Genomic DNA, 72,089 nt, shown 5'->3' on the forward strand with positions numbered 1-72,089 from the left:
TATCTTCGATAGTAAATGGGTCTCTCCACTTGTTGTGCTTCCAAAGAAGAATGGGAAGTGGAGGATTTGTGTAGATTATAGAGAGCTAAATAAAGCAACAAAAAAATACCACTTTCCCCTTCCATTCATTGACCAAGTATTAGACACTTTGGCAGGAAAGAAATTATTTTCTTTCTTAGACAGGTTCAGTGGATACAATCAGATTTAGATTGCCCCTGAAGACCAAGACAAAACTACTTTTACTTGTCCTTGGAGAACGTTTTCCTACAGAGTTATACCTTTTGGCCTATTCAATGCCCCTGCCACATTTCAAAGGGCTATCCTCAGCATCTTTTCAGATTTAATAAATGAAGGGCTTGAAGTATACATGGATGATTTTACACCATATGGAGATGATTTCAACTCAACATTGGACACACTAGAAAAAGTGTTGCAGTGGTGCATTGCCACCAAGCTCTGTTTGAGCCTTGAAAATGTTATATGATGGTGACTAAATGACTTATTCAAGGCCATTATATCTCAGCAGCTAGAATATAGGTAGACCCAACAAAAATCCAAATAATTTTGCTAATTCCCACTCCTACCACTCAGACATAGGTACAAGGTTTGCTTGGATTTTCTGGTTATTATAGAAGATTTATAGAACATTTTTCTCATATTACTACACCCCTATATGCACTGACAGGTAATGTTGACTTTCTTTGGACAGAAAAATGCGACCGTGCTTTTCAGGATCTGAAAAAGCTTGTGTCAACAACCCCAGTCCTTAGAGGTCCAAATTGGGACCTGCCATTTCAAATTTCATCAGATGCTTCAGATACAGCTATTGGAGCAGTCCTTGGGCAAGAAGAATATACAAAACCATATGCAATTTATTATATTAGCAAAAATTTATCTCCTGCTAAATTGAACTATACTGTTACTGAAAAGAAATTTTTAGCTATAATACATGCTGTCAATAAATTTAGGCATTATATTACTGGATATCCTGTTATCTTGTATACAGATCACTCTGCCATAAAATATTTAGAAAATAAACCAATCACAAATGGTAGAGTAACCAGATGGCTGATTTTATTGCAGGAATTTGATATCACAATAAAGGACCAACCTAGAAAAGAAAATCCTGTAGCTGAATTTCTCTCACAAACGCCAAAACCAGTGGATGTAGCAGTAGTTTAAGATCAATTTCCAGATGAGCATTTGTTTTCTGACACTGTTAAAACACCCTGGTATGATGATGTTGCAAATTATTTAGCAGTAGGAAAATTACTGAAACATATGACCCCCAATGAACGAAAACAGATTGTCCAGTGAAGTACTCGATTTTCTTGGATTAGGGGCTACCTGTTCCATACAAAGGCAGATATGCACATTAGGAGATGCATCCGTGAAGATGAAATTTTTGACATTTTGAAATCTTGTCACGACGGACCATGTGGCGGACATTTCGCCAATCAAAAAACTTGTCACAAGGTGCTACAAACAGGGTATTATTGGCCCACGATTTTCAAAGATGCAAATAAGTTCGTTCAAGCTTGTGACAGCTGCCAAAGAGCAGGACGCCCTCGATAGTCCGACGAAATGCCCCTGAACCCATACCTAGTTATTGTACCACTCAAGTGATGGGCCCTCAATTTTTTTGGACGAATTAACCCATCATCGAACCAGAAAACATATATTTTGGTAGCAACAGAATATGTCACCAAATGGGTTGAAGCAGAGGCATTGCCGAGAGCTATAGAGGATTCCATCATACAGTTCCTGTTCCATATATTTGTGTGATATGGGCTCCCAAGAGATATTATTATAGATGGTGGACCACAGTTTGTTGGTAACAATATTGCTGCAACACTAAAAAAATATCATATCTAGCATAAAATTACTACTCCATACCACCCACAGGCAAATGGTCAAGTAGAAAGCAGCAATAAAACAATAGAAGCGATCCTAACAAAAACTTTTGCATCACATATATGCGATTGGGCTGCAAGATTTCCAGAAGCCTTGTGGGCATACAGAACAACATAAAGAAGCACTACCAGCTATTCACCATACCAATTAGTATTTGGAAAGGAACCCGTCTTTCTTATAGAATTCGAGATACAAACATTGTGAACAACACAAGAAGTCGGTCTAGATCTAAATGAGGCACAAATTAATAGATTATAGCAGATCAATGAGCTAGATGAAATTAGGCTCTCTTCCCTTCAACACACTGCATTGATACAACAACAGCAAGCTAAATGGCATGACGCTCTCATTAAAAAGAAAGTCTTCCACGAAGGAGATTGGGCGCTTCTATACGATTCCAGGTTTCAAGATTTTCTCGAGAAGCTTCAAACTCGTTGGCTAGGGCCATATGAAATCCAGAAGGTACATGATAATGGCACCCTTACTCTAACCACCATTTATGGATCTGGACATACCTTCAAGGCAAACGACCACCGAGTTTGACTATACCGTAAACCACTTACTCGAGAATCCTTCTACCAACAATTCCGCGAAGACTTCGACATGCAGATTTTGGTGGAGGAAGAGGAATCTTCCTCACCTCTGGTTCATTAAGTGATTCAACTTTTCTTACATTCTGTACATAATTCCTTCATTTAGTTAGTGTAAATTATCTTCTGTACATATTCTTTTTTGTATTTGCATTTTGTTGTTCCTTTTTTTTCAAGGAACAACACTTCTACATTTTGTTGTTCCTTTTCGAAGGAACAACAGTTCCATTGTTTTTGCTATTCCTTTTCAAAGGAACAACACTTTTGCATTCTGTTGTTCCTTTCAGAAGGAACAACATTTTCACCATTCTCGTGTTCCTTTTTCCAAAGGAAGAACATTGTCGTTTTTGTTGTTCCTTTTCGAAAAGGAACAACACCTTTGTTTTTCTGCTGTTCCTTTTTTGAAGGAACAACACTTTCATTTTTCCTGTTCCTTTTCTGAAGGAACATCACTTTTTTTTCAGCGGTTTCTTTTCCAAAGGAACAACACTTTTGTTTCGCTATTCCTTTTCCGAAGGAATGACACTTTTTTTTTTTTGTTGTTCCTTTTCCGAAGGAACAACACTGTCGTTTTGCTATTCCTTTTTGGAAGGAACAACACTTTTGTTTTTCTACTGTTCCTTTTTCGAAGGAATAACACTTTCATTTTGTTGTTCCTTTTCCGAAGGAACAAAACTTTTGTTTCTTGCTGTTACTTTTTCCAAAGGAACAACACTTTCATTTTTGTTGTTCCTTTTTCGAAGGAACAACACCTTTGTTCTCTGTTGTTCCTTTTTTCAAAGGAACAACACTTTTGTTTTCTGATGTTCATTTTTCTGAAGGAACAACACTTGCATTTTCTCCTGTTCTTTTTTGAAAGGACAATATTTTTGTATTCCTTTCACTTATGCTTGTTCTCCTTGCTGTTCCAATTATAGGACAATTGTTGTTCCTTTCAATATACAACAATTTTGAGTCCTTTTTTGTGATTTGGAGCACAGCTATACACTTATGCAATGGATACAAAACTAGAGCATACTAAAATCAACAAATTACATAAAATCTCTATTTTTTTTAGAAAATTCTTTGAATTCATAGCAGAAAAGAGGAAATGACACAACTATTTATCACTTTGCTGTCATTATTTTACTAATACTGATATGATTGGTTATCTTTATCATGGTGGTTCTTTTTAAATTCCCATAATATTTTTTGATCATTATTAAGGAATAAGAACAAAGGGTATATTTTTCTATTGAGATGTTAAGACTTCTTCCACCATTCCTACTCTTAAGGAGTGTTGAACCACCCTTTGTGTATAAATAGGAAAGTACTTTATAAAAGAGAAAAAAAAGAGAAAAATGTTTATATGATTTGCTAATATGGGTTGTCAAATGAAGGATAGGGGGTCTCATCAAGATCCAGTGTACCATGTGGAATTCCCACTATGGCCATCACACCAAGGATATGATCCAAGAGACACATCAGAAAAAATAAAGAGTCCTTGGAATAGGAGGTCACATCACGAGCCAGCCTGCCCACCTTTCACTCCTTCTTGGTGAATGGCATTATGATTTATCTGGTTACCAAGCCATCATAATGACCTCCATTTTGACATTGCACAACACTTCCTAAGCATACACAAAGGATCATGGTTCCATGGGTGAAAGAAACAACTCTGTCAAGGTTATGGACACCTGTGGGCAACAAATCTCTGTTAATGGTATTGAAGTTACATTCCTTATACACCAATAGCAATTATCAAGACCCTTCTTTGTCTTATACCTTTGTAATAGGTAAAATTAGATTATGTATATAACTTCCCCGAACCTTTAAACACATGAAAATATATTACAACCAATCATGACAGAAAAAGTTGATAATGACCGCATCAGACTTTTTGTGCACGTCAACTGTCCTATCCTCCAAGCCTCGCATCATATCACGACATTCTCTTATTTATTAAGCGATTCTATTATACACCTCAATTTCAGGAACCTACTCCTTTTGTAAACATGGCATCTAGGTATCTGTTGTTCCTTTATGACTCTGTACCATGGTAGTTCGGCACGCCGCTCCCTCATTTGACGACTGAGAATGGCCTATCACATTGTAGGGGGGAAGCAGGTGACCTCATAATTTGTTGGTATACGTATCAGACTATTATTCAAAGAATTTTTACTTCGAAATAGCAAGGCTTAATAGTATATTCTTTTCCAATTTTCATGGCTTGTTGTTCCTAAGTTATTTCTGTATTATGCTTTGCAACAATTAGTAAGTGACTCGAGATTTGAACGAGCTTGTTGTTTCGTTATTTTCTCTATATTTTCTAACAGTTTGAACAACCTATTGTTCCATTGCCACCTCTGTGTTTTTATAGTGTGCTAAAGTATTGGAGGAAGATCAATTCGGAGAGAACCACAGGTATTGACATTTTCTGATGCTGCATGGGAAATCCTAACAAGGGCAGGATGGATAGTTTATCTCAATCGTTTACAAGAATCCAATGAGACCGTAGCAATAGAATTCTTGTGGAACTTGCAAGAATATCACTCCACGGTAAGAGGGAGACACATAGCAGTCACCGATGACATAATTGAAGAGGTCTTGGGACTGCAAGCCACTGGACCTGTGTCGACTCTAAAGAAGGAGAGACTGCAAAAAATCATAAAAATATTCCAAGATGAAGGCCATAACTTGACTGTAAGAGGAAAGGGAGTTCTACCAGTAGCATTAGAAGAGTCATGGGCAGAAGTGGCATGAATCATCCAGAGCTACATCACCTCTGAAGGTAAGAAAGACATGGTAAGACCACGCCACCTTAAACTTTTAGCCATATTAAAACAAAAATGCTCTGTGAATTTTCCTACATTTTTAAATTCTTTACAACATGATGTTGCCCGAAGCATGAAAAAATCACAACACGTAGAATCGGTAGTAAGTCACCATGGGTTGATACAACTGATAGTTAGCTACAGTCTTGCTCAGCAACAAAGCAGTTGGGAAGAACTAATCATTATGATAGACGGGGGACTGGCTCTGCCAGCCCCAAAACGAAAACATGCTACCAGTACACTAAATAGACCATTGAAATGGACGAAATCAGTTAGATTGGCATGGATTAGAGGGAGGCTAGAAAATTCCCAAGGGAATACGAGTCAACCGGTGGAGATAGATGATTCACGGGATGTGCAACTCCCGCAATTAGAAGGAGAGGAGAATGAGAAAGAGTTGGAGGAAAATGAAGAAGGAGAAACAGAGGAAGAGACCGAGTAGTTTGGGCAGGCGGAGGAAGAGATAGAGAAACGCGAAGAAAGCCCATTACAAAATCCATTGCCGGAGGATGAATTGGCCCAAATTCTAGCCAATATGGGTGAATATGATCAGCCTCTCAACCCACTAAACCTCCACATCAAAGAAGAACCGAAGGAGCATTCTTCTCATGACAAAAATCCATCTGAAGAATTTTGTGACGAGGAAGAAGAAGAAGAGAATCACTCCGTTCATGATGAAAGGATATCTCGAGAGAAAAGTGACGAAGATATAGAAGAAGAACAATTTGTTCCTAGCCAGACTACACTGGAATAATTTCATCGAGGAGAAGGGATGGAAGAAGAAGTCACCCAAGAAATAACAGAACAAGCTAGGGTTTTACTCCTGAACAACCCGATCAGAACAACGAAGAAGCACCCCAAGAAGAGAACCAGGAAATTGGCCAAGAAGACAGTCCAGGCCCGAGTAAACAGGCAGTTGTTCTTTCCAAGAAAACAGAAGAGATCAAAAGATTACAAAAAGAATAGCAAAGACTACTTAATGTGATAGCACAACTTTAACAACGAATTATGGTTTTGAAAATGGGAAAGAGAGAAAAAAGGACCTCGGGGGTAAGACATGCAACCACTCTGGTGAAACCCACCAAGAAAAAGATTAGGAGAACTCAAGTCTAGCCTGTCGTTCGAAACCAAAAGGAACAACATTCAACTGTCACCCATGTTGAAGTACAAACAAATGATATATCGGCCTATGACAAAGAAGTTCAGACAGAGGCAAAGTCCTCTAAAGCAGTGCGAACCATAAACACGAGACGATGCAATAAGAAGATCCAAGTAAACCTTCCACTTACAATTACCATGTGGGACAATGATCTGAGGAGAGTAACTCTGTGAAAGGACTTGATGCAAACCTAGCAAACAGTAGAGAAACTTATAGAACAGACTGTCTCTCGAGAAAAGTATGAAAAATTGCAACAACAGCTGAGGAATGTCAACTTATCCGAAATCCAAGCCTTTGAAGGATGGTGAAAGGAAGAAGAAAGGGTCAAAAAGGTAACTCATAGACTAGATGTAGTCATAAAACAAATGGATACCTTATGCTCTTTGTATACTGACATCCTAGCGTGTAGAGCACCTGCTAGGAATTATGCCTTGTTTTTAATGGAACTATATTTGCAATTGAAAATTAAAGCTGTCAAAGCAAGAGCCCCAATAGAAATAAATACTATTGATGATTTCATAAATTGATGTAAGCACTATGGGGTGAAGGTTCAAAGATTATTATGTGAATTGTATCTACAAACCTTGTGTTAGATCAAGAAACAGGGCAGAACCCTGACCTTTTCGTTGGGGATATCCAGCTGTAGGCATTCATTTCTTTTGGTGTTAATAAAATAAAATGGCTTAAAGCCTATAATGCCTTTCAAAGACAATAAAAGGGATTAGACTTATGGGTGCGAGCTGAGCCTAGAGACCCATTACAATTATGGAATCAACATAGGAACCTCATGAGGACTCCAGGCGTGATTGAGGCATTAGGACCTATCCATACAACAATTAATCTGCAAGGGATAGAATATTTCTTTACCATTAAGGACCTTGCCATTACAGCTGCCAAATTACGATATCAGACTTCTAATCCGAACATCCAAATCAGGGAACCATTTAACTATGACAACTTTAAGCTAGTTGTTGATCGCTTGGGTCTTTATGGTGACCTTATTTTGAGAGAAGGACCCTCCACCAGGATACCAAGCCTTGTATGAAATGCCTAAGGGTCAGACAGGACATCTTTTTGAACATCTAGCTAGGCATCATGGTTGTAGACCACCTCATGAGATCCCATCTCCAACCTACTCTCTCACTGATTTGCATGTCAACTACAATGTTTTTATGAGGGCGTGAAAAAGGGTAAGCAGGGGGGTGTGCTGAGTATTGAAGAAGTTATGTTATTATCATTTATTTTGTCATCTTTCCTTTAAAAATCATAACCTCTTTGCATCATGAACTAGGTAGATAATAATAAATTATGACAAAATCTATAGGATTTGTAGACAACACAAAATAACTAATAATTCCCTTTTCTTATGCAGAAAAAGGAGAAAATGGAATTGTCATCCCAAAGGAAAAGACAAGACAAAGTTAGTTGTTGTCCCTTTGGCAGGGAACCGCATGCAAACAAGGCGATCCAAATTGGAGTGTATCAGCCAGGAAAGGGAAAAAGGAGATATCAAATCGGCGCACGAGAACAAGAACATAGCTAAGAATTAACAGTTTGGTGAATCCCTTAGGATCCTTTGATCCCGAGGGATCGCTATCTTAACCATTTTGTATCATTGATATCTTCGCTTGACTATTATAAGAAGGGGGCAACAGTGCTAGCCCGGGGGACGAACTCTTGTTATTTTATGTAATTCTCCTTTGAATTTGAAATTTTGATCATCGACTCTCGTTGAGGAGAAATCCATTGTAACTCTATTTTGATGTTTTAATATAAATCTGGTTGTCGTTCCATCTTTGATTCTGGAGTAATCTCAAGTGGTGTGTCCCTGGAGGCTAAGGGCCCAGCCCTGGTGGAACACTTGCTCCTGTACTATTATTTCCAATTCGTGTGTGGTTTTAATTATTAGCTCTGTTCGGTAATCTGATGTGTTTTGCCATTTTACATCACTGTTCTCTTATATTTTGTTTATGCTCAGCTGAGTAATGTTGTTCTCTATAAAAAGAATGCTATGTTGTTCATTCTGACTTTGTATCGCATTGTTGTTCCTTTAACAATTGATATAACATTGTTGTTCCTTACAGAATGCTATTTCTATTCAATTACAAAGTAACTATGCTGTAACATTCATAAGTCAGTATCACTGTATTTATCTATGGTTTACACTTAATCGCGATTGTTTTTCAACTAGCATTGATGTTCCATTACGAATTACAACCGTTATTATTTATAACTGAGATTTATACTTGTTGTATCGAAGTCACATTACTGTTTCTTCTAATATCAAGTGTGCCGTGTGTGATATTTATTTTGGTTCATTGTACATTTATATTTGACTCTAGTTGTTGTTCCATATTTCATCTCTATTCGTTGTCGTTCCATTTCCGTTGTTGTCTGATTTATCTTTAGAGTAAAGATTGTTTTCTAATTCCTGTAGGATACAATTGCTGCATTTATTTCCGTAGACTAAGGATTTTCTGTTCAATCTTGTTGATAAGACTAGTTGTTGTTCCATTTCCTGTCATTTGTATTATCATTGCTTTGGTGTGCAAAATGATCTGAGACTGTAGTGAGCATTGGCATTTGTTGTCTAGTTCCCAGATTGATGATCTTTTCCTCGATTGTCTTTAATTACATCAATTTATAGAGGGATGAGTTACCATTACTGTACCCTTGACTGTTAAATTGCTATAGTTTTTTGAGTGCATGAATTGAGTTTTAAGGTTCTTTTCTGTAAGTAGATCTTATTTGAAGCATCTGTTTACTCTTGTATTTAGAGAACTATACTACTAGAATTACTCTAACAAATGACTGCCTCAAACTGAGTACACTCTTTGAGATAACAAATCATTCCCATATTGATAAGTTAATGTAGGGTAAATAGAGGTGAAAAAACCCTTTTTACTACTCGACAACTGGTTCTTGAAGATGGCCATTATGGTGGCATGCAAGAAGAATATCACAGAAGAAGCCACTGCTAAACTCTTCTTTGAAAAAGTGTGGGTACACTTTGGGATCCCACAGTCTAACATCTTAGATTCGTACAGTAGCTTCCTTAGTACATTTTGGTCCAGTCTCTGGTCGATGCTGGATACCAAACTCATTAAGTCCACAACCTTCCATCCTCAAATTGATGGCCAGACAAAGGTTGTCAACAAGATGATCGTACACATTTTGTGCATGTACAACTCAAAGAATCCACGCACATGGGATGAGAACCTCCCCTATGTTTAGCATAGCTACAACTGGGCTCTCCACAGCTCGATAGGCCACAACTCTTTTCAGGTGGGCTTGGGATTCCAGCCACTATGTCCCATTGATGTGACCATGCCACTTGTAGCTACTCATGCAGATTCGGATGATTTCCACTCCAAAATAGAAAAGGAAAACAACTTCATTGAGCACATCCAACGTATTCACCATTAGGTCCATGAAATTCTAGAGAAATCAAATGCTAATTACAAGCAGCGACATGATCAACATCGAGTGCCACACAAGTTTCAGGTGGGCAACAAAGTGTGGTTGCATTTGCGAAAGGAATGCCTTACTGAAGCCTATCGGAAACTCATACCACTCTGATATGGTCCTTACACCATTACCAAGGTTGTGGGAGACAACACATTTGAGCTCAGCATTCCCCCATTCCTTGGCCTGCACCCAGTGGTCAATGTGGACCGCCTTCAGCCATACTTTCCACCATTAATAGACACATATGACATTGTAGAACAGCTAACACCCACAGAGTTAAATCCAGATTGTATGGAATAAGCTAAAACTAATCAGATAATGGACACACAGATCAAGCACACTTTCCAACAGAATATCCAACTGTATCGAGTTGTCAAAGCATGCCAACTCCTTCACCAGGGCAAGTGGCTCACCGGGGACCAAGTTCAACAGAACTTTCTTCAGGGAAAATTTTAAGAACCCCCCCTAAATTTATAAATATAATAAATGGGCGAATCTCCATGGTATATAGGAAAAATGAAAGGCGATTTTATCAATAATATAATATGTATATATAATTTTTTGGCGAATCTCTCACCAGGCATGGCGAATATTTTACTCGATTATAAAATCTTGTAAGATCTTGGTGAGTCTTTCACTAAATAATAAAACTTTGTAAAGTCCTAGTGAATCTTAGCATAGGCTACATGCTGGTTTAATTCCCCCATTTAAATAGGCTACACTCCAGGTGAATACCATGGGTCAATACCATGTGCCATTTTTATTTTTATTAATTCTAATATTAGGGTTAATAATGGTTTTTTGCATGGTATTAATAACAATCTAGTCCATGGTATTTGTCCCATAGTATTTTGGCCATAGGTTTCACCTAAATATAACCCATTTTTTTAGTGTTCGTAAATATAAGGTGACTTATGGAGTAAATATAAAAAATGTTTTATTTGTTTACATTAAGAAATTTACTGCATAACATAAATAAATACTGAGAGGAATAAATATAAAATTAACCAGCAATAACCATAAACACATAATGTGCCATTTTGGTGAATACCATGGGTCAATACCATGTGCTATTTTTATTTTTATTAATTCTAATATTAGGGTTAATAATGGTTTTTTGCATGGTATTAATAACAATCTAGTCCATGGTATTTGTCCCATAGTATTTTGGCCATAGGTTTCACCTAAATATAACCCATTTTTTGAGTGTTCGTAAATATAAGGTGACTTATGGAGTAAATATAAAAAATGTTTTATTTGTTTACATTAAGAAATTTACTGCATAACATAAATAAATACTGAGAGGAATAAATATAAAATTAACCAACAATAACCATAAACACATAAATACACATGTTTATCCAGGAAAACCCCCCAAATCCGGGGTGAAACCCAACCTAATAAGATTTCATTAGCATTGGCCAAAACCCTGGCCAATCCGACCAAGTGAACCTACACCACACACCTCCAGGTCTTGCATTACAATGAAGTCCTTCCAGCCTTTTATAAGCTCCATTACATTTAATATCATGGGCAAAATACCATGGGTGCACAATACCATGTGCCCCAAAACCATCACTGTTTAACCTGGTCAACTTTGACTCTATCCTGAGTCAAGTTTACCTAACAATATTCCCCCCTTAAACTTGACTTGGGGTTCCTTGACTAACTCCATGGGTGCACAATACCATGTGCCCAAAAACCATCACTGTTTAACCTGATCAACTTTGACTCTATCCTGAGTCAAGTTTACCTAACAATATTCCCCTCTTAAACTTGACTTGTGGTTCCTTGACTAACTCCAGCCAAACCTGCTAAGTGAGACAATCCCGCTCACTCTAGCTCTTACCCCCCTCAGAGTTTTTACCTGGGGTATTGTTAACCCGACATCCCCTCTATCACCTATGTTTAACCCAGACTTTACCGGTGATCACCGAGGGGTACACATGCCTTATCAGGTCTTACAGTAGTATGCCCATTTACATGCAATAATTTTGACTTCATTAATTTTTTTTGTTTATTGATGCTGCGATCCATCCTCTTTCAATTTGATTTGCTCAAAAACTTCTATCAAATCACTCCAACTTGGAGAACCTCATAGATTCCACCACTGGTGGCGCCTCATGTAGCAAAAAAACCTAGAAGAAAACTAACAATTTTCGAAGTTGTCTGAACAATTTTCTTCTGATGACATGCATGCAGCCCACGCCTACTCCATCTTTCAACACGGCATAGAACACATAGGGAATATCCCTTATCGATTCTCTACGAAAAAGCTCCCAACAAAATCAACCTTGAATTTTAATATTACCAAAGGTATTTCTCAACCTTCTTTAAATAGCCGCATCAATCCCGAACAATTCATCAGCATGTTCCAAACTAGTAAATATCGCAAATTCTCCTCGAGGTTCTTCCGCGTACGATTGTTCCACCATTATTTTCTAGACCTAGATCTGTAAAATGGCTGCATTGATCTCATCAGCCACTATAAACCCCTGGCATCAAAGAATCCCTTTGAAGCCAATATCTGGGTCCGATACCAGTTGTTAAGAAATTTACTGCATGACATAAATAATTACTGAGAGGAATAAATATAAGAAAAAACCAACAACAACCATAAACACATAAACACGCATGTTTATTCGGGAAAACCCCAAATCGAGGGAAAAATCCAACCTAATAAGATCTCATTAGCAGTGGCCAAAACCCTGGCCAATCTGACCAAGTGAGCCTTCACCACTCACCTCCAGGCCTTTCCTTACAATGAAGTCCTTCCAGCTTTTTATAAGCTCCATTAGATATAATACCACGGGCAGAATACCATGGGTGCACAATACCATGTGCCCCAAAACCATCACTATTTAACCTCGTCAACTTTGACTCTATCTCAAGTCAAGTTTACCTAACAATTTATATTTTTATTAATTTACCATACCTCTTTTACAAATATGGTATTTGGCCCATAGGATTCACTTAAATAAAACCTCTTTCTTGAGCCTTCATAAATAGAACGAGGGTTATGGACTAAATATAAAAAGAGGTTTTATTTATTTACGATACGTCTAGTTTATTTATATTTTTATTTATTTACCATACCTTTTGAGTAAGTATAAAAAGATGTTTTATTTATTTACCATACCTCCACTTTACTTATATTTTTATTTGTTTACACCCTTACATATATATAACGTGACTTATGGAGTAAATATAAAAGATGTTTTATTTATTTACCATACCTCTCATTTATTTATATTTTTATTAATTTACCATACCTCTTTTATAAATATGGTATTTGGCCCATAGGATTCACTTAAATAAAACCTAATCTTGAAAATGGGCGAATGGATTCACTTAAATAAAACCTATTCTTGAAAATGGGCGAATGAAAAGTTGTAAGTCCTAATTTCAAGGGCTAAATTTACCTTTTTTACCGAATCCCTTAAAATAAGGTGGGCTATTTGAGGTGATTTGTAAAAATGTACTATGATACAAAATATTCGCCCACTAAAAATTTAAAACCCCTTAATTTCGCCAAAGGGCGAACATTCGCCCCTAAAATTATCCTTGACTTTCTTCATCTCATGGAGGAACTCAACGCAATGGTGACCATTTCTTCTTAAGGGGGGAGGAATGGTCTAGGTGGATATTGGTGGCCACCTGAAAAGTCCACTTGGACCCCCACCAATGTATCTTTCAGCTTTTCAGTTTCCTTAATTGTAGCACGGTTTACTATTTTTAGCAGTTTTTGGGTCCTGAACTTCCAGAGCCGTTTTGAGACCCTAAACGACGTTTTTTGGGAAAACTAGGAGCAACATGGGCCCATGGACCAATGTTTCTCTTCCACAAGTTGTAGTTCTCAAACAGATCTTTCTAACAAGATATTGTGCGTGTCAAACGGAGATCGTATGCCAAAGTTACGAGCCTGGGAAGTTGATGTACCAATTTACCCAAACGGGGCCTACAGTTTAGCATTTCATCTTCTAGGGTTAGGTTTTTGGATGTTTAGGGTTTTCCATTGTTTCTCAACAACAAAATAGGCCTTCGAGCCTCATTGTAACATAGTTCAGAGGCATGTAGCCGCCACATCTCTTCTCAAAGATAAGCTACCATCGCCCTAGCTAGTTTATTTCCATTTCTGTTTGTAAGAATCTTTTAATATTTTTACAATAATGAAATGAAGTATTATTTCTACTGCATCTCTATATGTATGGTTATATCTGTAATTTCTTGCGTTCTTGTTTAAATCAAGATCAATTCTTGGATGAAGTTGATCCTGATCTGCTTTCTGAAATCAAAGAGACACTTTCTAGCCACTATGATTTGATAGACAACAACCCTAATGCTTATGGAAATAAATATGGAAAGAAATAAGCATCGATGAACCTGGTCTTGAAGAAGGTGTCTCAATGTCTAATATGGATAGTATTTAAAATTTCTATAGCTAGCAGAGGGTTTTCCCAGTTGGGTTCCCTAGAAAATTTTGTTTTTTTTTTGCTATAGTGTGATTGTGTTTTATATATGTTCTATTCCACTACAAATTGGTAGAGATATTTTTTGTCTTGGTGCAACAATTAGTTTCAGATTTCTTCATTCAAGCAGTAGTAAAACTTCAAGGAAATTCTACACAAGGGACAATTAATATATATTTTCACTTATATCTTTTGCAAGTAAAATTCACAACTAAATTTTCATCCAAAGTGTTTCGGTTACTTGTAAGTGGTATCACAGCGTATCTCAACATTGCAAGGCATAAATGATACTATTCAATAAGGTTGAGACTTGAGATACAAAAATCTTCCCAAGTTATGCGAGCAAGAAAACTGCTGATTTTTATTTCTAAATCTATCCAACCAAAACAAAATTATGCCATTTCCAACACCCTCTAGTCAAAGTTATTCTTGGCCTCATTCAACTCAGTTAAGAATATGTCAATCATGTCGAGATTTCTTCTTTAGTTCATGCTTCTAAGTTATATATTTATGCAACCTAATATATCATTTATGTTAAGTGACTATTCATTCAATATTATTTAGTCCATTCAGTGCATCTACCTAATTTTTTGATCAGTTTCTAGGCAGACTCTATCAGACATTTGTAGCAGAAAATAGAGGACTATTTTAGTACCTAGTGTTATAAAACTATAATCTAGAAAAAGTATTTTGGGTTGTTTCCCTAAAAATATTCACAAAATTTTCAATCCCAAAGCCATTTCAAGGAGAATTTTAGGCAGGGATAAATTTAGTTTTTTTTTTGGAAAATTTGGATGCAACTAAAAGAAATTATTCCCATTTTTTCAAAATATTCCAGCACCAAATATGAGTGAATTCATAGAACTTGAGATTTGGAAATAATTAAATTTCACTTCACTTTTCTAGGACCATAAATGAGTGAATTCACAAAACCTAAGATTTGGATTCTGGAAACACTTAAATTTCACCTCATTTAGTAGGATTGGAAGTTCCCTGAGGTGCCAACATGTAGCATTAAGGATTACTTTGCTTGTTTAAGGACAATGTTCAGTTTATAATAGTGATACAAGAATCCTTGTATACATGCATGACATAGTTCTTTGGTCACAACTAATGAAACTGAACTCCATCAATACATAACAGACAAGGTAAAATGTAAATGAGCATCTACTTTTCAACATATACTCTGACAAAAATAAACATCTATATAGTCATATAAATTTGTCACCACACCAAAAGAGGAATTAAAAACCAAAATAAAAATAGGAATAGGCTTGGATTGTTATGGTTTCTCTAACAAAATTTTAAATAGGATCAATATGTTAATATGGAAAATAGTGTAGTTGATATGATTTATCAAGCCCAAGGGGTTAGCCCAAACGAATTTTATTAATGTTACTGGGTATCTGGCTAGTTCTGGGCTGGTAGGTGCCCTGTTCGAAATCCCTTGGGTGAGGTGAACTAGTCAATGCCAATGGGTTTAGCGGGCATTCCATCCATGAATGTGGGGAAACATCCATTGGGACTCCCAGAGAGTTTTTCTTGGAAAGAATAAAATGACGATTTCCTAAAGATAAATTTTGAGATCCATATAGTGTACACCTAGTAAAATCAACTCTATAGAGACAAACCATAAAAGAAGGAAAAATACAGATGCTTTTACCTATGTTCCCTTGTGAGTGTGCACTTCATGTGAGATTTTACCATGGATATCACCTTCTCCTTTGCACCTTCAACTTTGCGGACTCCATTTTCATGAGGTTTACTAAATGAAGTGCCATTGTTTAGTTGATGATGTAAACTATTACTTATTTCAGATAATTCTATACCCAATATCTCATTAGAAACACTAGATGCTGGCAGCCTATTATTTCCAACATCCCTACATGATATCTCCTCTGTTATCCTTTTTGGATTTTCAAAATAGTTAGTAGTTGCAGGAATGTGTCTATAGTGACTATAACTAGTTCTTGATTGTACATGAGTAGTTAAGATGCTTCCGCTCACAACACTTGACCTTGCATTGCCCATCAATTCTTATAAATCATTTTTTTATGACCAAAAGATGATCCCTACCAATGTCTTCCATCTTTATGAGAATTAGTTGGACCTATATTATCTTCTCTTGATGTTAGAGTACGTTCCATCATTGCCCATGCCTGATCAACATCAGATTTAACTGTATAATTTTCCATCTCTAAAACAAGGGCTAAATTACTTCTCTAAGTTGATTCACGAAAGCGAAGCAACCTGCTATTGGGTGTGGGTTGTACAATTGCATCAGTCCTGTCTCTGGCCTCAAATCCGTCAAGGGAAGAGCTAGGTGAAAATTGCTAAAAGCCTTTTCCTGGTACAAACCAATTGTCATGTGAAGCCTGTACATGCTCCTAAAGTATGTGCTAACCTGAGAGATTTTTTGTCTGTATGATGGACACTTGGGATGTAGTCCTAGATACTTCTGTTTGCCTAAGTGAAGCCCTTGCTGCATTTGGCAATCTAGGAGATGGATTTGGAGTGCTTCATCACAAAATCATTCTGTGAATTTTTCTTACATGAATTGACCTTGTCTCTACGAGAGGAGCAGAAGAAGAAGGTGGTGATAAATTGAGCTCTAATTTTATTCTTTCTACAACCATCCCAATTGGATCATCCTCCAAAAATCCTCCAATTCCAAAGCTTCATCCCCATTGTCAAAATCAAGCAAAAAATCCTCAACATATTCATCATGTGTGTTGGATTGTCCAGGTATAGATGTTTGATAACCTTGACAATACTAATCTCCTTTAGGGATAGCCCTTACAAGTCCAACACAATATGTATGATATGTTGAATCATAGTGATCACACAATAATAATAGATCACCATCACGAGCCCCATTACAATATAAGAAAACTATATTTACATAGGGATCAAGAAATCCCATTACTTCTTCTTTTGAAGGTTGATATACCTTCCAAATAGAACCAAATCATATAAACAAATTGTCCTTCAAATGAAAAACTAACTGCTTAAAATTCAACCCTACATATGCAAATAAATAATCATGCTTCGTAGGAAAGATAGTAAGATAAAGGCAAGGAAATATCTTTAAGAAATCCAACAAGGTGTTGCAGCTAGGAATTGATATCACCAAATTGTAAATCACCAACAAAAACAAGGATTGATGAAATAAAAGGATGAAATACAATGAAATAGACCCAAGGTAACGCAAATGTATGTCTTTAAACATGAACCTATAAATTCAAAAAACCCTGATAAATATAGATTATTGTTGCAAATAGAACATAAACTACTCCAAATAGTTATTGGAAAAATAACTAAATTCCAACATTCAAACAAGGGCATAAACATGTTGTCAAATGGAAAAGTTAAAAGAAGTTAAAAACATCAGGGGCATGTTGCAAATCCAATTTCTATCATTGAAACCAAGAAAAATACCATTGGAATCTCAGGCTTGGATCCACTTCTCTATTGAATCTATTCATCTACTTGTCTACTCAATATGTTATAATTGCACCAAATGGTGCCACATGATAAATAAATTGTAACTTCAACATATATTTTCAAACAAAGGCTATATGCTGGACATTGGAATGAGTGATGCAGGAGCATCGCTAGTCCATTAGTGTTCTTGCATCACTAAAAACATGTTTAAATTCCATCATCTCGTTCATGTTTAATCATCAATTTGTGCTTGCGAGACTAACATGAGCCCCCGGGAGATCACTCTTAGCTTCACCGACTCCCACTTTAAACATGACATTTCTAAAAATAGTTGGCCAGAAAGGCAAGATAAAATGTACTTAGCTTATTCACCGATTACACTAGAACCACAATAAAAATAAGAGGATTTGAGATGACGGATTTCTGCTACTGGAGAAATAAGACAAAAATAAAGAGATACCAAATTAATAGAAATACAACTTGGTGCGATGGCATGGCATCACGGATCTTGTTGTTTCCATAAACATCTTGTTGTATGATGAAATAGAAATCAACTCCAGCAATAATTAAGGCATTCATTGCAAAGGAGGAGAGCACTGAGAAATAAATTTTAACATAGACCATAAATCACTAGGCTAAAGTGGAAGAATTCGTTTAGGAAAACAAATTAAGAGAAGCAATAGACTCTCTCAAGAAGAAGGCAATGGCTTCCACAAATGCAATTGAGCACAATAATTGGTAAAGAATATCCTTGGAGCAGTTGAGGCATATCACTGGGCAATTGAAGAAGATCACTCCACTAAAAATGAAGGATAGTGTTAAGGAATAATCATTAAGCAGCAAGAAGGGTAAATTCTTGGAAAGAGAACTAGCATGGAATCTGTGCCTGAACAATAAACCGTGTAACACATTTTTGTGTGAGAAATAAAGTATTTCTTTTTATTCATCCTTAATCCCGTGAATGAGGATCAATTTCTGCTGCAAAGTGAATGTAATTGAGTAGCATCACTATTATTTCACCGATTTACTTAAATGTTATAATACAAGTTCAGTTATAAAATCCTCATGTGGAATTGTTTGGCTTTTTTTTAGTGATGTACATTGATTGTGATTGACACCATCCACTATGATGGGTAGAAAATTTTATTTATTATCTACCTACAGCAGATTAGTATGCATTTTTGCAGGTTTTGCATTTTCCAACACCCATAGATTAGTATTAAACTAGGAAGAACCTGCAGTGAGGCAAATCCAACAAAGGAGGGAGAAAACAATTTAGGTGTTTCTTGTCTGTCAGGCAAAACCCAGCAGCACTAGGGTTTGTGGGGTTTCTCTAATTTTGGGAATGGGAGGATTTAAATTTATTGTATGTTTGCTTCTTCTGATTGATCTGTGTTCCTCTATATTGGTTTATTGGTTGAATAGTAGCCCCTTGTTTTAACTTATCACAATGGTCCCATTCTCACCAATAGTCCTATTGTGGATGTTCATCTGATTTGGTATGGAATATTTAGCCCTGCTCAGCATTCCATTGTGGCAGATTTTGTTTAGTCCTTGGAAGCCAACAAGAGCCTAGAGCCCTCTTTATACAGCTGGTGGAAAACCACTCAGATATACCATGGTCAGTCCAACAAGGCCATCGCCATGGAAAACAAAAGTTTAGGAAAGCAGAAGTTGGATGTTGGTTATTCCCTCGGCATATCTCTGAAGCGGAGCTAAATTATAGCTTTACTGGAAGGGGAAATTGCTTTCAAAGCTCTGCTAGAGAATGGAAATGCCGTGTATTGGGTACTCATGTCTGATGATGTTACTATAGAGGGCTTCTGTATTCTGGACAAATGAAATTGAGCACAATATTTGAACAAGAAGATCCTTGGATCAGTTGAGGCATATCACTGGGAAATTGAGGAAGATTACTCCACTGAAAATGAAGGAGATTGTTAAGGAATAATCACCGAGCAGCAAGAAGGGTAAACTCCTAGAAAGAGAACTAGCATTGAATCTCTACCTAAACAAGAAATGTGTAACCCATTGTTTTGTGAGAAACTGAGTATTTATTTGTATTTATCCTTTCTTAATCTCGTGCACGAGGATCAATTTTTGTTGTAGAGTGGATTTAATTGAGTAGAATCACTATTATTTCACTAATTTACTTAAATGTTATAATACAAGTTTAATGATAAAATCATCATGTGGAATTGTTTGACCTCTGTTTAGCGAAGTACATTGATTGTGATTAACACCATCCACTGAGATGGGTAGTAAATTTTATTTCTTATCTACCTACAGTATATTGGTGTGCATTTTTTCAAGTTTTTCATTTTCCAACACCTATCAATTGGTATTAAAGCAGGAAGAACCTGCAGTGAGGCAAATCCAACAAAGCAGATTTTTTCTCCCTCCTTTGTTGCAAATCCAACAAAGGAGATTCAAGGGAGAGAAGCAACTCTAGGATGAGAACTGGCAAGATGATGTCCAGAATCTAGTTGCGAAAAGAGAAAAAGCATTGTATGTGGAGGAGTGGATGTGAAATGGAGAAGCATATATCAAAGAAATGCACACATTACGGAGATGTTGAGAATAATTACTACAACACTGAAATCATAGAAATAACCCAACTGAGAAAAAGTATAGTCAAAGTAAATGATGGAAGTGAACATGGAGGGCAACAAGGAACCCTGAGAAAAGAAGTAGAGGACTCTCCTTTAAAATAAAAATGTGATAGAAAACTTCAGGCTTCTAACTCCATTGTCTATCTAGTCAAATATCAATTGTTTATATAGATAGTTCGGAAAGGCCCATCAATATATATATATATATATATATATATATATATATATATATATATATATATATATATAGATAGATATAGATATATGTATATATATGTATATATATATAGATATATCTATATATATATAGATATATATATATATATATATATATATCTATATATATATATAGATATATATATATATATATATATATATCTATATATCTATATATATATATATATAGATATATATATATATATATATCTATATATATATATATATATATATATATATATATATATATATATATATATATATATATATATATATATATATATATATATATATACCATTGCGAGAGAGCTTAAAGACTAGAAATTAGAATCTGGACATAAGAACGTCAATTGGAGCCCTTTGAAGTTGGTGGGTTAATTTAGCAGCCTTCATCAAAAGATTTCTTCCACATTACAAGTCAACACCATGGAAGGTGGAATAAAACAAAAATAACCCAAGACATATGAGGATCATTATTTGAAGGAGCGATTATCTACTAACACTATGGGATCATTCACCCGGATGCAAGCAGTTTTAATGCATATTAATGGTGGCATTAAAGAGTGATGGCGCTCGGCCATGCCACCTGCTGGCCAATGCTCCTCTCCAAGCCCATACCTAGCTCACGTTAGATCACACAAGGTGCGAGCAGGTCCGCCTGTAGACCGAATTTAATGTTCACATCGGCCGAGAAAAGGCGGCGTTTGGTTTATACATGGAGCAATCAACCTTCAAACTCATTGTTCGCTCCCTGTTCTCTATTCTCTGGATGTCAAATGCAGGAATCCTTTATAGCAGAATGACTTTAAGCAATCGCTGTGGGCTCTTGCTGACTTTTGATTCTGGAATTGGACTTTCATTCTCCCGTTGCCAGCCTTGCTCTCTGAGCCCTTCTCAGGATCTTTCTGTGCAGTCTCAGCTCCCCCCTATAGCTTCTAGTGTTCCCGAGATTTCCCCTCGCTGCTCTGCCATGGTGCGTCATCGAATGAGAAGCTGCCATGGATGATCCCGTGGTGGTCATGCACGGCCTCAGATGGCTCAATCAGTTGATAAGCCTCTGCCCCCTTGCGTCTCTACCTTCATCCCAAGAGAATTCTCCTCCTCCCAGCCCTTCAAGCATACCTTTTCTGCACAATGCCTTCCAAACTACTCGTCTCAACTTTCAGAGTAGCCTGAACAGGCCTATCATCACGGCGAATATCACGGTCATTTTTTCTGAGGAAGAAGCTCAGATTCAATCTCCTGCACGCTCTATGGTAGAGCATCCTCCGGGTGTTCATAGAACTGTGAGTGGCCTTGCCACTGTGCAGAATCCGGTTGAAGAAGGTATGGTGGAGAGGCGTTGCGATCAGCATGTTGAGGGTGACATTTCAGGAAAAGCTCGGCAACCAGTTGGTAGCTCGCATAAGGCCACAATATTGATGAACATTACAGGCAGCTCCAGTGGCACCCGTCCAGCGGAGGACCCTCCAGGCGGCAACGGGGTTGGTGTCGAGGTTCAGGATGGAGATATGTGGTATGGCAATGCTTGCCCCATTGTTGAGGAGCCTCTGGACCCCTTGTAAGGCCACCTGGTCTCCTTCAGGTCTTACCAGAAGCTTCGTTTCTGATCAATGGTCAGGTTTGGATGTTTATGGTTTTTCCATTCTGGTTTTGTTTTATTGGCTCAGTAGTCTGGCTCTCTGTCTATGTGGTCTGGAAGTGTGTGGTTTTATGGATGTCATGTATAGCATCTCGGTATTTAGGTGTATGTCTCCACTGTTTCAAAGAGGGCTATCCCAAGTCCCCATTTTGGCTTTCTTGCAGTACTCAAGCTCCTATGTATGGTTCTTATGCTCACTGCGACTGGTTTTACCAATTCTGGGATAGTTTTGTTGAATGGAAAGAAGTCAAATGCTCTTGGTTGAGGCTTCTGCCTCTTTGTAACTTTATTCTGTTTTCCTTATAATATAATTAGTCTTTACAGAGAAAAAAAAGCACTATGGGATCATTAGTTATGGATCTAGTGATCAGTAGAAAATCTATTTTCTAACCAATTTTACAGCTCCCTTTCACTTTCTTGTTCTTGTCCATAAGTTTTTGCACAACACCACCAAGGCACTTCTTCAGATTATTCACCAAGTATTAAGTGTTTGTTTTTGTATCGTCAAAAGAGCTATCATGTCTTGTTCGAAGCATAGACTTGACAAATAATAATGTGAAGACAAGAAGTGCATCATGTTGTTTTATCTGTACCTATCATCCAAGAACAACTACAGGTCTGGGAGGAATATTTATAAAAATAAAAAGGCAGTGAAATTACTCACTATCCTTTGCAAAATTTAATCTTCAATTTAGAAACTTATTAGCTCCAACATAATAAAGGCCATCAATTATACTCAGGAAGAGATTATGGTCTGGGAGGAAGACTTATAAAAAAAAAAACCAGTGAAATTACTCACTATCCTTTGCAAAAATTAATCTTCAATTTAGAAACTGCTTAGCTCCAATATAGTAAAGGCCATCAATTATACTCATGCAGAGATTATATTTCAGGTATGTTTATGGATAGTAAGACAATACACCTGCAAAACCTTATGTGTGGTCTATTGTCAAACAAAGATCTTACTAACAATGGATTCTGTGATCAAGTGAAATAGTGCTAATGTCAATGATGAAGCGAGTGATCGAGTAAAATATGAACTGTAATTGATCTTCGGTTATATGGTTGTGATATTACTTCCATGTTCTACAACTAATTGTTGAACAATTCTAGATAGATAAGTATTCCTAAATGTATATATGAATTTTATTGAATTATTACTAATTTTTTATGGTTTATTTTATTATTGAATTAATTTTTAGGTTGCCTCTCTAACTGCTTGTGTTAGCCGCATTTGTGATTTATGGATTCATGATTCATGATTAATGGAATGGTTGTGTGTTTTTAGGTTGCATAAATCTATAGTTTCATGCCTATCAATAGTAAATAGTTTATAACAAAAACAATTCAGTTCAGTTACTTCATAAATTTGTGTGAATTTGGGTTCACATTTTGTGTGAATTATTCAGTTCAGTTACTTAGTAAATTTGTGTGAATTTGGGTTCAGTTTTTGTATAAATTTGGGTGGTAAACTGAAGTACCACATCCTCAAAGTGCACAGAAGTTATTGGGTATATTACATGCATGGACCAATATAGCTATGTTTAACATGCAGGCCCTAAAAATCTAGCTCCTATAAAATAGGAGAACTACCCACAATGAAAATTAACATGCGCCTATAAATGGAACCAACATGATGGAATATGGCACATACAAATATAGGGCTGAAATTCCCTTAATGCAAATTAGACGTCCAATGATCCAAATGACATATTAACGCATTCACCAATTTTAATAGCTTTCGTAGTAAGGCATCGACATATGTAGAGCATCTAGCTCTATAGACCTCAGAGTTTGTGAGAAGAGTGAGTAGATCGCAAATAGTATTGGTTTATTTTAGTCTTTACAGAAAATTTAAGTGATTTTTAGTTATGAGTCATATAATTTTTAAATTAAATTCTACTAATTTTCATAATTTAATGGTTTATTTCAGTCTTTACAGAAAATTTAAGTAATTTTTAGTTATGAATCATACAAGTTTTAAAATAAATTCTACTAATTTTCATACTTTAAGGGTGATTTCACTAATCCAAAAATAGAGAATGAATAAAAAGAATAGGAGCTTACTGATTATGACATCACCATGGGGGTTCTAGAGCGTCATTTTTATTCCATTGGAGTCCAGTGAGGTGCACAGTATTCTCATAACAGCCCTGGTGACCAAAATGTTAGAAATTTTGAAAATTTAAGCCTCTCATTTGGGTCTTCTGCCTTTGCTTCTATATTATAATAAATGGATTCCCAAAGTCATCAAATTCTAATTCCATCCCTGCAAACAGTAACAAAGTGTAGCACAAAAATTAAAGCATATACGTACAAGCAAGGATGAAAAAAATAGTGAATTTTGAACCAGAAATCTAAGGTGTGTGTACTCCTCCCTGTGTGGAAGAAGACTAAAAGTGGGGTGGTGTTGTGGCCAGCAACAACTCCCCCCCTTTTTCATTTAAGTGTTGTCCAAAATACTAAATGAATGGGGACCCTTAGTTAAAATTTAGGAAAAGCAAGAGTTTCCTTTCTTCAAAATAAGGTTACCATCGTAAGCTTAGGAAGATCTTTTGAATACTTTAAAACCTAAGTTTATGATAAGAAAGATCTTTAAAAAGTCGCATCATAAAATGATATAAAAACACCTCCATTTGGGTATAATCTGGGTATGTGCAAGAATTCTCGTACTAAGAAATATATCGCATCGCAATAAAGTAACGCCAATGAGAAAGACTTCAAGATTTTCTGATTTGCGATAACCCCGATCGCAAGATCGCATATTGCAAGGAATGGGCTAACAAAATATGGCAAGCATAAAACTTCTACGATCTGCGATGTTGCGATATCGCGATAAAGCAATGGTTGCGATATTAAGCCAAATCAACATTGCGATGTTATATTTGTGAGTCGGTGCGAGAGTGCGATAGTGCAATAATGCGATGTTGCGATCTGCGATGATTGTGAACCAAATCGCAAAATCAATCCATCATGAATCTTTTGGGCATGCTATTCAAGAAAAGCCACTTACCATAATCTGACTCAACATCATGTGCTTTTAATGATAATAAAAGAATTAGTTGTCATCTATTAAATGTAGACGTGTGCTTTTGCAAATAATTACTTCACGTAAGGTGGCGTATTTGATATATCTGCTGCATTTAAGACTCTCCCATCACCTTTCTTGATCAGTCATTTCCATTTGTGAGCTGTAGGAATGAAGAACAAAGGGCGATACCAAGCCATACGCAGGAAGAAATGGGAAAGAAAAATAAGGCTTAGGGCTCTGACGTGAAGGAAATGGCACCTTTATATACAGACATAGCTTGTAGCAGAGACGCAGGAATATCGACGTGGGAAAGCATGCACAGACTGCTTGAAGAAGAAAACCCCAGAATAATGAAGGTTACCGCTGTCGCAGACTCACAGGGCTCTTTCGAAGCATCCTTAGAAGAACTAGCATGCTCATTCCTTCATCGGATAGCAGCAAGGCCTAAAATTCTCCCATATACGGATATGATCAAGTGGATACTTGACAATGCAGAAATGAACGACAGCAAGTTCAAGATTCAAGGAAATGGGCTCATCGGGTCATTCGCTGCACAAGACTTAAAGCTCATGTATCATCTTCCTGAACCACAGGTGACTTACAATGGACATTTCATCAAAAAATTTGTGGCAAAGAACCCAAACCTCTCAAAGACCACCAAAGATCGGTCCAGAAAAGATGAACCGCTCAAGAAAGATAAAAACGGTATGTACAACACTGGTTCCCTCACCTCTCCGTATTGTTTTGCTGTGGCCATGCTTTGTAGATTATTTGGGATGCCAGATATCAATAAGTTTTCGTCTGAATGGTTACCATTTATCGATGCTGCCACAAATGTCGTTATTATAGATTGGGCCAAGATCTTTTCTGATAACATATTCACGGCTATTATCAATTACCGGTCTAAAAGATCCATGTCTCAAACGATCTATCCTCCTTTTTACCTATCCGCATATGTTATGGATTCTATTTGTTATGTGTCTAAATTTCCCGCTATGGGTTGGAAATGGACAACTCAGGACCCATTACCCATTCATGTTTATCATAAGATATTATGGGATTCTCAGTTCATTCCACATTTCTACCAAATTTGTCACGGGCTTATCTTACCCATGTATAGAATGATGTATGATAAAGAACCCCCAAGTGTTGGCATTATGGCATTATGAACATATGTTGAACTTGATGGCAACCCTCTCTTAGATGGTCATTTCTATTATATACACCATGATGGGGACAAGAAGAGCCAAGAGGAGAGAAGAAAGGCCATATACTCATGTACTAGAGAAGAAAGGCCATATACGCATGTATTAATGTTATCGGAGGCGTTTGGGTGCTTAAAACCCATATATGTATTCATTATCACTATCAGGAGCTATCGGGCTTACTAAAACCCATATATGCATGCATTTATATTATCGGGAGTTGGTTGGGTGCGTAAAACCCATATATATGCATTATATCCTCTTTTGGCGGTTACATGAATAATATAATTGCGGCATCGAAGTTTCGGCATATCGCATATCAATTATATATATATATATATATATATATATATATATATATATATATATATGTTTCGGTCTATCGGCGCAATGGTGTTTCAGCTGTGTGACCCGGAAGCATATCGCAATGGACCCGATGGTGGCATTAACTTTGGTTTATATTAATATCGTATCCATGCGCGTTGGGGGTCCAGCTAAGTGACTTCGTTGAAACCTCCGATTGGTAACGGACCCGATGAAGGCATTAATCATGGTTTATAAAAATATCACGTCTGCAGTATATCGAAATACATAAAAGGTCACCCACCCCAATCCTCCGATTGCGAGAAGACCCGATGGTGGCATCAAACATGGCTTATAATAATATCGCATCCGGCTATGTGACTTTGGTGAAATCCTCCGATTGCGATAAGAGGGGTTGGACCCGATGAAGGAATTAAAAGCACTTCATATTAAATCGCATCCGCGGTGTTCGCCCATAAGCCTCCCACTTCAAATCGCCGATAGCGATGAAAGGAGCGGACCCAATATATTAATAAAGGCTGGTTAATGGGGCATATCACATCTGATCCATTGGATCAGACGTCGGGCATGTATTGTTAGCAATGAGAGCGGACCCAATATATTAATAAAGGCTAGTTAATGGGGCATATCGCATCCGATCCATCGGATCAGACGTCGGGCATGTATTGTTAGCGATGAGGAGCGGACCCGATATATAAATAAAGGCTGGTTGATGGGGCATGTCGCATCTGATCCATCGGATCGGACATGAGATGGGCAGGCGCCGATAGCAATAAGGATTAGACCCAATATATTATTAGTTTGGATGCATTAAGTTAAAAGCCTGCCTTTTGTGGTTTTGGACTGCTATCATAGTTTTCTCGCTTAAGCCTTCTCTTAAGAGAATTGGTCAAAACAGTTGCGCCTCAGGTTTCGGGTCCTCTGGTTTCGATTCATGGTATTATCAAAAGCATGGCTATATAAAGAAAAAGGGGATCTGGTGGCAAGTAGGGAGAATGAATTGAAGATCTTAAGGGAGAATAGATCGGCATTCTTATGATCTGTCAAGGAGCAATCTACTGAACCGAATTCAAGAAGAATGCACGCAGGATGGCAGATCCGCATCGCTTCGGGGGTATTGCAGTTCATTTGAGAGCAACCAACCGCAGGGAAGTAGCAGTCATTCCTTAACTCTAATATAGCATCTTATGTTGATTTGCTAAAGGTCTCTGGGTCCAGATATTGGGTTTGTCTTGTGTCTAGCCTCTGGGTGCTTTATAACATGTATGACCTCTGCATTATGGTATGATTCAGGCATATACAACCTCTGATTAAAAGGTGACCAGATCAGATATTTATTTATAGCTAGTGCATGGGTTGGCGCATGGGTGATCTGCTGTATAAATAAAACATGTATTGATCTGAGGTTTGGGTATTTCTGAAGAATCATTTATACTTTATGATAATTTAATCTTCTTGGATCCAGTTTGAAAATTTATGAAAAGTGGTCCTTGAAAGAAGTGAGGGGCTTGTAGCTCCCTTCCAGGAGAGACTGGAAAATGAGAGAGAGTTGTAGCTCTCTGCAAGTTGCAGCCTGCGTACTGGTAAAGGACTGCACCAGTACAGAATCATTGTAAAAGGACTTTCTAATTGAAAGAAGATAGAGACTTGCAACAGGTGGTTTTCTCCCACATTGGGTTTCCACCTTATATCATGGTGTTCATGTGTGTGACTTATGTGTGATGATCTGTTCTATTTTACTGCACCAGTTTACTGTTAATATGGTTTATAATGTTCTAATGCACTCATTAAGGATCAACTAACTGAATCATAAGAAGTTGTGGAAGTAGCATATATGAATCTGAATATGGAAATGAAAAAGTTTTATGAATGTGATAATACTGATTCACCCCCCCCTCAGTATTATATCCAACAATTGGTATCAGAGCAGGTCCTTCAGAAAAGCTTGATTGCTTGAAGGAAGATCGTTCATTATGAGCAACTACGAGAGGGAAGCATCAATCAGGCCACCGATTTTTGATGGGACAAACTTCAATTATTGGAAGGTAAGAGTTACTGCCTATCTTCAATCTCTTGGTACGGAAGTTTGGGATATCATAGAGACAGGCTACACTTTTCCTTCAGCTACTCCTACAGATCCGGACGAGAAAAAGAAATATGAAACAAATGCTAAAGTAGTGAATACTCTGTTGGGATGCTTATCTCAATCAGAATTCGTAAAGGTTATGCAATATAAATCCACAAAAGAAATATGGGACAAGATTGTCTTGAGCTACGAAGGAGATGAACAGGTAAAGCGTGCTAAACTTCAAACCCTCAGGATTCAGTATGAGAAGCTCATAATGTATAATGATGAAAGTGTGGCTAACTATTTCCTTAGGGTAGATGGAATCACTAATCTCATTGCTCTGAAGATGGACTCACTAAGTTAGTCCGAAACGTTGGTTTCAAAACTGCTCACAGGTTTTTCCTCACAAATAAAAATTCTATCAACCTGTATGGACTCCCTCTTTAACGAGATTGTTAACTGCATGAAAAACTTGGGTGAAGAAATAAAAGAGGATATTGTGGTTGAAAAAGTTCTAAGATCCTTGTCCACCAAGTTTGAATCTAAAGTGTCTGCCATAGAAGAAAAGGAGAATCTACGAACTCTCACCATGTCCCAGCTGCATGGAATTCTAACCGCTTATGAAATGAGAAAAGGAGGTCCTTCAGATAGGAGAGAAGCTGCCTTCAAGGCTTCAGGCAAAGGAGAGTACCTTGAATCAAGTCATGTGTCAGAAGAAGAAGAAGAATCAAATTTTGTCAGAAATCTTCAACGAGGTACTGGCAGATTCAGAGGTAAGTTACCCTTCAAATGTTTTGCTTGTGGAAAAGTCGGTCACTATGCTGCCAAATGTCCTCATAAGGATAAGATTGACAAGGGAAAGTAACCTGTTAGATGGAACAAGAAATAGAATGCAAATAAGAAGAGCTATTACACCCATGAACACAGTGATGGTCTATCAAACAACGGTGAAGATGAGCGAGGTAATCCCTATAAACTTTTAATGGCTTTTGAAGATGATGATTACATGGATGCTCTAGATATAGATAGCTATTATGAGGAGATGTCTAGAGTCAAGACATGCATAGAAGAAAATAATGTGATCATTGAGACTCTGCAAATCCAACTTGATGAAAAGAAACAATCTCTTGAAAAGTTAGAATGTGAAATTGTTGGGCTTCGAAAAGAAATTGAGAAAACAAAGGCTCTCAATCTTAAATTTGTTAAACGATCTGAAACTCTGGATGAGATCATCAATGTACAACGCTCTCCTCTGATTAAGACAGGTCTGGGGTATAATGGAGAAAAATCTCAAGCATCCACCTCGAAGAGTTATCTCAATGCTGCAAGAAGATATGAGCAAAAGCCAAACAGAGATCACCAGGTAAAACAGGGACAGATTTCATCAAGAATAAACAAAGACTACTAAACAAATCAAGGACAATTCACCTTAAGGACGAACAAAGGCTACAATCAGCCAAGATCCTCTTAATTTACCTCAAGAATGGATGAAAATAGAAATCACAATCATATGACTGGTAAATTTGATAATCGCTGAAGTTTCTTCAATGGCCAATGTTTCTCTTGCCATAACTTCGGTCACAAAGCAACTCAATGTGTTGCCTACAAAACAATCATGACTAGAGAAGCCCAAAAGCAAAGAAGTATGACTGGGATTACAAAAAGGACCTATAACAACTTCTCAGCTCTTGAAAATGAAATTGAATGCTCTATCTGTAATAACTTTGGTCATGAAGACTCTAAATGCAGGATTAGGTTTCGGCAAACAAAGGAACAAGATTCAAGCACCAGAACATGGAGAATAAAGGAACCTCAACCAGAAAGATGTGGGATAGAATTTTATGCAGAAGGATAGGAAAATCAATGGTACATTGACAGCGGATGTTCGAAGCATATGACAGGTGATAAAGAAAAACTTGAATCATACACTGCTTTAGAAAAAGGAAAGAAAGTTTCATTTGGGAATGATACTCCTGCTGCCATAAAAGGAAAAGGTATTGCTCAATTGAAAGAAAAGGTCAGAGTAGGAAATGTTTTGTACGTTGATGGATTGAAACATAATCTTCTAAGTGTCAGTCAGATGTGCGATCAAGGAACCGAGGTAATATTTAGATCAAATGGATGTTGTGTTCGTGATCTTGATACAAGTGAACAGTGATCAAAGGCAAAAGAACTCCAAACAATCTATACATATTTGAAGAAGGACAACAACAATGCTATATGAGCAAGGATGATGAGCACTGGTTATGGCACCAGAGGTTGGGGCATCTAAGTTTTTCACAAATAAGGAACGCATGCAAGTATCAGGCAGTTCGTGATCTTCCAGATATCAAAATTCTAGAGAATACAATATGCAAATCATGTCAGTTTGGCAAACAAACCAGGACTAACTTCCCTGAGAAGGAAGGATCAGCTAGAAAACCTCTCGAACTTATTCATACAGATGTATGTGGTCCATTTAGGAAGGACACCTCGAGGAGAGGAATACCTTATATTATTCATTGACGACTTCTCCAGGTTTGTTTGGTTAGGACTTATGAAACACAAAGACGAAGCATTTGAAAAATTCAAATCTTCAAAGCCTTGGTCGAAAATGAATCAGATCACAAAATTAAGTGTCTCAGGTCTGACAGAGGTGGGGAATTTACCTCAAATGAATTTTTCGATTTCTGTCAAGAGCATGGAATAAAAAGGGAATTCTCTACAGCAAGGACTCCTCAACAAAATGGAGTGGTGGAAAGGATGAACAGAACAGTCCAACAAATGGCCCGCGCCATGCTTGATGAATTTGGAACTCCTGCAACCTTCTGGGTGAAGCTGCATATGCCGCGGTTGTTATTCTCAACAAAACAAATGTCCGAGCAAACAACACTCAAACTCCTCATGAGCTCTGGTATGGTAAGACTCCTTCAGTAAAGCATTTTAAAATTTTTGGAAGCAAATGCTATATTAAGAATACTGATGAACAGCTTGGCAAACTTGAGCCTAGAGCAGATGAAGACATTCTCCTTGGTTATTCGCCTTATAGTAAAGCATATAAGTGTTACAATAAAAGACTTGGAAGAATTGTTGACAGCATTGATTTAGTGATTGATGAAAAAGGATACATTCCTAGGCAAGTAAATCATGAAAATATCCAAGAAGATGAAGACTACCCTTCAAATCAGACTGGTAATGAAGAAGAAGAACCTCAAGAGGCTCCAGAGGAATAGATAAGGATAGAAGAAAAGACTCCATCCAGGCATGTTCAAAAGAATCATCTAGAATCTCAGATTTTTGGGCAGAAAGAGGCAGGTGTACAAACAAGAAGAACAATAGCAGAAGCCTCAAGCTACTTGGCATTACTCTACTCCACTGAGCCACAAAATGTAAAAGAAGCATGCAAAGATGAATGTTGGGTCAAGGCTATGGATGAAGAACTTGAGCAGATCGAAAAGAACAACACTTGGGAATTAGTTCCTAGACCAAAAGATAAGAATGTCATAGGGACAAAATGAATCTTCAAAAATAAGTTGAATGAAAATGGGGAAGTAGTTAGAAACAAGGCAAGACTGCTTTGTAAGGGATATGCTCAGCAAGAAGGAATAGACTTTGAAGAAACTTTTGCTCCTGTTGCTAGACTTGAAGCTATCCTAATGTTCCTTTCTCTCTCAAGCTTTCAAAAATTCAAAGTATTTCAAATGGATGTGAAATCAGCTTTTCTGAATGGAGATTTAGAAGAAGAAGTATACATTGAGCAGCCAGATGGGTTCATTCTTGGGAATGATCCAAACCTTGTATGTAGACTGAAAAAGGCTCTCTATGGTCTTAAGCAAGCTCCAAGGGCTTGGTACTACCGTTTGGACAAATATCTTCATCAATAAGGTTTTTCAAAAGGATCAGCAGATAGCAATCTTTATATAAAAATTGAAAATGACAAGTTGCTAATACTTGTTGTGTATGTAGATGATATTATTTTTGGCAGAAATGAAGAAACTATGAGTCAAAACTTTGCCTCGGTAATGCAGAAAGGATTCGAAATGTCCCTGCTAGGTGAACTGACATACTTTCTTGGATTGCAAATCCAACAAAATAAAGACGGTATCTTCTTGTCTCAAACCAAGTACCTCAAGAATATTTTGAAGAAGTATGGCATGGAAGATTCAAAACCAGTATGTACTCCCATGGTTACAGGATGCAATCTTAGTGCGAATGATGAATCGGCTGTAGTTCATCAACCAACATACAAATCTATGATTGGAAGTCTACTTTATTTGACAGGTACCCGACCAGACATCATGCATGCAGTTGGAATAGTTGGAAGATTTCAGGCAAACCCAAAGGAAACTCATCTTCAGGCAGTAAAGAGAATCTTCAAATATCTTCAAGGAACTCAAAACTTTGGCTTATGGTATCCTAGAGATACAGATCTCACACTTCATGCCTACACAGATGCAGATTGGGCTGGAAGTGTGGATGACAGGAAAAGCACAAGTGGTGGTGCTTTCTTTATCGGTTCCAGATTAGTATCTTGGTTCAGCAAGAAACAAAGTTCGATTGCTTTATCTACAGCTGAAGCAGAATATGTGGCTGCTGCATCTTGTTGCACCCAACTTCTTTGGATGATGCAGACTTTACAGGATTTCCAAATCACTTGTACTCCACCTATCCCCATCTTATGTGATAATACAAGTGCAATCAGCATTTCAAAGAACCCAGTCATGCATTCAAAAACCAAGCACATACCGATCAAGTATCATTTTCTCAGAGAACAAGTGCTTGAATAAAAGGTCAAGTTGGAATACATTTCTTCTAAGGAACAAGTGGCTGATATATTTACCAAACCATTGCCCAGGGAGACTTTTGAATACCTCAGGCAGAAGTTGGGGGTTGTCGACGTATCATCCTGCTGTTAATTCTCAGATTGCTACTTGTACGCGAGGTTCTGATGGGTTATACGCGTACAAGTTTCAGGGGGAGCATAATTTGTTGTTGGCATTATCGTATTACAGAAGGAGGAACATGTTGGGTAAATGAACTGTATCTATCCATGGCCATAAAGATGCTGAATTATGTTATATGTAGGCAGTATAGCGTGGTTCCTATTTTATATATAGCCAGAATAGCTCGACTTTCTATCCTAAAGTCAGAGGGGCAAAATCAGGAGGAGCAAGCTCTCAGGGGGAGAAATAGTTAGGAGAAGCACATATCCGCCCTTTGCCCTTGATGTCAAAGGGGGAGAGTGCTTTTTGGATGGTGTTGTTGCCATCAAGTCCAAAGGGGGAGATTGTTGGCATTATGGCATTATGAACATATGTTGAACTTGATGGCAACCCTCTCTTAGACGGTCATTTCTCTTATATACACCATGATGGGGACAAGAAGAGCCAAGAGGAGAGAACAAAGGCCATATACTCATGTATTAGAGAATAAAGGCCATATACGCATGTATTAATGTTATCGGAGGTGTTTGGGTGCTTAAAACCCATATATGTATTCATTATCACTATCGGGAGCTATCGGGCTTACTAAAACCCATATATGCATGCATTTATATTATCGGGAGTTGGTTGGGTGCGTAAAACCCATATATATGCATTATATCTTCTTTCGGTGGTTACATGAATAATATAATTGCGGCATCGAAGTTTCGGCATATCGCATATCAATTATATATATCTATATAGATATATAGATATATATATATATATATATATATATCTATATATATATATATATATATATATATATATATATATATATATATATATATATATATATATATATATATATATATATATATATATGTTTCAGCATATCGGCGCAATGGTGTTTCGGCTGTGTGACCCGGAAGCATATCGCAATGGACCCGATGGTGGCATTAACTTTGGTTTATATTAATATCGCATCCATGCGCGTCGGGGGTCCGGCTAAGTGACTTTGTTGAAACCTCCAATTGGGAGCAGACCCGATGAAGGCATTAATCATGGTTTATAAAAATATCGCGTCCGCAGTATATCGGAATACATAAAAGGTCACCCACCCCAATCCTCCAATTGCGAGCGGACCCGATGGTGGCATCAAACATGGCTTATAATAATATCGCATCCGGCTATGTGACTTTGGTTAAATCCTCCGATTGCAATAAGAGGGGTCAGACCCGATGAAGGAATTAAAAGCATTTCATATTAAATCGCATCCGCGGTGTTCGCCCATAAGCCTCCCACTTCAAATCGCCGATAGCGATGAAAGGAGCGGACCCGATATATTAATAAAGGCTGGTTAATGGGGCATATCGCATCCGATCCATCAGATCGGACGTCGGGCATGTATTGTTAGCAATGAGAGTGGACCCGATATATTAATAAAGGCTGGTTAATGGGGCATATCGCATCCGATCCATCGGATTGGACATCGGGCATGTATTGTTAGCGATGAGGAGCGGACCCGATATATAAATAAAGATTGGTTAATGGGGCATGTCGCATCCAATCCATCGGATCGGACATGAGATGGGCAGGCACCGATAGCAATAAGGATTGGACCCAACATATTATTAGTTTGGATGCATTAAGTTAAAATCCCGTCTTTTGTGGTTTTGGACCGCTATCATAGTTTTCCCGCTTAAGCCTTCTCTTAAGAGAATTGGTCAAAACAGTTGCGCCTCAGGTTTCGGATCCTCTGGTTTCGATTCATGGTATTATCAAAAGCATGGTTATATAAAGAAAAACGGGATCCGGTGGCAAGTAGGGAGAATGAATTGAAGATCTTAAGGGAGAATAGATCGGCATTCTTATGATCTATCAAGGAGCAATCTACTGAACCGAATTCAAGAAGAATGCGCACAGGACGGCAGATCCGCATCGCTTCGGGGGTATTGCGGTTCAGTTGAGAGCAACCAACCGCAGGGAAGTAGCAGTCATTCCTTAACTCTGATATAGCATCTTCTGTTGATTCGCTAAAGGTCTCTGGGTCCGGATATTGGGTTTGTCTTGTGTCTAGCCTCTGGGTGCTCTATAACATGTATGACCTCTGCATTATGGTATGATTCAGGCATATACAACCTCTAATTAAAAGGTGACCAGATCAGATATTTATTTATAGCTAGTGCATGGTTTGGCGCATGGGTGATCTGCTGTATAAAGAAAACATTTATTGATCTGAGGTTTGGGTATTTCTGAAGAATCATTTATACTTTATGATCATTTGATCTTCTTGGATCCAGTTTGAAAATTTATGAAAAGTGGTCCTTGAAAGAAGTGAGGGGGTTATAGCTCCCTTCCAGGAGAGACTGGAAAACGAGAGAGAGTTGTAGCTCTCTGTAGGTTGCAGCCTACGTACTGGTAAAGGACTGCACCAGTACAAAATCATTGTAAAAGGAGTTTCTAATTGAAATAAGATAGAGACTTGCAGCAGGCGGTTTTCTCCCACATTAGGTTTCCACCTTATATCATGGTGTTCATGTGTGTGAATTATGTGTGATGATCTGTTCTATTTTACTGCACCAGTTTACTGTTAATATGGTTGATAATGTTCTAATGCACTCATTAAGGATCAACTAACTGAATCATAAGAATTTGTGGAAGTAGCATATATGAATCTGAATATGGAAATGAAATTTTTTTATTAATGTGATAATACTGATTCACCCCCCCCCCCCTCAGTATTATTTCCAACATCGAGGTGCTCACCTGAGGCATAGATAGATATCATCCCCATCGCAAGATGGTTTGGAGAAGAATGGTTCCCCATCGCACCGTCCCCCCTCATGTCTTGCCTTTGTATATTCTTGACAAACTTCTGGCTCGAGAAATTGCATATCAAACCTGTTCAAAAGGCGGCCTAACTAAAGACCTAAAAGACAAAAGAAGGCCATATGGCATCAGTTTCCTGTAGCTTGTGGGGCCTTTTCATTGTTCGATGTAGGTCACGCGTTCACTGAAGTAGAGAATATGACGTGTCTACAATTATTTAAATTCTCGGCAAGGCCATTTGACCCAAATGAGGTTGCCAAGGATTTCACAACGACAGTCAAGATAAAAGTGTTCGTTGGAAAGAAGGATCTATTTGATGATTTATTTCAAAGTAAAAGCTCACTCCAGGAAATTTTGCGGAAAGCTCAATCATGATTGTCTCCAGATGACCTCCAAAGATTCATGGTATACAGGGAAAGAAGACTAGCTAGTGTTCCTCCAGAAAAGTTGCAACTACCTGCCAGAGAACCTACTCCAAGAATTAGCCTTAGTGGGAATTCAAGCGCTTACAGATCTAAATCTAAGACTGGACAAGAGATGCCTGAGCATTCTAAAAGATCCGAAAACAACCAAGATAGAGGCGCAGAGTCAGCTAAGGACACAGTTCATTCAATGGAATTTCCACAGCAGCAAGTTATCGCCTCCTTGTCAAGAGATGTCCCCCCTCTCGTCATTGAAGCACAACCCATCACAACAGAATTAGATAAGGAATGGAAAACCTTCAACGAACTGATCAATCTTGAAGGACAAGCCCCAAAAACACCTATGAGCAATACATAGGTAGGACAAGAAGTGGGCTCAACGTTTTTCTTCAACGAGTGGGATGATCAAATCAGAGATGCAGAACAAGAAGAATGGAAGCTGAAGGCGCCAGAAAAGGGAAAAGAGGTCCAAGCACTAAACAGGTTAAATTGGGAGTGTTACTGGGCATACCTGGTGAAGCCGCATAGTCAGCAGATGACTGTGAAATGTATCATAAACGCGGCCGAGAAAGTGGTGCCAGCTCTCATAGATTCCATTTTCTCAGCCCAGCTCAAAGCAGAAGTCAGCCAGCCGACTCTCCTCAAACCAATGATGAATGCATGCAGCTTTAAAGATCAGATTCAGAAGTAGCTTAATTTGGAATGTTGTTTTTTCTTAAAAATTAGATTAGAAAAAGGACGGTCATTTGAAAACCGCATCCTAAATTTTGTAAATAAACTATTATTAGAATTAGGAAGTAGTATTTAAACCCTTCTCATGCATTTAGAGAAGGGTCCATAAATTTGTCAAAAAATTGTCCTCAGAACATGCACTTCTACACCCTCAGAGGAGGTTTTGATGAATGAATGGATCAAGGTTTATTAATGTTTGCATTTGATATCTGCTACTGATGTTGCACTTCTGTACTCTTAGTAGATATTAGAACAAGTAGAGATAAATCATTGTTGCTTGAAGCTTATGAGTAGGACCAGTCATAAATGGTACTTTTATCTCTTGGCCATTTCTGCTTATATTCTTAAAGTGATATACAGTTTTTAGTTTTTTATATGTTATTGCATGAATGTTTGAGTTACCATTTGGCACTTTTGTACGGTGGAGTCATTTATTTATGTTTGATATATGAATAACTTATTATGCGATATGTTGTTCACAACTGTTTTGCCTAACTTTTTATGCAAAGTGGTTCATCTTAATTGATTTCCATTCTTATGATAGCTTAATGATCTTTATTACCAGTTATTATTTGAAATCTCTTTAGATCACATAATAGAAGAAATACATCCCGGGTTAGCATGGATTAGATGTGTTGTTTTCATTAGATTACAATAGCATAGATTTAGATTAAAGTAGCTTAGATTAGAACTCTTAGATCAGCATCATCCAACTCTGCACACACACACACCCTTAGATTGGGAAACTAGTCCCATTATCCCCAGTCGGACCCGCTATACCAAACGGATAAGGAGCTGCCAACGAAGGTCCGGACTGGGTGGGTATCTCCCTTGTTTTCGACCCGATTTTCTGGGCTTCAACATATTTGGCACTAGAAGGAGGGCCTGAACATAGTGTCTGTTGGAATGGCTTGAAATCATAAACATTTGAATTAGGATGGTTGCTCACAAACTTCCCATTTGGAGTTGCATCCATGTTCGCGCCTCTTCCAACACTCCACCTGAAGTGGTAAGACTCTTGTCTCAGGTAAAATTCAATGGTAAGAATAATTCTTCTGCTTTTAATCATGCCCTTCAATTTATTCAAAGTGTTTCAAGTTTGAACGTTAAAAGAAGAATTGATGAAGGAATTTTATGCAGTATTTTTACTCTCACATTCACGGCGGAAGCTAGAAAATGGTGTAGAACCCTCCCAGTTGCCTCAATTCACAGTTGGGACCAATTTGTGAAGGCTTTCATTTGTAAATTTGATTACTATGATTATGATCAGGTATATGATGAAATTGAGTATCTATGAAAAGAAGATGAATCTGTTAGGGATTTTAATATGCGATTTCATCTTGATTGTCTAAAATATGATCTTGAAAATGAACTCATGAATGAAGAATCTTCAGATTATGCTGAGCATTCCCTACCTCATATGTCTGATCTATCAGAAATTAGTTCAAGTCTTGTTTTATTTTCTTCTAATAGGAATGAAAATTCCAATTTGAATGTGCCAATCACTCATGATGAAGAAACCTCCCAAAGCTTAGGAAACATGCCTGCTCTAACGCAAGAAGACAAAAGCGAGAACGTTGAAAGAAAGACTGCCTTGGAACCAAAAAGCAACTTGGAGACAAGGTTAGATAATATCATCGCAAGTCAACAAATGAAGACGCCAAGGTTAGAACAACAAATTAATTCTCTTTCGGAAAATAAAAACACGCAAAGGTATGATCTAAAGCCTGATGTCTACAATGAATGTGATGAACAAGAATTTTTTCACGATGATATTTTCAAATGCATTGTTTCAGAATCACATTTTTCTCTTTATCCTGATGTATTTAGTGATGATAATTTTTCCCCCCTCAGTATTAATGATATCTCAAAAAGTACAGAGGATTATTCAAATGAATCACCATTAGGTTTTCAAGATAAAGAGACAGCTATAGAACATCCTTTGGTCATTTACAAACAAGAATGACTTGACCTTCCTTTTCTGAAGATATTGGATGAAAAAGAAAAATCTAGAGAAACCTGTAAAATCATGTATTATAGCTACTTTGATGATGATGATGTTCATTTATCTCAAGTAACTCAACAGAGCTCAGATAATGAGAGATATTCTAATTCAAGAATCATATCAGTCGACCCTCATTCCAGAGTGACAAATCATTTGCATGATTTTACTATCCAAAACAATATCCCGATCTATGATTCGTATCATGAGCAAACCCCCATGCCTGTTCCCAATCATAACTTGTTTTCTGATTCATAAGACGTAATTCGAAATTACTCGGATCCAATAATTTTGTCCAGTTCTTGTGAAAAAGAAGATATTTCAAGTCAATCCCAGTTGTGCTGTAACATTAGTTGTACAGATAATCATTGCATTCTTTTTCGCTTGCACTCATTTTGTATAAAATCAGATTGTATTTTAAATTTTCAGACTTTTGATAGATTACTATGGTATATTGAGCACCTTATCAAAGAACATTCGAAAGATGTATTACCATTTTGGAAAACTAAATTGTGTCAAGGAGATACAGAACTTTTTCAATTCAACGATCAATCAATATCAACCTTTCAGAAGAAACTTTTGTGTCATCCAAAACATCATCAACAAAAAAAAGTATTTTTGGAAACTTGCCAGCAATTCGCGTTAATTGATAAATCTATTTCCAAAAATTTCCATCTATTTTTCATTGATTTATTTAGTGATTTATATGTGGAAACTTTCCGTTTACGAGAAATTGCTAAAAGCTTGACTTTAACGCATAGTAGATTACAGGCCATTAAAACTAAAAAAACATATTTGCAACCTGGCTTGTCATCTTTCCTATTACATGATCACCAATCCATAACAGAAATTCATCCTGATTTTTATGATCCAATAGGTATCCAATTGGACAGAAGATTTCATAAGAAAGAAATTTCAGGCGGAATTCCGACTGAAGTTACACCTTCTAATCCTACATTCAATATTCACAGTCCAAGAAACGTTTTTTTCTTAACACTGATGTTTAAAAGGTACATACGCGTAGGAATAAAAATGAAAAGATGGTTCCACTAGAAATATCATTTTACCTAGTTAAATTTTTCTGTGTATAGTTAGAATAGGAGTAGAGGTAGTTTAGTTAGGTTATTAGGTGGATAATTTAGTTTTTAAATATTGGTAGGCAAAATAAGAGAAGAAAATATCCCTATCATGTACATAATCCAAGGGAATAGTTACCTCTCATTCCTTTAAATATTTTCCTCCCTAATAAAATTTGCCTGTGGTTAACAACATTTGACATTTACTAAAGACCCCATTTCTCTATCAGATTTTGGACTTCTGCTCGTATAAATAGCAAATATTTTGGGAACTTGATCTTTATTATTAATAGATATAGTTAAAAACTTTAAACTAGATATGATACTAGTTTCAACTTCAAAAAATTTGACGAAAGCAATCTTAGTGAAGAAATTGTTTTATATCAGTACAATGAAAGCTATCAATAAAAAAATGAGGATTCCCTATAGAATGTCCAAAAGACTCTATTATTGTCGTCCAGGGCTTTCTTAAGGAAAAAATGACTTCCTCCCTACTAAAGAAAATCACAACATTTAGAGAAACGACCCAAGGATACATTATATCTTGAAGAATAAGAGGTCTCATCACGAGCCGGCTTATCATGATCACATATATTATAACTTTGCTGACTTTGCCAAACACTATCCATCAAAACAGGGCAATGACTCAAGATTGTTGAAATCAAAAGACAAGGGGTCTCATCACGAGCCAGCTTGTTCAGCAATAGTGTAAATCAAGTGAATGACTGTGTCATAATTTGGCTACCAAAACAAGACATTGTTCTTTAAGAATAAAAAAAAAAAGGAAAAAGTGTCAATATGGGTTTTTTCTTTAAAAGTTGTAGATCACCTTAAGCAGGATAAAGGATCATTACTGGGTAATAGGTAACCCTGTCGAGGCTATGAACGCCTACTGGCAGCAGAGGCTCTACCTACGACAAATGAGCATATTTAAAAAACTGGTACACAGGGAAGACCTTATTTTATATTTACAAGGCCAAGTAATGGCTAATGTAAATACAAGGACAAGCTGAGGAAGCAAATAATTAAAATAGAAAGAGGTTGGAACAAAATGTCATTGACAGTTTAGGGTATAATGCGCTTTATCTTTTTATAATAAAGTTTAATTTTCTAAAAAAATTGTTTTGGAAATTTCAAAAGTTCAATAGAAAATCAGAGATAACTGGTTCTCCCAAGTGAATCACCAATTGTTATGGCCAGCAACAACCCCCCCTTTTTTCATTTAAGTGTTGTCCAAAATACTAAATGAATGGGGACCCTTAGTTAAAATTCAGGAAAAGCAAGAGTTTCCTTTCTTCAAAATAAGGTTACCATCGTAAGCTTAGGAAGATCTTTTGAATACTTTAAAACCTAAGTTTATGATAAGAAAGATCTTTAAAAAGTCGCATCATAAAATGATAGAAAAACACCTCCATTTGGGTATAATCCTAGTATGTGCAAGAATTCTCGTACTAAGCAATATATTGCATCGCAATAAGGTAATGCCAATGAGAAAGACTTCAAGATTTTCCGATTTGCGATAACCCTGATCGCAAGATCGCATATCGCAGGGAATGGGCTAACAAAATATGGCAAGCATAAAACTTTTGCGATCTGCGATGTTGCGATATCACGATAAAGCGATGGTTGTGATATTAAGCCAAATCAAATCTGCGAAGTTATATTTGTGAGTCGGTGCGAGAGCGCGATAGTGAAATAATGCAATGTCGTGATCTGCGGCGATTGTGAAACAAATTGCAAAATCACTCCATCACGAATCTTTCGGGCACGCTATTCAAGAAAAGCCACTTACCATAATCTGACTCAAGATCATGCGCTTTTAATGATAATAAAGGAATTAGTTGTCATCTATTAAATGTAGACGCGTGATTTTGCAAAGAATTACTTTACGTAAGGTGGCGTATTTGATATATCTGCTGCATTTAAGACTCCCCCATCATCTTTCTTGATCAGTCATTTCCATTTGTGAGCTGTAGGAATGAAGAACGAAGGGTGATACCAAGCCATACGCAGGAAGAAATGGGAAAGAAAAATAAGGCTCAGGGCTCTTAGGTGAAGGAAATGGCACCTTTATATACAGACATAGCTTGTAGAAGAGACGCAGGGATATCGACGTGGGAAAGCATGCACAGACTGCTTGAAGAAGAAAACCCCAGAATAATGAAGGTTACCGCTGTCGTAGAATCACAGGGGTCTTCCGAAGCATCCTTAGAAGAACTAGCGTGCTCATTCCTTCATCGGATAGTAGCAAGGCCTAAAATTCTCCCATATACGGATATGATCAAGTGGATAGTTGACAATGTAGAAATGAATGCCAGAAAGTTCAAGATTCAATGACATGGGCTCATCGGGTCATTCACTGCACAAGGCTTAAAGCTCATGTATCATCTTCCTGAACCGCAGGCGACTTACAATGCACAATTTATCAAAAAATTTGTGGCAGAGAATCCAAACCTATCAGAGACCACCAAATATTGGTCCAGAAAAGATGAACCGCTCAAGAAAGATAAAAATGGTATGTACAGCACTGGTTCCATCACCTCTCCGTATTGTTTTGCTGGGCCATGCTTTGTAGATTATTTGGGATGCTAGATATCAATAAGTTTTCGTTTGAATGGTTACCATTGATCGATGCTGCCACAAATGCTGTTATTATAGATTGGTCCAATATCTTTTCTGATAACCTATTCACAGCTATTATCAATTACCGGTCTAAAAGATCCATGTCTCAAAGGATCTATCCTCCTTTTTACCTATCCGCATATGTTATGGATTCTATTTGTTATGTGTCTAAATTTCCCGCTATGGATTGGAAATGGACAACTCAGGACCCATTACCCATCCATGTTTATCATAAGATATTATGGGATTCTCAGTTCATTCCACATTTCTACCAAATTTGTCACGGGCTTATCTTACCCATGTATAAAATGATCTATGATAAAGAACCCCCGAGGTGCTCACCTAAGGCACAGATAGATATCATCCCCATCGCAAAATGGTTCGAAGAAGAATGGTTCACCTATATTAGAGTATTTGGAAGCACCGTCCCCCCTCATGTCCTACCTTTGTATATTCCTAACAAACTTCTGGCTCGAGAAATTGCATATCAAACCTGCTCAGAAGGCGGCCTAACTAAAGACCTAAAAGAAAAAAAGAAGGCCATATGGCCTCAGTTTCCTGTAGCTTGTGGGATCTTTTCATTGTTTGATGTAGGTCATGCGTTCACCGAAGTAGAGAATATGACGTGTCTACAATTATTTAAATTCTCGGCAAGGCCATTTGACCCAAATGAGGTTGCCCAGGATTTCACAATGACAGTCAAGATAAAAGTGTTCGTTGGAAAGAAGGATCTATTTGATGATTTATTTCAAAGTAAAAGCTCACTCCAGGAAATTTTGTGGGAAGCTCAATCGCGATGTCTCCAGATGACCTCCAAAGATTCATAGTATACAGGGAAAGAAGACTAGCCAGTGTTCCTCTAGAAAAGCTGCAACTACCTGCCAGAGAACCTACTCCAAGCATTAGCCTTAGTGGGAATTCAAGCGCTTCCGGATATAAATCTAAGACTGGACAAGAGATGCCTGAGCATTCTAAAAGATCCGAAAACAACCAAGATAGAGGTGAAGAGTCAGCTAAGAACACCGCTCAGTCAATGGAATTTCCACAGCAGCAAGTTATCACCTCCTCGTCAAGAGATGTCCCCCCTCTCATCATTGAAGTAGCACCCATCACAACAGAATTAGATAAGGAATGGGAAACCTTCAACGAACTAATCAATCTTGAAGGACAAGCCCCAAAAACACCTGTGAGCAATACACAGGTAGCACAAGAAGTGGGCTCAGCGTTTCTCTTCAACGAGTGGGACGATCAAATCAGAGAGGCAGAACAAGCAGAATGGAAGCTGAAGGCGCCAAAAAAGGGAAAAGAGGTCCAAGCACTAAACAGGTTAAATTGGGAGTGTTACTGGGCATACTTGGTGAAGCCGCATAGTCAGCAGATGACCGGGAAAGGTATCATAAACGCAGCCGAGAAAGTGGTGCCAGCTCTCGTAGATTCCGTTTTCTCAGCCCAGCTCAAAGCAGAAGTCAGCCAGCCGACTCTCCTCAAACCAATGATGAATGCATGCAGCTTTAAAGATCATATTTAGAAGTAGCTTAATTTATAATGTTGTTTTTTCTTAAAAATTAGATTAGAAAAAGGACGGTCATTTGAAAACCGCATCCTAAATCTTGTAAATAAACTATTATTAGAATTAGGAAATAGTATTTAAACCCTTCTCATGCATTTAGAGGAGGGTCCAGAAATTTGTCAAAAACTTGTCCTCAGAACATGCACTTCTGCACCCTCAGAGGAGGTTTTGATGAATGAATGGATCAAGGTTTATTAATGTTTGCATTTGATATCTACTACTGATGTTGCACTTCTGTACTCTTAGTAGATATTAGAACAAGTAGAGATAAATCATTGTTGCTTGAAGCTTATGAGTAGGACAAGTCATAAATGGTACTTTTATCTCTTGGCCATTTCTGGTTATATTCTTAAAGTGATATACAGTTTTTAGTTGTTTATATGTTATTGCATGAACGTTTGAGTTACCATTTGGCACTTTTGTACGATGGAGTCATTTATTTATGTTTGATATATGAATAACTTATTATGCGATATGTTGTTCACAACTGTTTTGCCTAACTTTTTAAGCAAAGTGGTTCATCTTAATTGATTTCCATTCTCATGGTAGATGAATGATATTTATTACCAGTTATTATTTGAAATCTCTTTAGATCGCATAATAGAAGAAATACATCCCGGTTTAGCATAGATTAGATGTGCTGCTTTCATTAGATTACAATAGCATAGATTTAGATTAAAATAGCTTAGATTAGAACTCTTAGATCAGCATCATCCAACTCTGCACACACACACACCCTTAGATTGGGAAACTGGTCCCATTATCCCCAGTCGGACCCGCTATACCAAACGGATAAGGAGATGCCAACCAAGGTCCGGACCGGGTGGGTATCCCCCTTGTTGGCGACCCGATTTTCGGGGCTTCAACAAGTGGAAATGCAGCCACATTAAAAATGAAACATACATAGGCACCGTTAATGGATTGAAGATCCAATGGTGGGGTTTAATATCAGTCATTCTGTTATTGGTAAAACCTTAATTCACAATTTTCTTCAATCTCGTTTTCCCTCCTGCCCTGTGAAAATTGAAAATATCCTACTTGTAAACTTAAAAGCAAGGATGAAAAAAATAGTGAATTTTGACCTAGAGATCTGAGGTGTGTGTACTCCTCCATGTGTGGAAGAAGACTAAAAGTGGGGTGGAAATGTAGCCACATTAGAAATGAAACATACCTAGGCATCGTTAATGGATTGAAGATATAATGGTGGGGTTCGATATCAATCTATTACTGGTAAAATCTTAATTCACAACTCTCTTCAATCTTGTTTCCCCTCCTGCCCTGTGAAAAGTGAAAATATCCTACTCATAAACTTAAATGCAAGGATGAAAAAAATAGTGAATTTTGAACTAGAGATCTGAGTTGTGTGTGCTCCTCTCTGTGTGGAAGAAGCCTAAAAGTGGGGTGGAAATCTAGAAAGGTTAGAAATGAAACATACCTAGACACAATTAATGGATTGAAGATCCAATGGTGGGGTTCGATATCAGTCTGCTACTGGTAAAACCTTCATTCACAAATTTCTTCAATCTCATTTTCCCTCCTACCCTATGAAAAGTTAAAATTCAATTCACAACTCTATTCAATCTCATTTTCCCTCCCACCCTATGAAAAGTCAAAATATCTACTCGTTTTCCCTCCACCATATGAAAAGTGAAAATATACTACTTGTTTTAGAACGTAAATGAAGATTGGAATTGGAAGGATTTGTTACATCAAAACAAGGCTGATTTTTTTCAAAAATGTTAAAATTTCCCTCCCTAGAAAACAATAAATACAATATTTATAGATTATAGAGTAGATGTGTAGGTGTAATGTAAGTATGTAAACAATTCTAAATATGGGTTTAGTTAAATAATAATAAAAGTCAAAAGTATGGGGATGAGTGCAAAAATATAAATGTTGTCTCAATTATAATAGGAATAATAAAATTCAAGTTGTTATATTTTGATTTTGTTATTAACTTGTGAATAGGTTTTGTTACAATACCATGAGCCAATACCATGTCTTATCAATAAGTCAAGCCCAAGAACCATAACTTATTTCACAACCAAAATATTTTATAACAACATGACAAGATTCTTAACCATGGATACTCACCCCCCACTTTATATTATTAACTTGTAAAAATTTGGTTTTGTTATAATACCATGGGCCAATACTATGGCTTATCAATACCACATGCTCTAAAAACATAACTCATTTCACAATAAAAATATTTTATAACAATATGAAAACATTCTTAACCATGGATATTCATTATATTATTAACTTGGAAATAGACTTTGTTACAATACCATGGGTTAATACCATGGCTTATCAATACCACATGCCCAAAAACCATAACTTATTTCACAATAAAAATATTTTAATCTAATTTAATTTTATAACATTTTTTTATTTGAAGCTAATAGGAAAAAGGTTGTAATTAGTTTTGAGATATATATAAACTCTCTATCCTCACAACCAAAATTATTCCCATATAAATTAAATTAAGGTTTTAATAAAATTAAAAATGAAAATACTTTGGTATTTAAAGATGTGAAATTTATATAATACAAATATTAGTAAGAACCAACATACATCTATCTTAACTAAGGATCCATGTGATAATAGCAAGAAAAGTGAAGGGAATAGAGGGGGAGGGAGATAGTGACAAAGATGGAGGGTGGATAGAGAGAGAGAGAGAGAGAGAGAGAGAGAGAGAGAGAGAGAGAGAGTGCGAGAGTGATGGGGGGAGATGGGGAGAAGGAGGAGGTAGGAAGAGAGAGGGAGGAAAGAACTAAGGCATAGGTAGATAGAGGTAGAGAGAGAAAGGGAGTGACAAGGGATAGATGGATAGAGAGATAGGGAGAGAAGAAAGGAGGGAAGAGAGAGAATAGGTGGGGATGAAGATAGGGAGAGAAGGGAAAGAGACAAAGAGGGAGGCACAAAGATTGATGGAGGAGAGAGAGAGAATTTGATGGGGGGGACAGAGGGAGGTGAGATAGAAAAGGAGAGAGAGGAGAGAGAGATGAATTTGGAGGGGAAGAGAGAGGGAAGGAAGAAGAAAGACATAGAGGGAGAAAGGTAGAGAGAGAGGGAGTGACAAGGGAGCGATGAAGAGAGGAGAGATAGAGGGAAGAGGGAAAGGCAGAGAGGAAGAGGGAGGGAGAGAGAGATCGATATGGATAGAGAGGAATAATAGAGAGGAGAGAGAGATGAAGTTGGACGGGGAGAGAGAGGGAAGGAAGAAGAAAGAAATAGAGGGAGAAAGGCAGAGAGAGAGGGAGTGACAAGGGAGTGATGGAGAGAGGAGAGATAGAGGGAAGAGAGAGAGGTAGAGAGGAAGAGGGAGGGAGAGAGAGGTTGGTTATATAATATTGTCATCCACGTCTCCTTGTGCTTCCCATACAACCTTTACCACGAACCAAAATTGGTTCGGATCTTCGTTCCCTACTCTTCTGAATACTGGCAATTTTATTGCGCTCGCCATATTAAACTATGGTGGTGGAGGAGGTGGTGTGGAGAAAGTTGGAGGTGAAGATGGTGAAACCAGTGGTGGTGTAGCTGGTAGTGGTATGCGCCAAATTCACTGACTTATGAGACTGATCGTGCTTCTTGGAGAAACTTTCGCAAGCTCCTCCTCACTCTCCTGTAGAGGTGAAATCAAGGGACTAGTCTCTATTTCTTCAATACCTCCATTTCTGTAGATTCTCCCACTTCGCGTTGCCCTAAACATCAATTTGTTTGCATAACCCTCTTTTCACACAGTAGCATTTTAATCCAAGGGTTCAAAGATTTAATGTACTTACCTTGCGGTCCTTTGTGGAAGCATTGTTCTAACTCGTTGTAACTGACTGTCATGTCTACCGGTGATAAACCCTCCTATAATTTGATCAAGCCAATGGTCCACAGCACGTGCGATCTTATCTCTTGATGCTTCTAGTTTGCGCACCAATTCTGGAGTCCACATAATCGGTTTGTTGAGCCTACACCTTCCCTGATTGTGTGCTAGCTTCTTGATCCACTCGTACAACTCAGAGGGGAAGGATGAAAAGAAAATTTTTATGGATTTCCATATATAAGTAGCACTCTAACCACTGTTCCTTTGATACTCATGGATTCATGTTTTCCTACACCGCGAACTCGTGAATCTTTATGTCAAACCACCCTTCAATTTCTTTCTTTGTTGGATTCCAGTGACATGACATCAGACATCCCTTATGCAGATCTCGATCTCGAAAATGGAACCATTTGTTGGCTTGTTGGGACCTGACCTAGGTCCAGAGTTGAGTTAGCCAAACAAATCTCAGTACTACTAGCCCTTTAGGTAATAGCCCACGGAGCGCAGACTGAGGTCTCACCCGAGGTAGTATGGGAGGGTGCTAGAATCGGGTTTCTACACCCTAGGGATGTCTTATGGTTTCAAGTGGTCCACGGTTGTGCCCATTGCTACGCGCACCTTCCTATATCTCATAGCCTGAGACACTACCTTCGCACAGCCCTACTCGAGGGCCAAATCATGTTACTACCCAAGTCCTTACCAATCATCCAAGATTAGTTGATTACCTTAGCTTATTTGTATGTTTTCAGTTATACTTAACAATATTCACCTTTCATACAAGCGCGCAGTAATAAAACAATATAATTGCAAATGATATCAAACATATAATAACTCATAACAGATACACAAGATCAGTAACAAAACTTCTCTTTATTATTCTCTTCTCTGGTTACACACTCTACTCTACCCTGCACACTCAACTGCAGGGGTCTGTGCACGCAGCTACGACTCTACTAGGCCTCTACGCACTCAACTGCAGAGCCTCTTCCTACTACTATGACCCAAGACACACTTAGACTCTTCTTCTATGTTTCGCTATTTCATTCTATCCATTCTATTATATCTTTGTCTCCTCTTTACAACTTAGAGCCTCTCTATTTATACAATCCCATGGTCTGCGGACCACGGGTAGGCTGACATTACATTCTAAACTTAGGGTGGACAACCCTATGACTCTAACATACATTTCGCGCTGTGCGCTCGCAATTCGCAAAGTTTTTACAACCATCTTAACTCAAAACTTGGGCTTTGAGCCCTAAAACATGCTATGGGGGGATTCCGTGCCCAACACTTGGTATTCCAAAGAGTTGGAATATCTACGAGGAATGTCTGAATGGAAGGGAGAAACCACCAGATTGGGAATAAGTACAGTCAGATCTTATGGGGGAGGAGATTAGGAGGAGCACACGAGATGGTTCTTCATCCAAGAATGATGATGAAGAAAATCTGGCCTTAACAAGTAAGGTAAGCAAAGGGAAGGGGAAGGCTTCCCATTTCAAATCGAATTCTTCTCATGGAGGGAAGAAGGGTGACATGTCTAAAGTAAGAACCTTTTATTGTCAAAATATGGGACATTATGTGACTAATTTCCCATCGAATAAGTCTAAAAATGGTTTATTTTCAAAATATGGGACATTATGTGACTAATTTCCCATCGAATAAGTCTAAGAATGGATCCTTGAAAGGATCGGAAGGTGAGGCATTAACCTCTCAGTTCAAAATGGAATTTACCCTTATCGCATGCATGGTGTCATCCATGATGGGTTGTGTCTGGTTTCTTGAGAGTGGAGCCTTATTCCACATGAGTGGTGATAAAAATTTATTCAGTGCCTTGGAGGATAAATACTTCAAGATGCGCATATAGTTGGGTGACGATAAGGTATAGTGTTTCAGGAGTGGACATGGTTGCTTTTGAGAGGGATCATGGAGCTCCTCTCACCTTGACAGATGTGATATATGTTCCTGGACTGAAGAAGAAATTGGTATCGGTCGCGATGTTGGAGGAAAAAAGCTACAATGTTGTCTTTAGTAAAGGAAAGGCATTCCTAAGACACATAGCCACAGGTCAAACCAAGAGGATAGGGATTCGGGTGAAGAATCTATGTAAACTAGAGGTAGATGATTGTGCAGCATTGAGTACGAAAGCAGAATTGATGCAAAGCCAAGACATTGGCAAGTTGTGGCAGAGGAAATTGGGCCATTTGTGTCATGGGGCTTTGAAGATAATGTAGCAGATATCTACAGGACTTCCCAAAGGTAAGCTTGAGCAAGTTGAAACATCCAAAGGTTGTACCTTGGGAAATTACACCAAGTCTTCCTTTCATGATCGACACATTCGAGTAGAGGCTATCTTAGAGTGAGTTCATACTAATTTGTGTGGACCATTCTCGACGGCATCCACAGCGAAGATAAGGTATTATGTGATTTTCATTGATGACTATTCTCGTAAACCATGGATTTATTTCATGCAAAAGAAGGAGCAAACTTTCACAAAGTTTTATGAGTTCAAAGCTTTGGTCAAGAAAGAATCAGGGAAGAAGATCAAGACCTTGAGAAGTGACAATGGTGGAGAATATGTCTCTCAAGATTTTAAGGAATTTTTTGCAGTGGAAGGAATTAAATGAGAGTTTACAGAACCTCATAACCCATAGCAAAATGGGGTGGCCGAGAGGAAGAACAAAACTATTATAGGGGCAGCACAGGAAATGTTGCATGATCAAGGCCTACCACTTCACTTGTGGGCTGAGGAATGCAACACAATGGTCTATTTACAGAATAGAAGCCTACATCGCATACTTGGGATAAAGACACCAGAGGAAGCTTTCTCCAATAAGAGACCAGATGTGGGTCACTTTAGGATCTTTGGCTCATCGGTATATTTCCATGTGACAAAGGATGCACGGAAGAACCTTGAGCCGACAACAGAGTTGGGGATATTTGTGGGGTACACTAATACACCTCACAACTATCGAGTGTACTTGCCTGCTAGTCAAGGATAGTGGTTCGCAGAGATCTCAAGTTTGATGAGCAGAAGGCCATGCGAGTTTCCCTTGAGAGGGAGCTCCAACTATAGGATGTAGAGGAACTATTGGTTCCTAAGGAGGAGGAGCCTCAGACTGATGTGTAGTAGCCGCATGCAGAGGTTCTAGGAGTGGAGATATCCACTCAAGTAGAGTCTTCCAGAGATGGACGGAAGTGCACAAGAGAATCTGATAGATTATTGGAGGATGCGAGAGAGAATGTGCGAGCACCATCTTCTCAGTGCAGACACAGGAGGTCACCTGAGAGGTACACTAGATACATGGCCCTTGCTGGGGAATGTGTTGAGACTGAGCCATCTACCTTTGAGGAAGCAGTGCAGCAACCGATTTGGGTTGATGCTATTGTGGAGGAGTATGACTCCATAGTTTGTAACAATGTTTGGGACGTGGTTCCGACACCAGAGAACAAGTCATTTGTGAGTTCTTGTTATCCTTACAAGGTAAAGCAAGCTACTGATGGTAGTGTGGAGAATCATAAGGAAATATTTGTTGCCCGTGGCTTTTCACAGGTCGAGAGGATCACGTTTCTGCAGTATATTTCGACAGAGGAGCAAGATGATGACATTTTAACAAAGGCATTGTCAAAGTGTAAATTCGAGTTCCATAGAGACAGGATCAAGGTGGAAAATAATCCCTTTCTTGTTGAGAGGGAGTTTTGAAATATGGTAGCAAGAATATTCCAATTTAATTTTGAATTATTTTTTGCTAAAGCAAGAGTGTTTTCTTCTCATTAATTGACTAAAAAGTTAAAAAACTATGTTACAAATCCCGGCACAAAAGTCAACAAGAGTAGCCAGTGACCGCTAAGCCCCAAAAAAGGACCTCAGTCCCATAAAACTCTATGAACACCTATGACCATAGGATCAAAATCTAAAGAACACACGATTGGGGGGTGAAAATGGCAACTCAATATGCCTACAAAATGAAAAAAACCACGGACTTGAAGGGAAATTAAACCTAATTCAGGGGTTCTATTGGGTCTGTCCAGGGAGATAAATCCCGAGCTAATTTGACATCCGAAACCCAAGAGCCACCATGATTATCACGATAAGCGGAGGATAACGCAATCAACAAGCTCGATGAACTGTGGCCATGGATATTCACCCGCCAAATCCGACGATTAAGGAGAATATCAGGTGGAGAAGAAGCTTGAGGAAAAGATACATAATAGAGGCAGTTTACTCTCTTCGCCCACTGCCACGTGGTCATTGATGAAGGCATCGAAGGAAAACCATGAAAAACCACTTGGGATCTTCGGGACACCCGATAAACCACTAAACTGCTTGACCTCTGTTTTCTTTGTGAAAGGAAACTGCTCTTTCTCTGCATCCTTCCATCCATTTGAAAGCTCTTGTTGCACTGATGCTGAGGTCTTCAGCTGGATGAACCCTTGTCCTCCATTCGCTTAATTGCCCAATTGTTGCTTCTCCTTCATGTTGTGATAATGCTCATTTTCAGCACACGCCAGACTATGGCATTCCTCTCACAAATTCCCTGTAAGTGTTAGCTCCCACCTGTATATATTGTGATCATTTTTACAGAGCGACCCTTCATTTTCCAACTGATCCACTAATCTGTTGGAATTTATGCACACATGTATGAAACTTAGGGTTCTCAGGATTCTTAGATGTGATTGAACGCGATGATAGACCTGCAAAAGTTTCCAGTGGTTCGAGACTTTCTCTGGTGCAGAGCCATTTGCTATTTTTTTTAAGAATTAATTGTTAATTCAGAGACAACCTCTATTATAGTGTTCGTCATATTGATATCTCTTAGAATTTCTAAGCACTACTCTATGGCCATTAGTTCCACCATATTGTTGGTAGCAATCCCTAAATGATTGTGGAAGATGACTATTATATTCTCCTTGTCATCTCTTACCGCTCCTCCATAACCCACAACCCTTGGGTTTCCTTTCGAGGCTCTGTATATATTGAATTTCAAGTAGCCAGGGGGGGTGGTTGCCAGTAATATTGCCTCATTGTAGAGTGTGTTGCAATCCGAATTTTGCCCTGGGGGACAAGATTTTCTAGGCCCAATAGCAAAAGAATGTGAGCCTCCTGGTGTGATGGGGGATTCTCAGGAGGTTGCTTCTGAATGGTATTTATGGTTTCTTTAAATTGCCTTAGGAGTTGAGATATAATGTTTTGGGGTGAGCCTGATTTATCATTGAAAATTCTATTATTGCATGTTTTCCATACATTCTAGATTAAAAAGCCTGGTATCAATATGTAGACTGTGTTGACTGTCTCATTCTCAGAAAGTTTTTTCCTCCAATTCTTTAAGGTTTTGGAGATGTTGTTTTCATCCCTGTCAGTTTGCCTGAAGATAGAGGCAACCCAGTTCCATAAGGTTGAGGTGAAGGTACAAAGGTTGAGAAGGTGATCCCTCATTTCTTCCTGAATACCACATAACCGACATCTGGATGGTCCTGCAAAACCTTTCTTTCTAAGATTTTCCCAAGTCAGAATATTTTTGTGATGTACCATCCACATAAACAACTTGATTTTCATCCAGTGAGGGTGCTTCCACTTCCAAATTTTATCCGTGTTTGAAAAATTGTAACTAGTGGCAATTTCTTTCGCTTCTTTGAGCTTGAAGTTGCCCTCACTACTTCTTCCCCGTCTGAGTTGATCAATGAAAGTAGAGATCAAAATTTTCCTCTTTTCCAGGATTGTAGCAAGAGATTCAGCCTAGGTCTTCAAAGGAGTATCTTCACTGTAAACTGGTACTTTCCATGTTCTCCATTTATCATTGTTCCTTGTCTTATCCCAAAAGGAACTGACTTTTTTTAGTCCTTTGTTGACAGTGTCCTCTTTGAGAATATCCAGTCCTTCTCTACTTAAGTTGGGTTCCTACTGCCAATTATCCTGCCAAAACTATGCTAGGTTCCCATTTCCAATCTCCTAGAAGCTATGTTTATGAAATAATGCTCTATTCTCCCAAGCATTGTTCCAAATGTGGGAGCCCCGGATATGTTCGGTTACTCTGATCACGTCCCATTCTTGCCAGTCCTTTGCTTATTTCTATTTCCAGAGCTTGGCCCATGGGTTGCTAGATTCCTTCAGCCATCTCCACAAAAGTTTGGCTCCCAAAAATTTTTTGAGAGTTTCCGAGTCATGGAGACATAGACCCCCATGAGGCTTGGGTTTGCAAAGTTTGTCCCAAGCTACCGCAGCCCATTTCTTTTTTTCCTCTCCTTTTCCCCAAAGAAAATCTCTTTGAGTGTTCCTGAATTGTTGCGCTACTCCTCTAGGGGCAGGAAGAGCTGAAAACATGTAGACTGGAATAGATTGTAGGACCACCTTTGTGAGAACAAGCCTGCCAGCTAGATTCAAAGATATACTTGTCCATTTGCTGATTTTTTCCTTCAATTTATTAGTAAGTGGCTCCCAAACTTCCTTGATTCGAGGTTTGTCAGTGAGAGGTATTCCCAGATATTTGGAGGGAATATGGTCTCTCTGAAAGCCAAGAATTATAGAGAGGTTTCTCTGAATGGAAATATGAGTATTGAAAAAAAATACTTTTGATTTTGTGAGACTTACCTCTGTACCAGCTGCCAAAGCAAAATCTTGCATAATTTGTTTGAAAGCTTTGGCTTCTTTGACCATTGGTATGCCCTGTATCATGGTGTCATCTACAAATTGCTGATGAGTTAGAGAGTCTCCCCCCTAGGTAAGCTTGAGACCCTAGATTGTTCCTTCCTCTTTGGCAGAAATGATAGCTTTGCCTAATCCTTCCATCATAAGGATAAAGAGAAAGGGAGAGAGCGGATATCCTTTCCCGAGACCCCTCGAGGGCCGAAAGGATCTGGATGGAGAACCATTGAGAAGGATAGAAAAGCTAGTAGATGTTACCAAAGCCATAACCCATCTTATTCAATTCTGGTCAAAGCCATATGCCTTTAGAACTTCTTTGATGTACAACCAGCTTAGTTTGTCATAAACTTTCACTAGGTCCAGTTGTATGATCATACTTGCTTGCTTGTTACTCTTGAGAGAGTGCACTATTTTGTGAGCTTGAATGATGTTATTGAGAATTTTCCTTCCTTCCACATATCCAGTTTGCTCCTCCGACATGAGAGTTGGAAGAAGGGGCTTGAGTCTGTTAGTAATAACTTTGGAGATGATTTTGTATATTACATTACAGAGGGCTATGGGTCTGAATAGATCTGAAGTCATTTCTTTATCCTGTTTAGGAATTAGGGCTATGAAGGAGGCATTTAGTTCTTTTAGGGTTGCTTTTGAAATTCTTGAATCCTCCATGACCTCCAGTATGTCCTATTTGACTATTTGCCAGCCTGCCTTGAAGAATTCAACATTGAAACCATCCGGTCTAGGAGCCTTCCCATTGTGCATCTCTTTTATTACTTCTTTTACCTCCTCTTCTATCACTGGTCTGTTGAGATTATAATTATCTTCCTTGGTCACCAGTTTTGGAATGTGTTGCGTAAATCTTTTAATAGCTAGAGATCTATCTAAGACAGGCTCCTCTGCTATATTTTGGAAATGTTGTACCAGAATGGATTCCATATCTTTGTGTGTGCTTGGCTCCTTCCCTTGAGGATCTATGAGCTTTGTGATTCGATTATGATCCTGATTTTCCATGGTTGATTTGTGGAAAAACCTTGTATTTCTTTCTCCTTCTTTAAGCCATTGCACTCATGATTTTTTCTTCCAAAATATTTCTTCCTACTGACATCTGATGTCCCATTCCCATTGGAGAGAGTCAACTTGCAATTTCCTATCCTCAGTAAATCCTTCCTTGATAATAATCTGGTTAATTTTCTATAACTTTTTCTCCACTCCTTTTTTGGCTTTAAAAATGTTGCAAAACTCACTTTTTTTCCAATATTTGAGTTTGACCTTAATCTGTTTGAGTCTCTATTGCAGAAGGAACATTTTCATGCCTTGAATGGGTAAATATTCCTTCCACCATTTCTCAATATTGGAGATGAAGTCAGGGTGAGTAAGCCAAAAATTTTCAAACCTAAAATGTTTGTTCCTCGGAGTGCCAATAAAAGAAGATTCTAGCTAAATAGGCTAGTGGTCCGACCCTCCAAAAGAAGGATAAAAGCATTCATGTTGGGTCCAGAGAGGAAGGGGTTTTCTGAGATGATGAATCCATCTAGTTTTGAGGCAACTTGGGAAGCTCCTCCCCTCTTATTTTTCCATGTGAATGTTCCATTTGTTGTTTCCAAGTCCACTAGCCTCAAGTTGTTTAGGAAATTCTGGAAAGCAATAGAGTCTCTTCCTATTACTCTAGTTCCTCCTTTTTTTCCATGAGATATTTGATCATGTTGAAATCTCCACCTAGAATCCAGGGCATTGCTAGGTGTCTCTCTCTTAGCTCCTCTAGTGAAGTGAGAAGCTTGAGTTTGTCTTCAGGTTTTTGAGGACCATAGACATTTGTGACCATATAGATTTCCTTGTCACCCAAAGGTTGGATAACCATTGAAAGGTAGTTCCTAGATGCTTCCCCATCCAAAGTGCCAAATTTCTAAGGATTCTAAAGAGTAATAATCCCACCCGCTATATTATTGGCTTTGACTTTTAGGTGCTCATATTTACTGAGCCATTTTTTATGTATTTCCCGGACTTTATCTATGGAACATTTTGTTTCCTGTATGAACACCATATATGAGTTTTCTTCTTTTAATCTATTGCTAAGATTCCTCTATTTCCTTTTACTTCCTAGACCCCTGATATTCCAGGTTGTGAGCTTCATAATGATGGGTTTTTAAATGAGTAACTAGTGAGATCTTTCATCTTACCTGAGTTGATCATGAGCTTTCCACACTCTATTAGCAGCTCATTTTGTCTTTTTCTTCCTCTTTTCTTGCCTAGGTTTTTGGCCGAGTGACTTGATATTTCCTCCATTGGTTTGACCCCTCTATGGCCCTGGCTATCATGGCTTCTTTTGCTTCCTGAATCGTTTGTCTGAGATACCTAGAGGAATATCTGTTGTACTATGTCGAACTCCTCTTGTGGTAGGGAGTCTATCCCTTTGTTGGTTCTCTGGTTTAAGAATTTTTCCAGATCAAGATTATCCCTCTCAAGAATCTCCTGTAGTTCTTGGTCCTCTGTCCCAACTTCACTTGGTGTCATCTCCTGGTCCCTACTTAGTTCCAAGTTGCTTGGTTTGGTTTCCTGTTGTTCATTGTTTTCCTGTATTATTTCCATGTTGTCCTCCTTTTCCTTCTCTACAGGATGGTTGTCAAGTGTAATGACCTTTCCAATGTTCACCCCTTCTTCTAAAGTTTCAAAACTATTGCAACTTGATAGCTTGTTTTCACTCTATTTCTTTTGGTACTTTCTTCCCCCTCCTTTCCCTCTGCCTCCCATATTGGTGAATCCTTCAGGATCTTTGCCTGTTTTGGTTCTCAGATTATCCTCCCTTTTGTTTTGTGGACAATCTCTACATGGATTCCCATGTTCATGACATTTATGACATCTAAAAGGGAGATGTTCATAGTCCACCGCCTATACCCATTCCTCATCATAAACTTCTATAACCACTTCATCCAGGAGTGCTCCCGATAGATCCATTTCCATACATATTCGTGTGAAGGAGGTGTATTTACCTCGCAGAGTTGCCTCTAATATTTTTAGAAAATGTCCTAATTTATTTCCTATAACTTTTAAGGATTTAGGTAGCCAATAATTTAGAGGAAGGGAGTAAATTCTTATCCATACTAGGACCGATGTGAACGTTTCTCGCTCCGGGACAAAGTTCATTACCCAAGGTCGCATATATAGTCCTGCAGTAGCATAGAAATAGGGTCCTCCTTCAAAAACTCTGTCTTTGTACTCTAGGCTAGTGAAAACCACCATGAAGAAACCCTTGGACCTTATATGTAGAGTTATATCACCTTTTGGTTTCTAGTTGTTTCTTATCCAAGTGTACAGATTCTTCTCCATAGGCCATATACCCATAAACTTGTATATAATAGCATACGTCACAATGTGATCTCTGTGCACCTGCAGTGCAGAATCATTAAGAACCACCCAGGGTTTGATGGTTGACTTGGGTTTACAAGGTCCAGCTGTAGAATTGTACACATTCTTCTCACTGCTATCCTTTGGTCTCTCCTCCCTTCTGACCGCCCCATGATTTTCTTCTTATTCATTATATTTGTTGTTTTTCGGTTCTTTTGAGTCTATCTTCTTTTTTCCGGCCTCCAAGGGTTTCCTGAATCCATTCAAACTCTTTTCCCTGCTTCTATTTGGTACGACGTTATTGTAGTAGGGAGTGGAGCTCCCTCCGCCTAGCCCCTCCATTGTTACCAGCTTGCTCCTCTTGTTGCTCCCTGTTCTAAACCCTAGCTCCATCCCGGCTCTTCGAAAGTTCAATTTGTTCTTGAATTAAATTGTGGATTAAAATCGAATTTAGTCTTAACAGCTACTTGGAAATAATTAATTAATTAATTTTAAATTAATTAGTTGGAGAAATTCAAGTTAGAAGTCTTTCTAAAGTCATGCAAGAGTTATCCCTTAAATTAAGGAGATAATATTGAGTTATATTTGAGTTGTAATTAATTAATTCAATTTACTAAGTTAAGTCCAGTTAAATTAGTTCCAAACTGTTTGAGGAACTAATAGTGAGTTAATAGTCAGTTGATGAATTAATACACTCAACTAGTGCTACTCAAGTTAACTTAATATTCCCTCATCAAAAACTCATGCATGTCTATTCTGAGAAAGACCCAATTGAGCTTAATGTTTAAGAATAGTGTACTATCAGTTGCATGTGTTTTCTCATGGAGAAAACTCATGCATGCAATCAAGGATTCATCCTTGAGGATTGCGTAGTTTTGAAGGTTGTTTTCCACTTGGTAATAGGCTAATCATCCACAAGGAACAACACAAGGAAATAGGAGCTTGGAGGGCAGAGAGGAAGGCTGGAGAGAAGCCAATATTTCTTGTGAGAATCTATGAGGATTTTACTGAGAGCTGGCTAGCTATGAGAGCTAAGGCTTTGTATAATTCCTATGTATTCCACAATGTATGATAATACGATAGTGTGGGGTTTTATCTGAGACTTTCCCCAAAGTATTTTCATGTGTATTGTGCCATTGATTCTTCTTCTTTTGGTTATATTATTCAGCTCAATCTCTAATATTTTGCAAATTGATAGTAGAAGTAGGTTATAATATTATGCTTTGACTTATATTGCATTATCGGTTTAACCTATCACAGATTTTCTACATAAGAGTGTGTGGCATGGAGTGTCAATGAGTTCCAAGTGTGTTAAGGAGGAGTTACAAGGCATGCTTGGCAATGCTAAGGAATTCTAGAGTTCTAGGGCGACATGTGGCCAAGATGTTCCAAAGCGTGCAAGGAAGTGTTAGCTGGGAGTGCCAAGGAAACACAATTGAGAACTTTGTCAAAATGAATGGAAATGAACAACTAAGAATTTGTGATTAGAAGTTTCAGTGAGTTCCAGGTGTGCTAAGGACAAATTTACAAGGTATGCTAGGCATTGTTAAGTCATACTAGAGGCTAGGGCGACATGCCAAGATGTCAAAGGTGTTAGCGTGTAACATGTGTCAAGGAGTGATAAGGAGTGCTAAGGAAACACAAGGGAGCACTAGGTAAAAATGCATGGAAATGAATGAATAAGATTTTGTGACCAAGAGTGTTAGTGATCTCTAAGTGTGTTAAGGAGAGAGTGACAAGGTATACTATGTAGTGCCAAGGAATGATAGAGTGTTAAGGCGGTAGTCCAAGATGTGCCAGGTCCTAGGGTAAGCTAAGGAGTGTTAGGGGGTGTCAGGGAAACATAATGAAGCACTAGGTCAAAATGCATGGAAATGAACGAATAAGAGTGTGTGAGAGGGAGTTTCAATGAGTTTTATGTGTGTTAAGGAGGAAGTGACAAGATTATATGCTAGGAAATGCCAAGGTATTCTAAACTACCAAGGCATGTTAAGAAGTTTCACGGTGTGCTAGGGAGTGTCAAAACATGCCAAGGAATGTAGGGGGTGTTAATGCATGCCATATAGTGCTAAGGAATTATAAGACATGTTAGGTGTTATTGCATCTCAATATGTAAATTGTGTTGCTTAATTGTTTTAGACCAAGGTTGGATGTGATGAGCCCTATCTTGGTAACTTGTTAAGTGGGATGAGTTGATACTGTACATGAGTACCCTAAGATGAGTTACAAGTAGTTCCTAGGTGAACAAGGCATATGTTGAATTTCCATGACACATGAGAATCTGAGTTTGGCCTTAGAATTTTTTATGTGAACACACTCAAGTGCCACAACACATCTACTATGTAGAACGAAATCTGCCATGAAAGAAAAAGTAATGGATTGAATGCATATAGTTTAGGGTCCGCCACATCTTCGTATGTTAATGATTATTATTGTGATATACAATATACATTTATATGTCTAGTGTAAGACTCCTCTGGAGATTTCTATCTAATAACAACATCTCTGTGGTAAAAGGTGTACTGTCATAGGTTTCTCCATCAAAAATAGAAACCAAAAGGGACCATACTATGCACATAGATGAAGAATTAAGAATATTGTTATCTATGAGTGTTGATGTGGAGGTATGGGACAAAATTACACAGGCAACGAACCTTTTTGTGCAACCAATCAAGATCTAAAATGGAAAATGTGTGATTATATATACATGTGTGATAGTATTTGGAGAAATGCCAACCTAACCCACAAATTTGTTGACATTTTGCTGGAGTTGACCTATAATTGTTCCTAAAGTTAATAAACAGGTAAAAAAGGACTGACTTTTCAATACATAAAATAAATTGATAGGAACATGGCCAAATTGTGAAAGTGTAAAAATTGGTATGGTTTAAAGGGACCAATCCCTTTGAAAATTCTTAAATGTGGCAATGAAGGTTGAGCCTCGTTCTAGAACCCCTTTGGGCATTAATATTAGGCATTGGTGTAGGATGCAACACTTCAGAATAATTTTTGTAGCGGTGACATCAACACTTGTAAGGTGGCATGCGGTTGGAGTTGGCCTGTCAAAGCTCATTGGTCTAGTTTGGAGCTTCTCTAAGGTGATGCCTTAGATTCTTTGGAGTACAAGGGCATGATTTGATATTTAGTTTTCATTGAAGAAGCTTTGGAGGCTAGATACTGAAGAAAAACCCATTGTTATAAACAGGGAAGCACATGTCACTGAATAAAGTAACAACAAGTACACATATTTGAAACTCAAATCACATCACTATTTATTACTCTTTAAAACAGGAAATAACTAAAAATTTCAAACTCTACTATTTACTTTTCCTTTAGTCTAGAAGGTATAATGAATCTGGAAACATGTACAACAATGTCTCATTTTTCTTAACTCATAATCCTAATGCACCTTCCTTGCATGGATAGACAAGAAAATTAAAGTCTGCATCTACTGAATATGATATGAGATATGAAAACATGCTTCCTTAGCTAAGGCTGAGAGTTAATAACTAGGGAAGTGCTCATTTTAACTGTGCATGCAAAAACTAAAATAAAGCAAAGAGTTTCACTACTCCAGGTGCCAGAAATGAATCCACTACCTAAGGTAACTGCTTTGCCCAGAACAAGATATTAAAGACTCAGAAACTTTGTTGCTTCCTTCAAGAGAGGTGTATGCCAAAAAAAACAAAGCTATCTTGCACTATCCTCCACATTCATTCACCTTTAACATAAATCTTGTGCCCAGAAAAAGACAAGAGACCAATATCCAACAGAATTCACTGACCAGTCAAAGACCCTTGTGCCCAAACAGAGAGATAATAAGGGAATGTGAACTAGGGTGGAATCTTTCACCATTGAAATTGAAAAGAGATAGAAGGGGTCAAAAACTATCAGACCTAATGCTTAAGAACAAATGAATTAATCCACACTTGGTGATCCAAAATGAATTCAATCCTTCTTTATTTATAGATTTTCCAGAGGGGTTTCATATTCTTAAATGATTGAGTAAACCTAACTCCAAACCCCAAATTTGGGTATTTTAAGCCCAGATTCCCCAAAAAGTGCCCAACAATGGGTATTTTGGGGTTTTTTCCCCTTTGTGGAGGGCTATATCCTACGAGGATGGATAGGATATTACGACCCATTCGTCCTCAATTTGTAGAGGACATTACATGGCACCTAATAAAAGAAACAGTGCTTTAGTTTAAGAGGTAATAACTAAATTCTTATTTCTTTCCACACAGGACATACATCTTGCAAAAATGATCATGGGGTACAAATACTACAAAAGGCCTAAATCTTACTAGCATTTTCATAGTCCAAGAATAAAAACCCTTTCACGTGAAACAAGGTCAGAACCACATACTACACGAACAAATGACAAATTCAAAAACAATATACTTATTCAATGAAATAATGATGAATCCTATTAGCGCACTTTAAGTTGAATAGCTCTTGAGTTGTAGTGTCAATGAAAATTTCTCAGGTTGGATCATAATTAACTACTCAATGTTGTTTTGGGTCCAATTTTGGGAAAAGGAGGAGCTCTTGGTGACAATTAGATGATCAGGATTTTCAGAAGGGAGCTCTTCTATACTTTTCAACATACAAGCCATTCATTCTAGTGGAGGAGATATAGAGAAGTCTTTAATAAGGACTTTTCCAAGATCAATTTGGAGGAAAATTCATTTTCAAAGCTTAAACATAGTTCTAAATTCAATCAAGAGTAGTCATTTTTCAGAACAATTATTAATTCCCAAGAAATTGGAGCTAAGGTGACATGTTGACCATTTATTCTTCTACTCGACAAGGAAGCATTTATGAAAATTCCTTGGCCCTTTGATCCAGTATTTGATGTAAATCTCTTGATGAGAAATGTAATAAGAGATGCAGTTTATATTAAGAAAAAGAGAAAAGTAGAGGGCTAGTTAATAATTATCTTTAAAAAACTCTCAATAGAATCTTAACATATTTTAAATGGCAAAGGTTAACTCCATGGTTATTTTTCTCTTTAGAAACTTTGCTAATTTCCATGATTGAAGCATGTATTCATTCCTTGAAAGAAGCTCACAAATTCTTTTGATATTGGTTGAAGCAAAGAAAATGTGCAAAGTTACACTCACATAGAGGTATGGAAAAGAAGTACGTGGAGCTTGGTGTCCTTTACTCCACACAAAGAATGGACGAAAGGTGAAAAAACCAAGTCAAAAGGTATGTGTAGCTTTTGTCATGTAGAGGTAGGTGTTAACTCCACACTCTACAACAAAGGATTTGTCGCACAAGTGACACAAAGGTTTGCATGCAGAAATTTGGATTAAAGTGAGCGGATCTTGATGCTACATGTCCACTATTACTCCACTTTCCATATACAGGAGATAGAGAGTAGATACTATTGTTATTCAAATTTAATAAAAAATATTACTATGTCTTCCTTGACATAAAACAAACATCTTCCATAAAATATTTTATCCCTGAACCTGATTTAAAATGAATCTCTTCCATTGAGCACCCAGCTGCAAGTAGAAATGATGTTGATGGGCCAATTTCAGTTTATAAAATTCACAATTAGTTTCAATTTTAAGATCTCCTATTTTCAGTTCAGATTTCAGTTACAAGTAGTGAAGCAAGACTCACTGATCAATTGCGATTCATCACGAGTCAGAATCTGCTCGCTCTCCAAACGATATGATCCAAATCTTTCTGAGTCAAACTCACGTTGACCAATTTTAACTCGTGGTTAATGAAAGTTTGACTTGTGACTTGCCAATTAAAGCAGATTCCTCTGATTGATTCAAATTTACTCATTTTTCGGCCTTGACTCAACGAGCATGATTTTTTGAAGTTTAGGTATGCCACATTGCTAAAAACTAAACGTCAGTTGTTCCAAAATTTATTTCTTATTTCTCAGGCCCACAACTCATACATCGGGACCTTCAGTAATCAATCACTACTCACTATTACACAGTCCAAACTCCATATCGGGAACTGTCAGCGTGAGCCTAAGTCCAGACTCCATATCGAGCAGTCGCCAGTGTGTGCTCTATCCATACTCCATATCGAACCTTGGGAAGTCACGCATCACCTTCAGCATGTGTTACATTCAGGCTTAGCTGATTCACTATTCAAAAATCGAGGTACGTTTTCACTTGGCTTAAATAATAGGTATATTACTATATTGAAGTTTCAATGTTGTTTTCAATGGCAAGTTTCAAGTTTCACTATAAATAAATTGAATGTTCGGTGTATTCCTTTGGTTATGAATTTTCAACCCTGTAAATGGAGCTTAAATAGATTTTTAAAATGCACTAAGAAATGGTTTCATATCAACCACCAAACAAGTCATCAAGCATTCCTTCCTTGGTCAATGTCTTGCGGACTCCAAAGGAGTTAACCATGCGTTCACAACTTTGGTATTTTTGTTCTTCCAGAATCTATTATTGATGTATTGGTTCAGTTGTCTTATGCTAAACAAACTTGCAAATTCAAGATTACAATGCAACATATGTTGATAATATTTCCTTTAGGTAGCATTTCCTCATATATACCTAATTGTGTTTCAAGGTCATAATGATATATTAGGTCGAAATGTGCTTGTGTTGTTGGACAGACTCCTCTTTGATCCTTAACAAAACCTCATATCCTTTAAAACCAACCCTCTTTTTTGTGAATTTATATATGCCATTTTTAATTTTAACTTTTTATTGTCTTTTACAGGGGCCAAATTAAATAGAAGGCATAACTCCAAATCTAAACAGAAGCTGCAATTTAAACACAAGTCCAAAACAACAACAATGCCGATGGAAAAGGACTTTGCTTGGGATTATTGTGACAAGATCCTTGGAGACCCCAAACTCCTTTATAAATTTTGCATAGTGAAATGTAGTGGAGGCTGTAGAGCTATAAAAAGGGTCTCTTTCACCTCTAGTTACCTCACATTAATATGTCAATCCGGGATTGTCTGGTTATTTCAAAGGGTGTCTCAGTCTGAGGCTAGCATTTTCCAGAGTAATGCTTGTAGTACAGCTATTTACAACTATGAAAGTGAACTAATGTAAGTCTACAACTTAACTACTTCAAAGGACTAAATCACACCAAGTATTGCATCAGGCAAAGGTTCGGTAGCAATAACCCATCCTTTTCATAACTGATGAGAATAGATCAGAGGTCTGGGAGCCAAATAGCAGATGTTGGGCTTGCTACAGCCTAGGATCGTTCTTAATGATTAGAAATGAAACAACAGATACAAGAAGTGATAATGAAATGGAACAACACATCAGCCAAGGGCTTGGTAGCAATAACACATCCCTTTCATAGTTGACGGGAGCAGATCAGAGGTCTGGGGACCAAGTAGCAGATGTTGGGGTCCTCTACAGCCTAAGTCCGTCCTCAAGAAATAGAAAATTAGCAATCTGGAAATGGTACAACAAATTGAAATGGAACAACAACTAAATGGAACAACAAATAAATGGAACAGCAAATAAATGGAACAACAAATAAATGGAATAACAGTTCAAGAATAGAACAGTAATCGAAATAGGTAATAAACTTTAAGCTGCAACTCTATTTAACCATGCCAATCAAAACACTAATCCCTCAATCTTATATGATGGAACAATACTATATAACCTTAGAAACACACCATACTTAATCTGCTTCTGTTAAAACACATACGACTGTATCTCATAATAAAGAATAGTCACATTCGATACCCATGTAAAACAGATCTTTCCAGATGACTTGTTATAATGCAAAACACAATCGTGAAGAATTCTGTAATAAAGTAACAGTGTCCTGTAGGGATTAATCAATGCTTAAAGAATTGGTAAAATAACATAGCATCAATATAAAGTTCAAGAACACGAAATGACTTGATCACAACAGAGCATGTAATAGAATATTCTCAAAACACAGTAGATTACCAGAGTTTGTCTATGAACAAACCACACGGAAACCACGCGTAATAATAAAAGAGCAAGTTTCCTCCAGGGCCGGGCCCTTAGCCTCCAGGGGTACACCGCTTAAGATAGATCCAGGCTCAAAGATAGAAGAGTGAACAAGTCTGTATTAAAGCATGCAGTAAAATTACAGGAACTCAAGTCTTCAACCGAACATAAAGATCATAGTCCTGATCTTCCTTAAAAGAAATTACACTCCCAAAAAGATCCCCCCGAAGCCAACAGTGCTACCCCTTTTATAGGGAATATGGCGGAGATATCTAGGTACAACAAATAGGCAAAAAATCGATCCCTCAAGATCTCAGATCCTGAGGGATTCACAGAATCATTAATACTGCGTTACTTCTTTCTTTTTCTGTTTCGTGCTGGTATCTCCGCGTCCTTTCTTGGGTTGATTCGTTGTGATCTGGTTCATTTCCAATCTTCCGTCAAATGGACAGCAGTTAGCTCAGCTTTGTCTTTACTTTTGGAATGGCCACCTCCCGTATTTCCTCCCTCCTATACATAGAAATGACGACTATCAATGCTTTTCATTAATCTCTCGTGTTTCGTTATAAATTCTTATCATTATCTAGATTTCTCATGCAAAAGGCTTTTGAGTTCTGATGAAAAGATACCAAAATGACCATCGAAACATACCTTCCTTGGTACTCCACACACCCCCCAGCTTACCCTTTTTCATGGCCTCATAAAAACATTGTAGTTGAGATGTAGAGCAGTGAGGGAGTAGGCTGGAGATGGAATTTCGTGTGGGGCCTACACCCATGATGCGAAACTAGATGATCAAAGAAATGGCTTGTCTTGCCCTCGGGCATTTCATACAGGGCTTGGTATCCGGGTGCAGGATGCCAAATGATTGGACTCCGGAACCTATATCCTAACCAGGATGGCCCTGCCCTCAAAAATATTTCACCATAGAGGGGGAATCGGTTAGCAGCAAGTTTAAAATTTTCATACTTAAACGGCTCTCGAAGCTGAATATTTGGATTAGATACCCGATATCGAAATTTAGCTACTTCAATGGCAGGGTCTTTAATAGAAGAAAAGAATTCAAGCCCTTGCCGAATGATTGCTTCATGCATGGGTCCTAATGCTTCAATCACGCCTGGAGCCTTCATGAGATTTCTATGACTTTTCCATAACTGTTCTAGGTCTCTAGGCTCAGCTCTTACCCATAGGTCTAATCCATTTTCTTGTCCCTGAAATGCATTGTAGGCTTTGAGCCATTTAATCTGATTAACTGCAAATGAAATGAATGCTTGTAATTGAATATCTCTGACAAAAGGGCCAGGGTTCAGCTCGGTCTCTTGTTCTAGTACAAGGTTATGCAGGTAAAATTCACACAATAACCTTTGTACTTTTACCCCATAATGCTTACAGCAGTTTATAAAATCGTCTATAGTGTTAATTTCTATGGGAGCACCTGCCCTAACGGCTTTAATTTTCAATTGTAAGTATCTTTCCATTAGAAACAGGGCATAATTTTTGGCAGGAGCTCTACATGCTAGGGCATCATTGTACAGAGCACACAAGGTATCCATTTGTTTAATAACTACATCTAATCTAAGGGTTACCTTGGTGACTTCCTCTTTCTCCTTTCTCCATCCTTCGAAGGCTTGGCTTTCTGACAGGTTGACGTTCCTTAACTGCTGTTGTAATTCCTCATATTTTTCACGGGGGACCGTTTGTTCCCTGAGCTTTTCTGCTTCTTGTTGAGCCTGCTTCAATTGATGGTGGAGGGTTCTTGTTTTTGGGTCCTTTTTCCATGCATTTGTGGAGGCTGGGAGCTTTACTTGGAGTTTCTTATTATGCTGCTTTGAATTCATAACCCTTATTACTCCCGAAGGTGGTGCCTCCGTTTGAACCTCCTTATCATCTTTTTCAATTTTAACACGAACTCCAACCCACTGTTGTTCCTTTTCAAATGGAACAGCAGTCTGTCCTTCTTTTTTAATTGGAACATCAGTTTGTCTTTCTGCTTCATTAGGGACAGCAGTTTGGCTTTCTGCTTCATTAGGGACAGCAGTTTGGCTTCTGTTAGGATTTTGAGTAGTGGAACGACTCCCGGTTCTTCGTCTTTTATTCTTACGGGGTCTTATTGGCGTGGCCGAATTTTTTCTTGTTGAGGTCCCTACCCCCCTTTGTCTTGCTTTTAGAAGCCTAATCTGCTGGCGAATCCTGACTATCACGTTTAACAGTGTCCCTTTTTCCTTTTGCAATTCCCTTATTTTCATCAACTTCTCAGAAAGAATAGCTGACTGTTTGCCGTGGGTTGGAGTGTGACTAATTTCCGGATTTTCTTCTTGAGGTGGCTGATCCAGGGTAAGAACCTTTCTTGGCTCTGTTGTTTCTTGGGCCAATTCTTCCTCTGCCCTTATTTCCTCCGAATTCTCCTCTGGTGCCTTCTGACTAGGGACGGGTTGTTCCTGCCTGATATTTTTTGTTTCCGTCTCATCATGGACGGGTGAAATTTCTACTTCTGCTTCTTCCGTATGCACTTCCTTGGGTGCATCTTTTTCCTGGGTTTCTTCTTCAGCCTGGAGGTTGGATGGACTCAAGGGCTGGCCATACTCGCCCATATTGGCCAGAATATTTGCCAATTCATCTTCCCCCATCGGGTTTTGTACTGGGCTTCTTCCCCGCTATTCTATTTCTTCGTCCTGCTCGGGCCGCTCAACTTCTTCTTTCTCGTCTCCTTCTCCTTCTTCATCCTGTTCTTCTTCTCCTCCTGTTTCTGTTTCTGCTGAATGTCCTTCGTCTTCCTCTTCTGTTTCTGTTTCCGCAGACTGTTCTTCGTCTTCCTCTTCTGTTTCTGCCTCGGCGGACTGCTCTGTTTCTCTGCTATTTTCTTCTTCTGCCTCTGTCCCGGTGGATTGTTTTGCGTCCTCCTTACTTTCTTCTTCTGTATCTGTCTCTGCCAATTGCTCGTCTATAATTTCTATTGCTTGGCTCATGCGAGCCCGGGGTTTCTTCAGCTCTGCTTATAACCCTGCAAGCCGTGTCGACTTTCTACGCTTTGCTGGTTGCTCAGATGTACCAGAGTCGGGTTGTTTCTCAAGTTGGTTTTCTGCTTGTTTCTCGGCTTGTCTTTCAGCTTGCACTTCTGTGCAAGCGTCCTTCCTTCGCTTCTCTGAGCGTTGGGGTGTGCTATCAATTTGTTTTCGTTTTTCTGGGCGTCCAGACGTGGCTGTCCCTTTATTAATAATATCAATTAATTCTTTCCAGCTGCTCTGCTGCTGGGTAAGGCTATGGTTTACTATCAAACGAATTAATTCGTGGTGGCTAACCACATATTCTTTGTGTTGTGCCTTTTTCATGCTTCGTGCCACATCATGCAATAGCGAATTAAGCAATGCAGGTAAATTCACAAAACATTTTTGTTTTAAGACAGCTAGGAGTTTTAGATGTCGTGGTCTTACCACGTCTTTTCTGCCCTCGCAAGTAATGTAGCTCTGGACAATTTTCGCCAATTCCGCCCATGGCTCTCCTAGCGTTGTTGGTAGCACCCCTTTTCCTCGAACTGTTAAGCTCTGGCCCTCGTCCTGAAAGGTTTCCACAATCTTTTGCAGCCTTTCCTTCTTCATTGTCCACACAGGCCCTGTGGTCGGTAGTCCTGTGATGTTTGCTATTATATCATCCGTGACCTCTATTCGTTTTCCTCTGATTGTGGAATGTTCTTCCCGCAGGTTTTGTAAAAATTCCTTCGCCACAGTTTCATTAGATTCCTTCAGGCGGTTGAGGTAGGTCAACCATCCTGCTTTCTTTAGAATTCTTCGGGCTACAGCTGAAGCAGTCAATGTCTGAGGTTCTCTGCGGACTGACCTTCCACCCATGGCTTCACTTGCAAATTCTCAAAGGAACAACAATTGTTCGTTAAGACGCAGAGAAGTTGGTGGCGCGTTTCTCGTTCAAGTTTAAATACAACGGCGTATGCAATGGAAATAACTTCGAACAGTCATTCATGCAGAAGAAACAAAAATGGCAAATGATCATACTATTGAGCCGTGTTGTGCTCAAGTACAAGATCTTCTCGAATAACGGGCTGACACGTATTCTGGGGAATCATGAGGTTACTCCTCCCCCCCCCGCAATATGATAGGCTGTCCCAGCCGTCAAATAAGGAGCAGCGTCTGCTTCATCTGCGAGGTCTTTATGGAGCAGCTTATGAAAATATGCCATGTCCGCAAAAACAGCGTATTACTGGAATCGAGGTGAAAAGTTAAATCGCTTTTAATACGTAAGCGACTGCAGTGAGTTGATGGAAGTTTGGGAATAGACATTTGCCATAATTAGCGAGCCCCATGCGGTCACTGTCACTAGCTCCGTAATGATTGGCAGTAATAAATAGTCATGCGGTATATGGCTAGGTAATTAAATTATCACGTTATAAGATACAAAGGTTATAATTTTGCTTACCCATTGGTATAAAGGTTATGACTTCAATACCATTAACAGAGCTCTGCTGCCAACAGGTGTCCATAACCTTGGCAGAGTTGTTTATTTCACCCCGGGAACCATAGTCCTTTGTGTATGCGAGGAAGTGTTATGTGATGTCAAAACTGTAGGCCACTATGCAGGCTTGGTAACCAGTTAGTCATAGTGCCATTAACGAGGAAGGAGTGAATATTGGGCAGGCCGGCTCGTGGTGAGACCTCCTATTCCAAGGGTTATTTATTTATTTTGATATACCTTTTGGACCATTTCCCGGGTGTGGTGGCCCTAATGGGAATGCCACTTCGCTTCCATCCTGATGATCATGGTAGGCCAGCTCATAATGAGACTCCCTATCCTGCAATTTGACAAAACTGCTTTGCTTGCTTCTTTTTTCTTTGGTTTTAATAGAGAACCTTTCCTGTTTATACACAAAGGGTGGTTCAACACTCCTTAAGAGTAGGAATGATGGAAGAAGTCTTAAAATCCCAATAGGAAGATATAAACTCTTTGATCTCATTGGCGAATGATAATTAAAATAGATAAAAAAATCAGCATGATAGAGATTACCAATCAGAACAGAGTTAGTAGAACAATGGAAACAAAAGATCATAAGTAAGCATATCTTTTCCCTACATCCTTTCATCAATTCAGGGCAATTGCTTATAAGGATAGCGATTTATGATTTACCGATTTCCGTATACTGTGCTTTTGTTTCCATCACATAAGTAGATAGTTGTATTCTAAAGACCATTAGCACTCTGCATCCTTGAGAAGGGACAAGCTGTGGTG

Source organism: Pinus tabuliformis, chromosome 1_1 (assembly GCF_031772625.1).
Source record: "Pinus tabuliformis cultivar Carrire ecotype Pingquan chromosome 1_1, CPIR1, whole genome shotgun sequence".
NCBI lineage: Eukaryota > Viridiplantae > Streptophyta > Pinopsida > Pinales > Pinaceae > Pinus > Pinus tabuliformis.